General features: G+C 42.7%; 2 protein-coding genes across 3 annotated transcripts; both read left to right on the top strand.

The window, feature by feature from the left end:
- Positions 1-16539: 16539 nt before the first annotated feature.
- On the top strand, positions 16540-23221 carry serpinf2a (serpin peptidase inhibitor, clade F (alpha-2 antiplasmin, pigment epithelium derived factor), member 2a). Its single transcript, XM_079834320.1, has 8 exons — positions 16540-17173; positions 18187-18258; positions 18383-18575; positions 18684-18827; positions 18952-19140; positions 21468-21610; positions 21734-21938; positions 22117-23221. The coding sequence occupies exons 2-8, from the start codon at positions 18202-18204 to the stop codon at positions 22560-22562; spliced, it is 1377 nt and encodes a 458-aa protein (XP_079690446.1). The 5' UTR covers positions 16540-17173; positions 18187-18201; the 3' UTR covers positions 22563-23221.
- A 503-nt stretch (positions 23222-23724) lies between these two features.
- On the top strand, positions 23725-31317 carry serpinf1 (serpin peptidase inhibitor, clade F (alpha-2 antiplasmin, pigment epithelium derived factor), member 1). 2 transcript variants are annotated; one of them, XM_079834321.1, is made up of 8 exons: positions 23725-24011; positions 25044-25107; positions 25175-25364; positions 25480-25635; positions 26151-26354; positions 26649-26788; positions 29543-29753; positions 29857-31317. In XM_079834321.1, exons 2-8 carry the CDS (start codon positions 25045-25047, stop codon positions 30114-30116), a joined length of 1224 nt encoding a protein of 407 aa, XP_079690447.1. In that variant the 5' UTR covers positions 23725-24011; position 25044; the 3' UTR covers positions 30117-31317. The 2 variants fall into 2 exon arrangements, with proteins under 2 accessions (XP_079690447.1, XP_079690448.1); XM_079834322.1 differs by having other exon boundaries at positions 23952-24011; positions 24368-25107.
- The last annotated feature ends 40772 nt before the right edge of the window (positions 31318-72089 follow it).

Below are 72089 nucleotides of genomic sequence, written 5' to 3' on the forward strand. Positions count from 1 at the left end.
CCGGATTCATGTTGCCGATTTACAGAAAATTTGCATATCAGGCTGATGTTTCCTTGGTTATAATAACTTTAATTTAGAACATTAACAGAAATGTCAAATCAAATATAGCTATTTTCTGTCTTCTCAACAGATCTCTGGCTCTAATAGATTAATAGATGTTTAAGCGCTTCTTCTATCTTTGATATCTCCTTTACTGTTCACAAATCCCGAAATGCATGATTGATAGTTCTCACAAAGGTCTTTCAAAGCAAGGGACCACCGCCTAAATGAACTAGGAAGGTGATATTGGATGGGGGAGAGCAAGCCGAAGACAAAGATGTGCTCTTGTCTGAGTAGAGTTGAATGACAGAGAAATAAACAGAGGGGACATTGCTGCCTTAGCTGAAATTCTACACAGAACCAGCGGGGAGTCAGACTCAGAGACCTGCTGAGAGACTGACAATAGTTCTCTGTGAGAGGGAGAGGATGAGGTTTCCTTTAAGTCAGTGAGTTGTGGGAAATCGTGATGAACCCAAGTTTTGTTTTTCAGGTGAACTTTTTGCTGTTGCTAGGCTGTAAAAACAATGACATTAAATGAAACTTCAATAACAAGACCAATCAGAACACTCATAAAGGGATTGTTTATTTATGATACAGCCAAATTGTGTAATAAAAGAAAGTTAAAGTGGTGGATCAAACTCGACTTTGGACAGCTTTGATTTATTCCTCAATGGTCACAAATGCATGCAAGGACATCTTCATGTTTTATAGATTTACTGCATGGAATTGTGAAATATTTAACAGACAAAACAAAGACAATACAAAGTACACCAGAATGTCAAAGGGCCCTATTTTAACGATCTGAAACGCAAGTGTCAAAGCACGAAGCGCAAGAAACTTTGTGGGCGGGTCTCGGCGCTGTTGCTATTTTTCCGGCGGGATAAATGGCTCTTGCGCCCGGCGCAAATCTAAAATGGGTTGGTCTGAAGTAGCTTCATTATTCATAGGCGTGGTTTGGGCGTAACGTGAATAAACCAATCAGAGCGTCATCCAACATTCCCTTTAAAAGCAGGTGCGCAAGTTCCATTATGGATTGCTATTATTATGGCGTATTTACCAGGCGCACGCCAGGAGCGGTTCACAGCCGAGGAGACTGATGTGCTTGTAAGAGCAGTGAAAGACAGAGAAGTGAAGTTGTAATGTTGTACATTATGGTAAAGGTGATTTCACAGTCTTTTTTTTTTTTCAGTCTTTCAGTTTTTCAGTCGATTTTTGTTCCTGGTTCTTGACGGACAAACCAATTTGTCAGATGTCCTTATATACATATATGTCTTGGCACTATTGGGCAAACAGGTCTTATCCTTAATTATTACAATTAGCCTGAATCATTTGTAAGCTAGATTTATGCCTATTTTTTCACATCTTCGTGGCACACCACAATGATTTCCGTCATCTCATGTGTTAATATTTTTTTAGTGTAACAATTTATGATTTGCAAAAATAACTGTTGCATCTGTGTAGATTACATGAGCAAAGTGTATGCGCGTTGTGCACGCTATACATTATGGTCAAGCATGCGCCCTTAAAATAGCATAATGAACAATGCGCAGCGCGCCACTGACTTTAGACTAGGTTTTTTCTGGTCAGTGGCGCAACTGTTTAATGGAACAGCAAAATAGCACCAGGGATTGTTTGCGCCGGAACACGCCTCCTTTTTTGCGCTGAACCGCCCAGGGAGCGCAAGTTCATTCACTAGTTTAGCGACGTGCTTCTGTGGAGGGAAAAGCGCGCTTTGCGCGGGTGCAAAATAGGAATGACACATGCGTCGGTGTACAAAGTCAATTGCGCTGGGTGCAAGATAGGGCCCAAAGAAACACTAAACCAAATCCAAGTCTTTTTTGGGATAGTGTTGCACAGCTTGGTGGAACAATTGTCATTCTTAGTCAGAATTGTTCACCTGGTCTATAACTGGAATTTGTACAGTGTAGAATGGTTTTTATACTCCTATTCAGTTCTAATTTGAGTCAAATGAATTAATTCAGAATGTAGAATTGGAGTTTAAACTGGAATTTAAAGTATTGGAATTAACTTGGACTTACAATTAAAACTGAAATATGTAACCAATAAGCGTCATGTTGAGTAAAAAGACCCAGCTTACAAAAATTGTGTTCTAAGAACGTTTTGCTAATGTTCCCATTAAGTTATCAACATGTTATTTCTCTGAACAATCAGAACATCCAGTTTTTTTAAATATAAAAAAACTGTTTTTTTTTTGTTATGCAAACGTTAAAGGTCCCATGGCATGAAATTTTCATTTTATGAGGTTTTTCAACATCAATATGAGTTCCCCTAGCCTGAATATTGTCCCCAAGTGGATAGAAATGTTGATCGGTGTAAACCCGAGTTCTGGCTGTCTCTCTCTGCCTTTGAGAAAATGACAGGCCAGACGAGCCAATCCTGAAGTCTCCTGGTTTGACGTCCAGGCAAGCAGGAACGGTTACCTCCCTTTCCTCCGCCCAGAGAATCTGGCACACCCATGCAAGCGCTCGAGAGATCATTCCTTGTGAACGAGTGAATGCTGGCAGTTTCTCAGTGTTTGGATGTACAAATGAAAACAGAAGTCTTTTTTCAGTTCCTTCTGATCTGTGATCAGTAATTTCTGATGTGTAGCTAATTATTTATTATTCGTGCAAACAATGCGGCTTCTCTCTCTCCAGACAGAACGGTGTTTTCGTGTTTTCTATCTTGTGAGTCAGTGTTTTTGTACGTCCTCGTCGCGTCTACCGGTTCTAAAATGTGCATACAGTCATGAGTTTCTGCTCAACATCGGCCTCACACACGCCGAAGCTCGGGCTGCACTGGCCGTTGGCCTTCAACATCCCCGACCCCCAGTACTGCATCTGGCCCACAGCGGAGGCACCAAACGCGGCGTGAGATTAAGCAGAAGGGGGGTAAGCGTGAGCATATTCGGGATAGCCAGCCTAGCCCCACAATAAACTGGATTACATTCGATTACTGCTGTTGTGTCTTTGTTTGCGCTGTGTACTCAACGCGCGTCACTGACGCTTTTATTTTATTTTAAAAATAATGCTATTATCAACACTTACTTTTAACTCGTTCATCTCGACAGCTGTAATGGTACTTTGCATGTGTTACAAAGTTGGTAATAATGATGAAGACGGACTCGGTGTGACTGGGACTCGTGTTTATTCAGAACTCTCAGATACAAACACAATAAACTCGCGCTGACTGACAGCGCTCTCATAACTCAGTAGGTACTATAAATAACTTTGTTAGCGATCGCTGAGCTCCGTCTCTGGTACGTTAGTGATGTCCGGTTCGCGAACGATCTTTCTTTTGAACCTGTTCTTTTTAGTGAACCGAATCAGTTCACCAAATTGGACTGAATCGTTCTAAACGGTTCGCGTCTCCAGTCAGCGCTGATCCATAATTTACTAAAGTTACTAACTTTCTGACATGAGTGACAGTCCCTCCGACTAGAAATAGACTAATAACCTGAAGTATATGCTGTAACTACAACAGTTCAGACATGCTGAGAACTGATGTGAAGTGAACTCAGGTCCATCCGTCTCTCTGGCAGCAGCTCGTGCCTGCTCGTGCCTCGTAGACCAAGTTAAACCACGCCCCCTCCGCTCATTTAAAATACAAAGATGTCAGCCAATCACAACAGTGGGCGTTTTTACTGAAGTCTCACAGCAGACACGCCTCTTGAAGCAGGGCATTCAGCCACAGGGCAAACAGCAGTATTGAAAAAATGCCTTTTATTTCTAAATTATGACATTTTATGATGTAAAAGTCATACTAACAATACAGGGAGTGCAGAATTATTAGGCACGTTGATTTTCTGATCATATTTTTTTTCCAGGCACATTTGACCAATTCCAAACCACAGTAATCCTAATAACTACTATTGATTTAGTATTTAATAATGTATAAGTGATATATAATTGTTCATGAAGGCTGGAAATGAAAAACACCTTATATTCAGGTGTGCAGAATTATTAGGCATGTTTTCTTTTACAGATAATTTGAGCCAAAAAAGAGATTTAACTCAGACTGAAAAGTCAAAAAGTATTAAATGCCCATGAGAAGGATGCAATACTAATGCAATACTAGACATTGCAGTTAAGGCATGACCATTGGACAGTGAAATGCTCGTTGGGTCAGCAGGGTCAGACAAAAACATGTGGCGGAGAAAAGACACCTATTAACCACAAAAGAATTAAGAATTAAGGTGAAGAATTAAGGGTGAAACCATCAGGAACCCTTTAGTCTCCAGCGCCACCATTTTCCAGAGCTGCAACCCACCTGGAGTCTCCAGAAGTGCAAGGTGTCAGGATCTCAGAGACTTCAGTTAGGTAAAGAATCCTAAAAAATGACCCCCACTAGATAATAATCATTCCTCCGAGACCTTCCCCTCCCAAGAGTCGCATTTTTCCACTCTCTCAGCCCGAGTCCGCGGCCATGAAGAAATACATTGAGGAGGAATTAGCAAAGGGCTTCATTCGACCTTCTACGTCTCCGGCGTCTGCTGGATTCTTCTTCGTCCAGAAGAAGGATGGAGGTCTTCGACCGTGCATTGACTATCGAGGTTTGAACGAAGTGACTGTCAAGTTCCGATACCCTCTTTCTCTGGTCCCAGCAGCTCTGGAGCAACTCCGAACAGCCAAATACTACACGAAACTAGATTTTCGCAGTGCCTACAATCTCATTCGCATATGAGAGGGGGATGAGTGGAAAACTGCCTTTTCTACTATCACAGGGCACTATGAATACCTGGTCATGCCCTTCAGCCTGGTCAACAGTCCCTCTGTCTTCCAGTCGTTCATCAACGACGTTTTTAGAGACATGCTCAACCATTCTGTCATTGTCTACATTGATGATATCTTGGTCTTCTCAGACACCTATGACGAGCACATCCAACACGTCAGGGCTGTTCTCCAGCGACTCATTCAACACCAGCTGTATGCAAAGTCAGAGAAGTGTGAATTTCATCAGACGTCCACTACGTTCCTGGGATATGTCATCAGTCCAGAGGGAGTCGTGATGGATGAGGGGAAGGTCTGAGCAGTTCTTAGCTGGCCACAACCCACCACCTTGAAGGAGCTCCAACGCTTCCTGGGCTTCGCTAACTTTTATCGTCGCTTCATCAGGGGTTTCAGTTCAGTAGCCAACCCTCTAACGTCCATGGTTAAGAAGGGAGCCAACCGCCTCCAATGGTCCGACACAGCCGTCCAGGCTTTCGAACAACTGAAGCAACGGTTTGTCTCAGCTCCCATCCTGCGCCATCCTGACCCTGGTCTCCCCTTCGTTGTTGAGGTGGATGCCTCCAATACTGGCCTGGGTGCTATCCTCTCCCAAAGACAAGGTACGCCTCCCAAGTTGCATCCATGTGCCTTTTACTCCAGGAAGTTGAATGCGGCCGAAAGGAACTACAACACTGGAGACAAGGAACTCTTAGCTATGAAAGCTGCCTTCGAGGAGTGGCGCCACTGGTTGGAGGGATCCACTCATCCGTTCACTGTCCTAACTTACCATAAGAACCTGGAGTACCTGAGAACAGCCAAGAGACTCAACCCCAGGCAGGCACGCTGGTCTCTCTTTTTCACCCGGTTTGAATTCACAGTCACTTACCGCCCCGGCTCCAAGAATACCAAGGCCTGAACCTGACCAATCGCCTCAACTTCCTGCAACCATCCTGTCCCCCAAACTCATAGTCGCTCCTGTCCAGTGGGACATTATAACTGAGGTCCCCAATGGTTGTCCCCCAGGCAAGATCTTCGTTCCAGAGGCCCTCCGTACCCGGGTCCTCGAACAAGTCCATTCCCTACCCAGTTCTGGTCACCCTGGCATCACCGCCACAATCTCACTCCTACAGAACCGGTTTTGGTGGCCATCCCTGTCCAAGGATACCACTACGTTCGTCCACCGGTGCCAGACCTGCAACGCACCGAAGACTCCACGGCATCTGCCAGCAGGCCTACTCCAACCTCTCCCTATTCCACAACGTCCTTGGTCGCACATTGCCGTCGACTTCATTACCGACCTGCCAGTTTCCAACGGCCACACTACCATCCTTACCGTCGTAGACCGATTTTTCTAAGGCCTGCCGCCTCATACCTCTACCCCAGCTTCCTACTGCCCTACAGACAGCCGAACACCTCTGCAACCTGGTCTTCCGCTTCTATGGGTTACCTGAAGATATAGTTTCCGACCGTGGCCCCCAGTTCACTTCACGAGTCTGGGCTGCCTTCTTCAAGACGCTCAAGGTTAACGTATGCCTCACATCTGGGTATCACCCGCAGTCCAACGGTCAAGCCGAGAGGAGATCATCCGGTTCTTGCGATCCTATTGCAACCAACATCAGAACGACTGGAGTCGCTATCTGGTGTGGGCTGAGTATGCCCAAAACTCCATCCAGAAACCCTCTACTGGTCTTACCCCCTTTCAATGCATACTAGGATTCCAGCCACCCCTATTCCCCTGGTCGGGAGAGACCACTGAGGTCCCAGCAGTTAATGACTGGCTACGCAGGAGTGAGGAGACCTGGAACCAAGCACACACTCACCTCCAACGAGCCATTCATCGGGAGAGAGGACAGGCTGATCGTCGCCGCGGTCCTGAATACAGCCCTGTTCAATGGGTGTGGTTATCCACCAGGGATTTACGGCTTCGACTCCCCTGTAGAAAGCTCAGCCCCAGGTACGTGGGTCCGTTCCAGAATCTCTGACAAATTACACCTGTCTCTTACCGCCTTGCCCTGCCTATCCATTATCGCATTTCTCCCACTTTTCATGTTTCTCTACTCAAGCCCGCGGCTGGTCCGAGAGAGGAGGGTTAGGAGGCGTCCGGTGATCAGGGCCCCCTGCCCATCCTGGTGGAGGGCGAGGAGGCGTACCAGGTTCGAGAGCTGCTAGACTCCAGACGCCGAGGACGAACTCTCCAATATCTGGTCGATTGGGAGGGGTACGGTCCGGAGTAACAGTCTTGGGTCATCGCAGATGACATCCTCGACCCCAACCTTGTGGAAAAGTTCCACCGAACCCATCCGAGTAGACCGGCCCCTCGGCCACATGGAAGACCTCGGCGTCGCTTGCCTCCTCGCGCCAGGAGTCGAGCTCCGTGATTCCCTCCTCTGACCGCCAGAGAGCTCCATCACCCGAGTATTGACTGTCTGTTCCCCACACTACATTTCCCATCAGCCCCGTACCTGGCTCTGATCACCGCTCCAGCTGTAGCCTATCCCCTGGTCTATTTAAGCTGACTTTTCCCCTGTAACCACTGCAAAGTTTTGTATTGCCACGGTGTACAACTCTGAGCGTATTTATCCTGTTCATTGCCTGCCTGTTGTGACTTCTCTGTGTTTATCGTCTACGACCCATCGCTGCCTGCCTTTCTGACCCTTTGCTCTATCTGGACCTGTGATCATTATCTGCCTGCCCAGACCTTTTGCCTGTTTACCGACCTGTATTTGTATGCTCTCCGTTTGCCTGGTTTGCTGGTGCTTGACCCTTGCCTGTACGACTTCGATTTTCAATAAAGTTCGCACATGGATCCCACTTCGAGTGACGAGTCCTTACAAACATACAACTAAAGGTTTCAGGTAAAAATGTTCCAAGAATGATGACATTTTGAGAACATTTTGAGAAGACCAGATCACTTTTTAACATAGTTTTTTTTCTTCCCCCCCTTTACGTTACTGTAAGAAAATTTATTCAGAACTTTGAGAGAACCTTGCCACAACATTAGCTAAAGTTTTGAGAACGTTCCCTGTAAGGAATCTCGAGTTTGAAGGTTTTAAAGAATTTACAGCAGGACTGGTTATTTAATTGCATTACTCTTGCAATAATAGATCAGATTTTATTTTAAATCATGATCCATAAGTTATTTATTTAAATTAAAAGCAATTTTTGCAAGTTCAGAATGATTCAATAAAATTCAGTTTAAGGATTTTTTTTATACTTCCTCTAATGTGTCTTGAGAAATAAACTACTTGTTTGTAGCACCAGAAGGCATCATTAAATATATACTACAGTTTACCCTTGCAGAATCTGCAAGAAAATGTTAATAATTAAAAAAAAAAAGTCTGTGCATTGCAATCATTCACTGATGTTAAAGGCAAAACATTAAAAGCCAGAGGTTGTAAACTTTTGGATGATTGATGGAAATTGTTACTATTTTCTTTAAAAATCCAATTTTTTTAGTACTGCCCTAAGACATGTTTCCCAGAACACAAAATTTACCTTGATTATCCTGTAATAAATATGTGTTGCCTGTTTGACCATGTGAATGTTTTCACCTTTTGTAATATGAGTCCCTCAGTTGTCCTCAGTGTAAAAAGATGGACTCAAAATCATTGGACTCGAGGACAACTATCCCCCCAAAAAAAAAAAAAAAGTTGTGGATCATCAGGTACGCAGTCACAGTATTAAGAATCAAGCATATGTCAATTTTTGAACAGGGTCATATGTGTAAATTCAGCTATTATTTTCGCTTGTGGACTGAATGTGACCCTGGACTACAAAACCAGTCATAAGGGTCGTTTTTTTACATCATTGGAAAGCTGAATAAATAAGTTCCCTTTCGAAAGGGAACTCACACTGCGTCAGCTTTTGCTTACGCTACGGGGAACGCCTCCAGCGTGACAGGTGCCTGAAATCACTATCAAAAAACGTCAATCCTATTGACCGGCGACAGCCTATGATATCATCAAGGCGCGACCAGGAAGTATATAAGGGCGCCTTGCCAACATGACAGCATCTTTTCGTCTTCAGGGACTGTTTTGCCTGTTTCGCTATTTGGAAGCATCAACAGAGAAATGAAGTGTGCGAAGAAGCAGCGACACTTCCGCAGGCGCGTGGATCCGTGCAACAGGTATCTTACACCTGATGACACACACACACTCTGCGTGTACTGCCTGGGGTAAGAGCACGCATGGGATGTTCTCGAGGGAGCATCCTGTGCGAACTGTGAGCGTTTTCCCATGAGAACGCTCCGCTCTCGTCTGGCTCTCTTCTCGAGGGGAGAGAGCTCAGCAGCTGGGAACGGCCCCGCTCGTGCTGAGGCTGAGCGGCGGCTACAGACTTGGGGTTCCCAGCTGGATCTGGCTCGTCGTCTGGAGACCGGTGTAGTGTTGGCAGACAACGAGCCAGATCGTGAGGGGCGGACCTCGGAGGAGGAGCAGGATTTGGGCTCCTCCTCCTCGTCCGCTGCTTTTCCATTCGAGCAGAGGATGGTTGAGGAGGCGAATGAAGCGCCTGAGGCTGAGGCTTCTCAACCACCCTGTCCCATGTATGGGGAGCTGTTGGAGGTTATGGAGCGTTCTGCAGGTAGACTCCAGCTGCCCTGGCAGCGCGCTAGGAGAGAGGACGTGCGTCCGAGTAGGCTGGACGACCGTTTTCTCTCCGCCCATGACCAACCAGCTCCCGGGAGCCTTCCATTCTTTCCCGATCTCCACCAAGAGATCGCGAGAGGATGGAAGAAACCTTATTCAGCCCGGATCCATCGACATCAGGGGGCTAATTTCGCTGATGTCGAGGGATTGCCCGAGGCGGGATACGTGGCGTTACCGCCCGTAGACGAGGCGTTTGCGAACTACCTCGCCTCCGGGCGGCTATCGACATTAAGGGCTCCCACCCTGCCGTCTGAACCTCTCAGGACGACTGCGCGCCTGAACGGCAGGGCATACATGTCGGCGGGTCATGCCGGGGCAGCCTTACACACAATGGCGGTGTTACAGGCTTACCAGGCAGACCTGCTGGGGGACCTCGATCAGGGGGTGGGTCTGACCCCTGAGGCGGTAGCCGAGTTGCGCCGGTCCACAGATCTGTCTCTCCGGGCCACCAAGCAAACCGCTTTCGCCATCGGTCGTTCGATGGCGGCGATGGTGGCCACGGAGAGACATCTGTGGCTCAACCTGGCGGACATCGGGGGGAAAGAGAGAACCTTTCTTCTCGATGCCCCGGTATCGCCCTCTGAACTTTTTGGCACCTCCGTAGAGGCGGTGGTGGGTAAGTTCAGGGAGGCGAGGGCGCGCTCGGCGGCATTTAGGACATGCATACCACGGAGGTCCGGGACAGCGCCCAGGCAGTCGGGTGTCCCGCTCCCGTCTCAGTCTGAGGGCTGGAGACAGGGGCAGCGAGCCAGCGTTGCCTCTCGAGCGCCCCCGCCGCGGAGGAGCGGGACGCAGAAGAGGCGGGACACCCGCAATCGGAAGAGGAAGGAAGCCGGGGCTGGCAACCGGGACCAGCATAGGCAGCAGACTCCGCCCCCGAGGGCGCGGAGATGAATGCTGCTTTTCCCTTCCTCTCACGTTCTCCCCGGGCGCTTTACATCAGGCCGGTGGGCCTATGATGAGCAGGAAATGTAAGATTCTGACGGCCCGCCTGGCTTGGTTGTCCAAGCTAGAGGTCTTCACGGAGCCCCCGAGACCCGTGGACCTGGGACCCGACCCGGGACCCGTACGGGTCCGGGTCTATATTTTAAATGGTCAGCCGGGTCCGGGTCGGGTCCCAATCTATTACTACGGGTCCCGGGTCTGTGTGTAATACCCGAGTCGATCCGGACTCGGAGAACACCTGCCCGTGATCACTGCTTGTGTGTTTTTTGTAACTTGCAACTTGTAAAATTTGGATAAGAAAAGTGTGAGTCGGGAAATAAGGTTTTAAAAAAGAAAGAAAAAAAAACACGAGCGATCTCTCTCTCTCTCTCTTGCTCGCTCGTGCTCGCTCGCGCTCGCTCTCTCTCCGCCGTTGCAGCTCACGCCGGTGATCATGGATACCTTCATATGCGATGTGCGAAAAAAACTAAAAAACAACGAATATAAAGAGGTTAAACCCACGGGCACCTCTTCTGTCTGGGCATTAAATAAGTCAGATGGCCATCATTACATGCATTGTTTGTTGCCATGCATGGTTTTGTGTGCAGCAGGGAGTCAGATAATTATTTTCTATATAAGTTTATTCTATTTCTATATTTTATTTTATTTTATGTTTTTCTTGGCAGTATATAGGCTAATGATTGATTTATGTAAGTGTCATTTTGAGTTCGTGTTCTTATTGTGTGACATAATAAATTCAAGTTCAAATCTCAAAAATGCTTGAAGACTTGATACACTTATATTTAAATAATATATTTCAAATCAGTAACAAAATCTCAGGTGAACTGTCGCATTAAAGTTTTCTATGATGCTCAAATTGCGTAAAAAAGCTCTTATTTCAGATTGCTCCAGCCTGCGCATGTGCAGTCTCAAGCGCGTGTCATGTTTCTATGGCAACCCGAGCTTCCGCTGTGATCGACTTTAATAATAATATGAATGAACCGTCTTATTTAATCTTAAAGTTTTGGTGAACAGAGTGACTCAGCTCACAGGGATGATAGAAAATAAATAATGCTGACGTCAGCGGCCACCGAACAAGCAGTCGTTATTATAGTTCAAAAAGGCAAACAGTCAAATTTATTATGCGAGTTAACTTGAGGCGAAATGCAAATCTGCAAAGACGCATTTGTCATCCGTCACTGTGACATGAAGTGGACTTTTAAAGCTCAAATGATGAGTGAATTAAGCATGCTTGAAATAACAAGAGAGGAATAACATGGATTTAACTTTTTGGCAAAGATGTAATGCATCACAATCAAGTAACAAGGAAGGGAACCAACGGCTATAAGTAAGACAAAAAGTTATATTTATCGTAACTTGTTTATTGACTTGTTAATATCAGTTTATTGTGGAATATGTGACAATCGGGTCCAGTCGGGTCTGTGTCTTCACGCCGGGTTCGGTTTCATCTTAGACGGGTCCAGGTCGGTTCCGGGTACTACATTTTTGTCATTTCTCGGATCTGCCCGGGTCCGGGTCCAGTTTTTGAAATAATTGCCGGGTCCGGGTCGGTTCCGTTTAGCACATTACGGGTCTCATCGGGTTCGGGTATGAATTTTTGGACCCGTGAAGACCTCTAGTCCAAGCGCCCCCCTCAGGTCGGCGGGCGGATACTAGCTCGGTGGCTGGATTGACGCACCGCGAGGAGCGATTGGTGAGTCCCCCTCTATGAGGGTGAAACATTTTCAAAACTATGTTTTTCAGGACTTTGTGACCGTCGCTCCCCTGAGCGGGTGTGGGGGAGAGTTTGGATCATCGCGGGATGTCGCAGGGCCTGCAGCTCCCCGTGAGTAAGCTAAGAACGATCTTCTTTGCAACATTATGTGGTTGTGTGTGTATGCCTCACTTTTGCTAGTAGAGTCTTGCTGCCTCTCCGTGTTATTTTTCCCACTATGTGGGTGATTAATTCACGCTCTCGCCCGAGGGCTTGTAGTGTAGAGGGCTAGCTGTGTTTTCCTAGCGTAAAAGTGGGAAGTAGCTGAAGACCGGGTACGCGCTAATGCGCGAGCTGTAGTGAGATCTGCGCCCAGCTCTGTGGGGCTTTGGGAAAAGGGGTTTCGGGGCCTCAGTGTGTAATATTAGAGGTAATAATAATTCTTTCCCGAGCCCTGAGTAGATCTAGTGCGGTCTTATGCCGCACCACTTGGCCTAGGCTTTGTCAAGGATGGGGGCGTTCCCTTTTAATGAAGGTTGTTCGCCCCTGGCCTGTCTTTTGATATAAGAACATGGCGTGGTTTATGCATCCTTGTTTCAGCCTCCTCTTGTTACAGAGTCGTCCGGCCAAGGCCCGCCCCCTTCTCTGCGTTCCGGGGGAGTAACGCAGTCGGGGTGTTGCAGCAGACAGCGACTTTGCCAGTGGTCGTGGGGCGGAGTGAAGCGTCTTTCGCTGGTTTGCGATTAGACTTTATCTGCCGTTTCCGCCTTTCAGAGCTTGGTGGCCGCCATCTTTTGGCGGCCCTCGGCCTCTTCCTGCAGGATGTTCGGCCGGTGGGTTCTATATTTTCTAAGAAAAGGTATTGTTTCACCCTTGCTCTATGTCTCTGCTCCACCTCCTTTAGGGCTCGGGTTGAATTGAACATCGGATAAACCTCTGTGGAGGTTCTGGTCGGATGCTCCCCTGAGGCCCGAGCATTGCCAATGGCTGACGCCCTCGCACTTATGGATGGCCACTGCATGGAAAGTAAGACAGCCGCCCCGAGGCAGGTGACGTAAGTTGTACTCCCCTCGCTTTAGAGGGTCTTGTTTAAGCACTTTTGCTGAGTACACCGCTGTTGGCAATGTGATTAGGTCCATGTTTGTAGGCGCTGCCCAAGAGACTGCGCCGTCCTGGGGGCCCTAGGACACGGCGATGCAGTTGTCCCTAGCTGCCTCTGGGATGGAGCCAGCCCCAGGTGAGGGCGTAGGAGCCAGCTGGTTGTTAGTAGCCAGCTTGGACAGTCTGGGCAGTTGGACTTCAGAACAGGTAGTAGGCGTCAACCGGCCTCCCTGCAAGGAAGTCTCGACGCCGTGGCCCACGAGTGGGCCCTGGAGGATCTTCTCCACTGGTGTCGACGTCAGCAGTAACTTCGTCAGTGATCTGGATTTCCAGGCTTTGTCAGCAGCAGACAGCTGCCGCCAGCCCAGGCGCAGCAGCCAGCCTTCTTAGGGCCGCCCTGAGGGGTAGGCTCCTGGTTTGGGTTACCTTCGCTCAGGTGGTAGGCCCGATTGGCCTCCCTGAGGGCCTGCTGTGGTCAGCAGGCGCTGCCTGGTCTCCCCCGAGGGGGCACCACTGGCATTGAGTCCCTCGATGGCTGGTATGAGCTGCTAGTAGCCGCTGTATGGCTAGCACGAGTGCTAGTAGGTAGTAGGCCTCAACCGGCCTCCCTGAGTGCAGCCGCTGAGGCGGTGACCATGAAGTGCTATGAGTAGCACATTCTGGCTATGGGCGGCACGCTCTGCTATCAGGTGGAGGCATTACGCCTCCCTGAGATCGTTCCCCGGTCCCCAGGTTCGGTAACGGATCGTAGCATGGGATGCTATCAGGCAAGCTGCACGGGGCTTCCCTGAGGGGATTCGCGTGGAGTAGTAGGCCCACATGGCCTCCTCTGAGGGCACGCTCCTGTCTCGTGGTCTCTGGATAGTTCCAGTCACTGAGCAGAGGGCTGTGACGGAGAAATGCCCGGCATTTTTGCAGGTGGTAGGCCCGTTAGGCCTCCCTGATGATGCGAGTCCCTATCTTCCCTGCTACCTCGAGGGCTAGCACGACTGCGATCAGGTTTCAGGCCCGTATGGCCTTCCTGAGGGCGAGCTCCGCTGTTGGACACGCCAGCAGTCGGCACGGGTTACCAGCTGGAGGCTCCTCTCGGCCTCCATGGGGAACGAGTTCCCCTGGCGGGAACGCACAACTGGCTTTACTCTGACAGCTAGTGGTCACCCGCTATCAGGCGCCGGTCTCTGGCCGTTCGCGAGACCTGGAAGCGGTGTTCTTACCCTAGCACGACGAGACGTTACTGCTGCTATGCGGTCCCCACGGGAGGGGACTTTCATAGTTTGCCTACTGCATGGTTACCTACCAGGCAGGCTTATGAGCTCCTCTCGAATGAGGGTCTACTCTGAGCTTACGGCCGCTTGGCGCTGGTTGAGGGTTGTAGGCCCCTCGGGGCCTCCCTGGCATAATCAGCCTGTAAGGCCTCTGGCCTCCTAATCACGTTTTAAAGTAGGTGCTTGGTAGATCCGAGGATCGAGCGGCCAAACTCCCTTCGCTAGCAAGGGTTATATAGCACTTCGCTGAGAGCTGCTCTCCGGGATAACCCGTCTCTGAGATCCGGCTAGTGGATGTTACTGCCTTTCTTGCAGCACCCTAGCGGGATGCCTCTTCGGAGGCGAGTACCAGAGGCTCTGTACTATACAGACAGGGTTGACCGTATTACGTGTCCCACATTAGTCTGGGTCACCTGGTCAGGTCTCCCTGGTGGCATTCGGTGAGAACCTCCCGAATAGTGACTGGCATAGGGTTCCCTCGTAGTTCCCTTGCCACGTTCCCTTAAAGGAACCCCTTCTAAGTCGAATGGGTGGTTCCAGGCCTTCGAGCAGGGCCTGGGAAGGACCTCATGTGTGTGAAGGTTCCTTCTTGGGCGATAGCTTGGGCTATGACCGTAGGGAGCGCTGTCACTGACAGCCTAATGTGACCAGAAGGGGAGTGGTTCAGGCATTTCAGTAGAATTTGCTTGTCTTGACAGTTGTCACTGCCAGTGGGCATGCACTCCCGTCGGCATGGCGTAGTGGGTATATCGTTCCCCGTTGCGTAAGCAAAAGCTGACGCAGTGCGAGTTCCCTTTCGAAAGGGAACGTCTCAGGTTACAAATGTAACCTTTGTTCCCTGAGAACAGGGAACGAGACACTGCGTCGCTTTGCCACAGTCCCTTCAGACGATTAGATACTGTCATGTTGGCAAGGCGCCCTTATATACTTCCTGGTCGCGCCTTGATGACATCATAGGCTGTCGCCGGTCAATAGGATTGACGTTTTTTGATAGTGATTTCAGGCACCTATCACGCTGGAGGCGTTCCCCGTAGCGTAAGCAAAAGCTGACGCAGTGTCTCGTTCCCTGTTCTCAGGGAACAAAGGTTACATTTGTAACCTGAGACGCTTTCCATTGATGTTTGGTTTTTTAGGATAGGACAAAATTTGGCAATCTGATTGAAAATCTGGAATCTGAGGGTGCAAAAAAATGAAATATAGAGAAAATCACCTTTAATGTTGTCCAAATGAAGTCCTTAGCAATGCATATTACTACTAATAATACCTTTTTTATATATTTATGGTTAGAAATTTACAAAATATCTCCATGGAACATGATCTTTACTTAATATCCTAATGATTTTTGGCATAAAAGAAAAATAGATCATTTTGACCCATACAATGTATTGTTGGCTATTGCCACAATATACCCGTGCGACTTATGACTGGTTTTGTACTCCAGGGTCACATATATAAACATATGCTATGTGATATATCTTATTCAGGGCACTAAATAAAAAAAATTATGAGTTGCCATCCTGAGACGCTTCTCCACATGATATTCTAAGCCCAGCCATCTAATGTGTGTACATACAATGGTTTTATGAAGTTGTAAATAAAATACAAAATCAAAATAAATTGCAGACATATGCAGACAGGGTCAGTCTGTCTGGGTTCCCATTTTCAGATATCTATTTGTTTCGCTTTGGCGCCCTCTAGACTCTTACGTAGTGCATAACATTTTCAGTGACCATGTTTAACTATTTTAGCATAGCTAAAATCACACATGCAGCTATTGGGAGTTTGCACTAGTTACAATACTGTTGTATGGTGGGTTCTGAAAGGGACCTGTTGATGAACATTGTTCATATAAGCATCAATTACAGATCATTAAGATTCTCTTATTTATTTTGTATGTTATTATATTTTTAAAATAGTACAGTAATATATTTGTGATCATTTCAAGATTTTATTCATTGCGTTATTGATATAACTACCAAAAGTTAAGAATTATTTAATAACCATTAATGACTTTTTGCAGGTTGAGGCCTTGTTTTAGATTAGTATGGTGGGCATTGAGTCTAAGGGGCGGGAGTAAGAATTCAAGGTTTTGTGTAGGTGGACAGTTGGAACAGTACAGGGTACACTGGGCAAATAAAGTCCATTTGAGGCTTTTGAAACTACTTGCAAACATTACAAATTCTAGTAGTGCAATTGTGATAGAATTTAATAACATCTAGAAACTTTGCAATAAATGGTTTGTCACTTCAAAGTATTAGATATGTATAATCACACAAAAGACAATAACATTTAGCTAGAGATGATCAATTTATATAAATGTAATAATGATAATTAAATAATTGTTGTTTGTTTGTTCATTGTTCATGGTCAGGGAATTAACAAGTAATTCAGTGCAATACCTTTTGTTTGGTCATTTCTTTTTCATATAATTGAAAATATAATTATTTTTTTTACATTGTTTATGTCCTTGGATGCAACCTCATTTAACAAACAACTGAATTATTGTTTGTACTTTCTTTCTCGTGTGATATTACAGTTTTGGGTTTCTATCATAAACTGAATAATATCTATTTTGGTGGTGATTTGGTGGGCTCCTTGACCCAGGATCACATATATTAATATTTACATTTAAAACTAAATGGTGACAGAAGTCAGTGGATGATGAAACATTAACCAGCAGCACAGTGTCTGAGAGCATTCTACTCCAGTCATCTGTTCTGGATCTACATCATTCACTCTCCCTGTATTTATCACCACTTTCCTGTCAAAATTTTGGTAAGTTTATAAAGATTTTTTTAAAACACGGTGTCAGTTGCCTAGATTTTGCATCTAGTAATATGCGGCTTACTCATAAATCACCTGAAACACAGGCATGCATGGTAGAACATTTCTAGGCTGGGACACTCAATAGCTATGGGAAATGCGGAAATCTGTTTTTGCATAGTACATTTTGCTAAACTATCTCTATTACTTATTTTTTAAATCATAATTTACATAAAAGTGTCAACAAAAAGTTTTAAATTAACATTTTAAGCTGTAGCATGTGTAATCGTATGATTTTTATGACATGCAAATATTTTTGAAAACATCTTTTTATTTTATGAAGATATACACACAAACATTGACACTTTAGTCCTGAATTTTGCAAGTAAACTGAAAATATTATCTTATAGGCTATTAAAATTCTACAGTATTATTTTATATTATACAATATTATATTATTAAACATTTAGTACACTGCAGTAAATACCAGGATTTCCATTAGTAAGTTCAAACAAAATACTCTTTTTTTTCAGTTAAATCACTGCTGGCTTGGGCATTTTATTATTCACTGTGACGTACCATGTGTGTTTTTGTTTCTGAGAAACCTTTAACGGATTTTCAAACAAGCACTAACACTTGGCATGCAAATTCAAAAATAGCAACAATGCATCCACATTTATTTATGTTGCAGTTCTTGCCGAAAACATAAATAACAATTCATGCGTAAATATACAAGAAATGACTAAATATGCACAATGCATAATGCTACTACATAACAATAGACAGTCATGGCATACAGTTGTCATTTAGTTGTTTAAATCCCTTTCAAGTCTTTTACATACATTTTGTTATTACATAAGTTTAATGTTACATTATTTATAGGGGCGAGATCTTTACCTTTGTGCACATTTGGCTGTCCCTGGATACTTTGTGTGTAGCTGAAATCACATACAATGATGTTGCTAATTATTGTGGTGTAAAAACATCTGAAGATAATATTATTTGATCTGTTTTGTGTTTTCCAGGCCAAAAGTAAGAACATGAAGCACTGTCTTTGTGTGCTTATATTGCTCTGTTTCTTTAGGTCTGGACTGGTGGTAAGAAACTCTGAGATATTCAATTTCTCGCCAAATCTTACTCATCTACATTGTTTATTTCAAAAATGGCACTGAAAAGCACACTGTCTATTTACAATATTTTCTGGCCCTCTCTTCAATCCAGGCTTCTAATGAAACAGATGATGGCAAAGGGAACTGCAATGATGTCTTAAGCCTGGAGGCTCAGCGAGCCGTTGGGGGAGCAGTGGCTAAACTAGGATTGGCACTTTTAGAAAAACTACAACCTGGGTCTGAGCAACCGAATATAATCATATCACCTCTGAGTGTTTCTCTTGCACTTGCTGAGCTTGCTTTAGGTGAGCATACACAAACACAAGAGATCATTGCAAACAGGTGAGTTTATACTTTACTGTACATGTGATGTTGTTTTTATGATTGTGTCTATATTCCTTTTAAATCATTAGGTGCAAGGAACAAGACAGAAGATAAGTTGTTGGAAATCCTTCAGGCAAAAGAGCTGCCGAACTTTCATGAAACCTTGAGTTGTCTCAAAGAACAACTAACTGCCAAGGCTGTCAAGATGGCATCTCGTCTCTACCTCATACCAGGTGAAAAACTGATGGCATTTGGTTTGAAAGATTGGCTGAAAGATTATTTTGAGCTTGAGGTTTAGTTTTGTTGAGCTTACTTGTGCTTTTTGAAGATTTTGTAGTTGCCTTTGTCTTTGAGAAGGTTTTAGGGTGAACCAGGACTTTGTGGACAGAGCTTTGAACCTGTACAAATCCGAACCTGCACATCTGACCTCCATTGAAGAAGTCAATCGTTGGGTGGAGGAAGCCACCAAAGGTCACATAACCAACTTTATGTCCGGTCTTCCGCCTAATGTTGCTCTAATGTTGATTAACGCCATTCATTTTAAAGGTTGGTCTGCATTTAAGCTGTCATAACTTAAATAAGATGCATATAACAGAAGGGTCAATAACATAATGCTCATTATTATCTGGATGTATTGATTTATTATTAGAAATAAATTAAATATAAATACAGTGACTTGAATACACATTTTCAACGATGAGCATGTTTTTAATTTCAGAATTAAAATTAAAATGATTTTTTTGGAGAATGTAAAATATCTGTCCTGATATAATAATGAAGAAAAGGCCTCTTTAAAAGAATTACATTCTTTAAAAGTTACCTTATAATAGTTTCATAAAATTATTATTTATTGTTATTATTATTATTATTACTTAATTTATGTATTTATATTTGTATAAAAAAGTACTTTCAAATAATACTTTTTAAAATATTTTTTTGAATTGCATTGACACTATGGGTCTGAAGCAAGTGTGAAATTAGATCAAGTGAGAAAGCGTAGTGCGTTGTCAAGACCATCATCATCACGTATGAGAGTCAGACATTAGCGCCTCGTGGTTCGGGTGTTCCCCTTTCTCTAGCTCTTTCTCACAACTCTGTTTTCCATTTTGGATCTGGAAGCTTTCTCTTTTTCTCCCGTTGCAGTATTATTACAGTGGACACCTCTTTTGCAGGGGAGCAGATGGCCGTCCAGCTCATGGTCTCTAGGAGAGCCATAATCTCATATGCCTTTTAATTGCTTGGAAGATGAGGGCTATATTTCTAGCAATAGAAAGTCTTTTTCCCATATCTGAGGGACTACCATGTGTTGGTCCTGTTGCCCCCTGTTCAGATTGGTGCAGCAGTTCCTGCTCCGGACCAATAACAGACTGGTCTCACTTGGGGCAGTCTATATTCCAGGGCATTTGAACATGGAAGCAGACATCTTGTCATGGCAGGGGCTGAGGCCCAGGATCGCTCTGCTCCTGAGAGTTCTGGCGAGGGTCTATCAGGACGGGGTACGCCTTCTACTAGTGGCCCCGTTCTGTTAGTGTCTCTCCTTAGGAGATTCAGGCCAGGAGGGATCTTCTGTCCCAAGTTTGGGGGACAATCTTTTTGGGATTTGGAAGCAGTGAGTCTGGCCCCTGAGCCAGCTCATAGATTCTGGTCTCTCTAAGGTTGTTGATACCATTCCTAGGTTTAGGGCTCCCTCTACTGTGAGACTTTATGCTCTTAAATGGCATCTCTTTTCATCAGGGTGTGATGAAAAGAGCGTCACCTGAACCCAGTTGACTGTTCAGTTGGTGAAGTACTGGAGTTTCTTCAAGAGCGTCTCTCAGCAGGACTCACTCCTGCTACCCTGCTAAGGTGTGTGTGGCCGCTATTTCGACTTGCCACATTAACATTGATGGGGTTCTGTGGGGAAGCATGTCCTTCCTGTGCAGTGCCAGAGAGATATAATCTCTCTATTGTTTAAGGGTTGTGAGATGCTCCCTTTGAACCTTTGGAGTCATCTCAGAGAAGCTTCTGACTCTTAAGATGGCTCTGCTAGCTACAATTTCTCTTAGGGGATTTACAGGCCCTGTCAGTTGCCTCCTCCTGTCTTGATTTTGCCCCTGGGCTGGTCAAGGTGATATTGCACCCTAGGCCGGACTACATTCTAAAATTAATTTTGTCACTATTTCATCCTATTGTTCTTCAAGTCTTCTCCCCTCCACCATTTGACTCATCAGAGCAGGAGAGGTTGAATAGATTATGTCCCGTCCATGCCCTTATTATTTATGTCCACCGCTCAGGCCAGTGGCATGAAACTCATCACCTCTTTGTCTGCTTTGGGGAGCGCAACCTACTTTCCCGAAAGGGAACGTTTCAGGGTTACGCATGTAACCCGATTCCCTGAGATGGGAACGAGGCGCTGTGTCATGTTGCCATTTTTCAAGTATGCCTTCGTGGCTTATTCACACAATTAGAATCTGGGGATTCTATGATGTAGGTGCGCTTTTATGGTCTTGTGCTAAGCTTCGTCATCTGACCTCCGTCGGCCAATTGGACTGGAGCGATTGTAAACGTGCTTCAGACTCCGGCTCACGTTGAAGGTGTTCCATCCGTGCAATGACATAGCGTCTTGTTCCCATCTCAGGAACCCTGAGACGTTATTACCTTTTACCTTGATGGTTACACCATATGACATTTTACAGACATTAAATGTTTACTTTTTAAAAGCCATATGAAACAATGTCTTACAACTTGACAGATGTTTAATTGAGATTTTTAAAGATTTTATAAGATACTTTTATTAATAATTGACCCAATAATTAAAAAAGAAGTAAGTGGAAATGTATGAGGAATTCAACATCATGTTTAAAATAAGCAAATAAAGATGTCCTTTCTCTTAGGAGAGTGGCAATCCCGCTTTGATTCCAAGTTCACTGTGAAAGATATCTTTTACATTGACAAAAAAACCTCTGTAAAAGTGGACATGATGATGGGATCCAAATATCCACTCAGCATGTTTGTAGATAGAGATGATGGCACACAGGTAATCTAGCTGTTTTGTAATTTTGTTTCATTATTGGAATTTTATTATTATTATTTTTTTTATTTAGCCAAATGCCTGTAAATAGAGACTTTTGATTTGGTTTGATATTCATATTGCCTTTAGGTTGCAAGGTTTCCTTTTCAAGGAAACATGAGTCTTCTGGTGGTAATGCCAATGCCAGTGCATGGAAATCTGTCAGACGTGGCTGCCAAGCTCAACATATCGGACCTGTATAAAAAGTTTCAAAGTGAGAAGTCCATGCATGTGAAACTACCCAAATTCAAACTTGAGTACAAGCAGGATCTGCAACAAGCACTCACAAGCATGGGTAAGATAAAAATGGAGCTAAATCTAGTTCTCGATTTGACTTTGGCTGTGATTTCCATCATGTGGTAAAATCTGCCCTTATAAGGCGATGTCCTTGAAGTCGATCAATGTTGTTGTGAAGTGAGAGTTAATAATTCAGTAAAACAGAACTGTCACCCACACTCATCTCTTTCATTTAGGTCTGGGTATGCTGTTTACTGGGCCTGATTTATCCAGAATGGCACCAGGTGCATTAGTGGTTTCAGGTGTACAGCATGCCTCAAGCATGGAGCTGAGCGAGGAGGGGGCCGAAGCTTCAGCCGTGACCGCTGTCACTCTAGTACGCACCGTTCCTACTTTTGCAGTTAACATGCCATTCATCTTCGCACTGGTGGATGATGCCTCTTACACGCCTCTCTTCCTGGGTATTGTTACCAACCCGAACCCTGGAGCATCAACGGAACAAAGCGATGACCCAAAAACTGAAACTGAAAGCAGCATGAAGCCAAGCAAAGTGCCCCTGAGTGACAGGACACTAAATGACGGTCCACATAGGGAAAATATGCTTAGTTACATGTTAAATATGTGGAAGGACACAGTTCCTCAGCAGTTCCTTGGACATCAGGAGATGGAGGATGGGAACTAAAAGGAGACGATGGATCTGTCCATATAACAGTACATCTTTTGCACCCAGTAATGTGAAATGCAGGGTGTTGCTGTTCATGGCCTGCCCTATGATTGATGGATGCCATATTGAGTTTTATAATGGCATCTATCCTGACTAAGGTTTATGTAAGGGATAATGTATAGTCAGTCGGACACTAGTGCAAAAGACGGTATTCAGGAGCCCGACATGGGTTCATTTTGCAATAATGATCGATTGACTACATTTTCTCAGTTATTGCATGGCTACTTGCCAAATAAATATATGGACATGAAAAATTGATTTGAGTTGAAATTATTTTATAGGGTGTTAACGCTGTGGAATGGCCATTATTTAGAAATAGTTAACCACTAAATGCCACAATAGACCAATCATAATCAAATATTCTAGGGACTTGTGTAATAAATGCATCACCTGACCATTCAAACCTGATATAGCCCAATAGTTTTGTTTTCTTTCTAATTATATAACAACACATACAGATAAAGAATTGCACATATGTGACCCTGGACCACAAAACCAGTCATAAGTCACACGGGTATATTTGTGGCAATAGCCAACAATAGCCTACATTGTATGGGTCAAAATGATAGATTTTTCTTTTATGCCAAAAATCATGTGCAATAAAGATCATGCCCCATAAAGATATTTTGTACATTTCCTAACGTAAATATATAAAAAATGTTTTATTAGTAGTAATACGCATAGCTAAGGACTTCATTTGGACAACTTTAAAAGCATTTTTCTCAATATTTAGATTTTTTTGCACCCTCAGATTCGATCTATTGGTAACAAACCAAAATGGAAAGCTTTATGCAGCGTTCAGACTATGTATAAATCTCAATTTCAAAATAATTACCCCTATGGTTTTGTGGTCCAGGGTCACATATTATGAAGCTAAATCAAACTACATTGTCAAAATAATTAAAACTATGTTAAACTAAAATTACTATGTTATTTATTTGATCAAATAGTAATCGAAGTATGTTCTCAGTAGGCTATTATTTATATTATACAGCTGTAACAAAACGCTAAAAATAAACCAACTGAGAGATTTTTTTTTTTAAAATGCTAAAGTTCCTTATTAGCCTATGACCTGATGTAGTAGCCTAATAACTTAATCCGCAAGAAGAAAAGTAGTCCTATTTTTAAAGTTTTTTTTTAAAAGAAGAAAACGTTTTTGTTCATGCACGAATACTGAATTGTATTGTCACGAGCGGTCAACGTACGAATCCGAACAAATCGTTCAGTGAACGGAAAGGATTCGAGTCAATCCTCACCACTATCTCCTCAGAACCTAGACCACCTTCTAGCGTCAGCAAAGGGCGGGGGCTGCAGCTGGATACTATTGGATGCATCTGCTCGAGCACAGTTGGCGAAAACAGCTGTGAGCTGAGAATCTGCACGAGACGACAGTGAAGTAATAAACAGGTCAGACCCTTTTAAAAATCAACATAGGTGCTGTAATCGTAGAAACAGACAGTTATTTCATATACATTGTAAAATGTATTAATGTTTTTGTAGCGGCAGAGTTCTTCTCTTCTTTAATAAGGAACGTTACTGATCTGGTTGTTTGTTAATTCAGCATATTGTAGGCTATAAGTAAATAAATAACACATCTCGGTTGCTTTTGGGGATAAGAACTGGGAATCCGAGGAGTGTAAACAAAAACTGCTATAGCTTTTAATTTCCATATTTTTCCTCCTAAAGGTTTTTTTCCCCCTCCTATTATTATTATAATTTTTTTTTTACTGCATGCAAAGTTTCACAAATGTGTCTTTTTTCAGATTGTAGGTCTGGAATGTGAAGCTCTCAGACTTATCCAGTGGATATGGAGTAACGCTCAGCTCTTTAACTGCGTGGCAGATGCAGTGAGGGAGCCATTTAGATCAATGTGAAAATATTAGTGTTAGGAATTTTTTTTCCATTGATGAACAAGAACTCAGCAAGAAAGTGTAATGGCAACCAGATGTGCTGAAGGAACATGGGAAAGTTTTAGGCCTTTGTTGGAATCTGTTGCAGGAACAATTCTTGAACATGTGCCTGAAGTTAAAAGTGTTAGCAAAAGCTGGGGTTAACTTATATTTTTATTATATTTTTAGTTTTTATTGCAAATGTTTGGAGATCCTTTATATACAAAAATCTAAAACACATATTATTAAAAAAAAACATTTTATGAATAAAGTAAGATTTATTTTGAATGGATCTATGGTATTTAGTTTAGTATGTCAGTTTGTTTAATACAAATCAGTTCAAATCCTGTTTTTTTTTAATGTATTGCTACACACTGGTGTCATGGGTCAATGTTTATTTTTTTATTTGATTTTTCCCCCAGATTATAAGCAACTCTCTAATTGTTTTTTCTTATGTTCTTGTACTAGCATTACCAAAAAGAGAAGTTTTCCATCTGTCACAAAACATGGAATAGCCATCACTGATTCCTTCTATCTTTGTATTTATCAGGATGAGGAAGGTAGTCCTGCTGTTTGGTTTATGGAGTCTTTTCTCCTTCTCACAGGCTCAGTTGGTAAGTACTCTGTTACTTTCTCTTCTTTTGCCATTCCACTGTCTGCAACTGTCCACTCCTGCTACAGACAGATACAGCGGATCCTGAAGGTGAGGAAGAGGTGGTTGACCTTTTTACCACGCCACGCACCAAGCTGGCTGCCGCAACCTCTGATTTTGGCTACAACCTGTTCCGTCAGCTGGCAGCACGCGACCCCAAGGCCAGCGTCTTCCTGTCCCCCATGAGTATCTCAGCAGTATTCACACAGCTTTCAATGGGTGAGGCTCTGCTCCACTATGGATGGTCATGCTTTTTTTTTTTTATTGCAGGGCCAATCACCCAATTTTTAAGGCTTGAGATCAACAATGTTAAATTTGGTGTCATCTGTCATAGGGGCATCCGAACGGGCAGAGAAACAGATTTACAGGGCCCTCCGCTATCACACCCTGCAAGACAGTCAGCTCCATGACACGCTGAGAGACCTTCTCTCTTCACTCAGGGCATCTGCCAAGGGCTTCAAGTCATCGGAAAGGATCCTTTTGGCTAGAAGTGGGTGTTTTTAATTTTTTAATGGGTGTTTTTGTGCGTGTGTTGAGAAGTACAACAGCATTTTAGTGCCATATAAACAAAAAAAAATCTAAGATTACAAGAATAAAGTTATAATATTTTGAGAACAAAGTTAAAATTGCAAGAATAAAGCAATATGAGGACAAAATCTTAACGATACAAGATTAAAGTCATAATATTTAGAAAATTAAGGCATAGAATTGTGAGATTAAAGTCGTAATGTTTTGAGAATATAGCTTATTAGATCAAAGCCGCAGAAATATGAAATTAAAGTCTAGCAATATGAAATTAAACATAATATTTTGAGAATAAAGAAAGAATTATAAAAAGTCTAACCATTGTGAGATTCAAGTCAAAATTACAAGATCGAAGTTGTAGCAATACGAGAATAAAGGATTTATTTATTATGGACTCTATTCTCAAAAAAATAAAACTTTACTCTTGTTTTATGTGCCCCTAAAGTCGTGCAAGTTTTCATTCAACCCTGTGTGTTTCAGAACTTCGTCTCAGGCTGGAATACCTCAACAGTGTAGAGAAGCAATATGGGGTCCGGCCTCAAACTCTTGCGGGTGGAGCGCGGGACCTCAAGACTGTTAATGATTGGTTTAAACAGCAGACTGGCGGAAAAGTGGAACAAGTTGTTCCTTCCCCTCTTTCTCGTAACACAGCTGTGCTGCCTGTGGGAGCAGCCTTCTTTAAGGGTAACTGGGCTCTGATTCTTTCTCTTGCTCTTTGATACAGACAATAGAAGGGGGTGGAGATGGACCACTCATAGCAAAATTAATGGGAGCATGAAAATGTGCAATGCATAGTAGCTTGGCCAACCTGAAAAAAGACACTTTTTATTGTGACATTTTTTATTAACTATTGTTTTATTGTGACATTGCTGTGACATCTAAAATGTTATTGAAATATAATCTTGACAAACTGTTTTGGAGACATGATGTCTTTCCCCCAGCAGTGATATGAGTGCTTTGTATTGACTCTTTTTGCAGGTAAATGGATAACTAGGTTCAGCAACACTAATAAGATGGAGAACTTCCAAAGAGATGGAGAACCGGCAACTCTAATTCCCATGATGGAGCAGGAGAATTACCCAGTGAAGATGGGGATTGACCCTGACCTTGGCTGCACGGTACCAATACCTGTTGCTTTAACGTGCACTAGTGGTGGTTGCAGCAGTGATGAAAAAAGGGCAGGATCTAAGCACAGCAGTTATTTTATTGAACACAAACTCAAAATAACAAAATATAATTTAGTATCAATTATTATTGGTGCTCTATTATTAATAATGGATTTTATTATCAAAGCATTTTTTGCTGCTTAATATTTTTGTGAGAAACATGATCATTTTTTTCATGGATTTTTATTTGAAATAGAACTATTTTGTAACATTATAAACGTGTTTTTAAACAAAAAAAAGTTTTACCGCAAACTTTTCAAAGTTGATATATCACGGTTTGCTCAAACATATTAAGTAGCAAAACCTATACAATAAGGTTTCCATACATTCAATAAAACTGCACACAAACGTCACACAATTGTATTGTGTACTGAACATGCCACTTTTGAACATGTGGGAAAGTAAAAATGATTGTACCGCTAGGGTTGAAGTCAATATTTTTGATGGATAACAAATTTAAATTTGGTCTGTTCCTCACAATAACAGCACAAATCATAGTAACTTTGATGATATATATTTACAACATTCTGTCATGAAACACTAGATGGCGTAGGCTGATAGGTCCTTAACTCAATCTGCTTGCAATCACATCATTCTCTATAGGGCACAGCTGATTGGTTCCTGCTATATCAGTAGCCAATGTGCTTGCTGCTCAACCTTCAAATACTGGTCAGCATTTGCTGTAGCAGTTGCAGTGTGCTTTCAGAAATCTTCTGAAATTCAACATCTAAGATAAGTGAAAGGTCTTTCTAATGCTGTATCACTATGCATATTGGGTGCTCTGCCTAATTCCTTATAAAGAAACCATACACACGGTTTCATGTTAACCGTCATGTTCTAATGCTTAGAGTGAATTACTAAGCATATTAGCAGCTAGCGAGTATGCAATATTGCATTTATGCAGCAGCAAGCAGACAATGTATAGTTGCCATGAGGATACAAAGCATTCCTGTGAACTTGTCAAGTGAAATAGGCTTTCGCTTTTTTATTCACATACTGCATTTAAAAAGAGCTTACAGCAGTTCTAGGTTCTTTTGTACAGCAGCAGCAGCATGTATAGCAAACTCCGATTACAATGTTAGTGAATATTATCAACCGCACAGTAGAAGAAAAGACCCTGCAGTGTCTTGCTTGAAGGTAGGGTAGGCAATTTTTTTTATAAACACTTTTTGTGATACTGGTTAACTCTCTTCACATCCTGATAGAAATCAATAATCGAAGTGGTCTAAATATTAAAACATGCATATATCTTCTGTGGAAGTCTCCTCAACCAAAAAAAAAAAAAGCTTATGCTGCGTTTACGCTATGTCGGCAACCATGATGTTCTACCTGGAGCTGTTTACATCCTCAGACTTTATGCATTTTTCTCTGCCAGCACAATCAATGCCAAAAATGTATCATCTGCAGTCAGGTGGTGCAAGTCTGCACTCTGTAAGTTGTGTACTTTCATCATTATTGTAATGTTATGTACTTAGAGACATAAGGTCATTTAACTCTCATCTCAAAATATGGCAAACGCTCCAGTGTGTTTTTGTGTTTGCGCTCTGGAGAATGTCAAATGTTTCTATTTGCAGCATGTTTTTGCAGCGGTGAGCAGTGTGGCCAGTCAAAGACATTTCTGTTGATCCTTGAACGTGGTGGCTATCAGAGGTGTTTAATTTTTGTTTAGTTTAGTTTATCACGGTACCATACTTGAATTCACTGAGCTCCTGAGAGCGACCCGTTCTTTCACAAATGTTTGTAGAATGTCTAGGTGCTTGATTTTATACACCTGTGGTAATGGAAGTGATTGGAAACACTGAATTCAATGATTTGGAGGGGTATCCCAATACATTTGACAAAATAGTGTATGTCATGGTGGTAGATCTGCTGGAGCGGGGCCTGAATCATCTCCTTTGTCATCTCTCCGTGACAATGAGTTATATAGCAGATGCAGGCTTCATGCCAACTTTAAAGGTGCACTCAGTAAGTTTTTGTCACAAGTAATCATTATCATTTGTCTAGCTATCACCCGTCCAAGCTCAATTTAAAATTGAACATTGGTCTGGGGAGCATTTCTACTGCACGAGTTGTGATAAACGAGCATACATTTAATGACTCTGTACGCTATTGGATGGTCCTTCAACCAATCACACCACAAGAGGTGTGATTAATGGGCAACGGCCCATCGCTTCTCTATCCGTCATCGTGTTAAACCCGCCAATAGCATGCCAGGTGGATAAGCCAGTCTGTGATTGGTTCCTGCAAAAGTGTAACCGAAGCAGTAGAAATGAATGTACAGGTTTCCAGACTGAGTTGCAGGGCGAAATCAAATCGCCGGCAGATCAGGCTGGGTTTACCCAGTCTACGTTATCATGGTATTAAAATCATCATGGAATTTCACTGACACCGGTGGTGTCGACGCAGCATCATGCAAATGTTTTCCGTTACCAATGCAAATGTAGAAATATACAGTAATTTTTTCAAATTTTGATTTCTATATTGGCTATAATTGGAGGTGTGGGCCTTGTCATTTATAAACAGCAGTAACCACTCTTAATGAGTTGTTTTTAAATTTGCTGATATTTTGCATTTTTTGTAAGCCTAAGGAAAGTCAATGGACCTAAACATTGGTAAAGATGTAGTATGTATAGGATCTATAATTTTTTTTTTTCTTTTATCTATCTATAATTTGGTATTTGCTCATCATCTCTGTCTCTCATATAGATAGCCCAGGTTCCTATGGAGGGCGGAGTGAGCATGTATTTCTTCTTGCCTGATGAGGTGACTAAGAATCTGACTCTAATAGAGGAAGCACTTACAGCTGAATTTGTCCAGGACCTCTCCAATACTCTCCACGCAGTGAAGGTGCTGCTTACACTTCCTGTTGTCAAACTCAGCTACAAGACAGACCTGTTGCTTTCCCTCTCTGACCTGGGTGAGACGACAACCACCATTCCACAGTTTTTTGCTGGCTAAATGAGTTTGTTTTCTTATAAAATTGTTACTGTTAATAGTTACCAATCATTTTCCTTTTTCAGGTCTCTCTGAATGGTTGGCAGAGACAGACCTAATCAAAATCACCAGTCAGCCTGTCAAGTTAAATGGCGTCCATCATAAGGTAGTCATGGAAACGGCTCCAGAGGGTGCAGAGTATGCCAGCACCACTGCCAAAGGCCAATCGCTGGCTCTAACGTACCGCGTGGACCGGCCTTTCCTCTTTTTAGTTAGGGATGAGCCATCAGGGGCACTTCTCTTCATTGGGAAAGTGCTGAACCCAAGTGACCTGACAAGGGTATGAGACAGACAGACACACACATACATTCACAAAAACAAACAAATGAGAGACCAGCGACTTTATATGAGCTCATTTTAGCCCAAGTCTATTAACACAAAATAAATATTTTACATATCTTCACTTATATGGCCATTTGGAGCAAAACCATCAGAGCCCATTTTGACATTTCCAGCATGCTTATGCAATACAAACTCAAACATTATGTGTACACATTCACAGTCAAGCTATACTTATGATGATATGGCGCACTTGTGCTTTACATTAAGGACATTTTATGGATAGACTGTTCTGGATATTAGCCATGCAATCCAAATTAGTTTTGACGCATAACTTCACGCTCATAAATCTTGACACTACTTGAAACTTTTCACATGTTAGCAATTGCTAAAAATCCCTCTGGTATTAACAGCTGCTATATTGGTTATGAAATTTTTATGAAATGCATTTAGTAATGGCAATCATCTTCTGTATAACATTTTATTTGAGTGTTTGATACATTTGCCTTATGACTTTAATTAGCAGTCCCTCAGCAATGTTTAACTTAACCTCAAATTAAGTTCAGTTGACGTTCCCATATGTATGTTTACTACCAGCAAGAGTATTCTTAATGTGTGTAGTATGTTGGCTAAAATAAAAAAAAGTAAATAAAAAAAAAACTTGCAATCAGTATCTTCTTGTCCTTTGAATTTTCATTTATTCAAATGCTTGAACAACTGAAATGTATAAGATGGATAAAGAAGATTTTGTATTTTTATTTTTTTGGTGAGCATTCAAACCACTGCAGGCAAGGCCAATAAACTTTAGTGCAGCAGCTGACTCTCACTCCCTGTATTTCCAATGTGGCCACTGTTGGCATGACAACCTTTAATACAGATAATCTATGTTCTTCTGGCTTCACGCTCAATGTTGAACTGTAACTTGAATGGGAAAGACTGGAAGAGGAACTTGCTGAATTGCAGCCGTCAAAGAATAGGGGAGTTTCATTAGTGCAATACAACTACAAAATGAGCCAGATTTTTTTTGTTCTGCTCAAGGTTTCTACCTTGCAAGTCTGCTTAATTTTGAAGACTTTAGTTAGTTGAAAGTTCAGTAAATATAATGACATGCAGTATATCGATTTAATAGATAATTTTAGTAACGGTTTACAATAAGGTTTCATTTGTTAACATGAGCATACAATAAAAAATACTTGTGATGCATTGATTAATCGTAGTTAATGTTTATTTCAGTATTTACTAATACATTACGGGGCCGTTTACACAACACCATTTTTAACTATAAATGGAAAACTTTTATGTGTTTTGGCAGTTAATTTACACCACAGCGTTTTGGGGGCATGAAAAGGCACATTTTTAAAAATGGAATTTAAAGTTTGTTTTTGAAAACGATACCATTTATTGTCTCTATGTAAACTACAAAAATGCTAATTTCTGAAAACTGTGACGTCATGTGCATGCGTATAGAGTGGTGCAGGTATGATGTCACTTTGTAGGCCAATCGGCAATTAGCATCCCACTAGTTCCCTCAACAAAAACCCAATAGGATTTTCCCATAGGCTTTTGGATTATCGCAAGCTCTAAATAAACAAACTAGACCACGTCCCACGTCTAGGTCCCACGTCTTCAACGTCACCATCACTAAGCTTCTGACAACTCTTTCAGTTTTTATCTAAAACATTTTCCCAGAAAGTTTGAATAAGAATAGTTTGTAAGAGCATAATGACGCTGTAAAAACAGACTGATTTTACCGTTGCCGTTTAATCTGCTCAACAGTTTCTGTAATCCCATTTAGCCACTTGTAAGCAACCGCCTTTCAAGACAAGTAACAGCATAAACAAATCATGAGTGGGGTAATACTGATGTATTTAATGTGGTAGAATAAAACATGTGTCTTGAGCTTGTGTTCAGCACAGACCTTATTTCAGCCATTTACCTAAAAACCCATTAAAAAAATGCATTGGGTGCTTCTGAGTATCCCTCCTCGTTTCCTCGCTCCATCCTATGAGCTGGAAACCTACCGAGCTCAGCCATCTTGTAGGACATCTAAATTCTCGAATTGCACCGAGGAGGCTTCCTGAGGAGTCATGAGCGATACACAGGTGTATCCTTTGCGGAAGTGTTTTCTCAACTCAACGTGACGCATTCCTCCCCCTTCACATCTTGCCACAGTTTATTAATTATGTTTACATGTACAAGACACAAATGTATGTCAAATAACAACAACTGACAGTTGCAGAATTCTATCAAATAGTAGTTTTTCATTACAAAATGAAAAATGTATTAGTTGTCCTCGTTCCTAATAGAGGGTATCCATTAATGTCAATTTCCCACCGGAGCACGCCCCCTCAGCCGGGACTGAGTGGCAAAAGAGTCTGCTGCATGACTGGATTTAACAGGATAAAACCGCAACAACACGAGTAAAACAAATGATTGTCAGATTAATGAGGGGGGTGAAAAACTCATTTTCAGTCAATCTCTTGTCAGTCTTGAGTACCTATAGAGTAGTATTGCATCTTTCATATCTCTTAAAAGTCTTCAGTTTTATTATATTTATAAAAGAAAGATACGCTGTACCAAGTATTTCCGGAAAAAGCAGAGCGACTGGGGGCGTATCGTTCGGGCGGAGCTAAAGAATGACGAGCGCGCGCAGCTATTGCGTTGAGCTATGTATGTTTACATAGAAAAACAATGGAATCGATAGCTAACAACAGACATTTGAAGCAGTTTTACTCACTGCCTGCTTCCAACACACAACGTGAACCTTTATCGCTGGGATTGCTCCATCTTTCAGCATTAGACGAGCTACAAATCGAGGTGAACTGTACCTTGTTTATAAACCATCGTCGCCGAAATTCAGGGAATAAACAAACACTTGCACAACTCCTGCTCTGGAAAAACAAACTTCACCCACTGTCCCATTAACGCTGGGTTCTTTGGGAAGCTGTGCAGGGTTGTCTTGCTTTGGTGACATTGTTGATTCCATCAAGTCCTGTGACTGCAACGCAACCGGCTTGCTCTCTCGCTCTAGTCGTGCTCGCGCCATTCCGGGAGAAGAGCCCGTACGGCCCGTACAAGGACATTCCGCCCCATCTGACGTCACATATACCCATACTCGAAAAAAACTTTCTGAAACTTATGAGAAACCGGAAGGAGTATTTTTGGCACAGAAATACTCCATCAAACGGCCAACTTTTTTCTTTTAAACTTTATCCATGTTTAGGATGGGAATCCAAGTCTTTAACAGTGTAAAAAGCTCAGTATGCATGAAACCGCATTTCACCCCCCCCCCCCTTTAAACTAAAAGTTGGACTCTATAGTGTTCCTTACAACTTACCTAAGATCCAGTGATCCATGTATAATGACATGCAGCCAGGAATCATGTTTCATGACATTTTATATGAGCCTGAATTAATGCATAAAGCAAATTTGCCTGTGAAAATGCTTTATATAAATGTAATATAGGTCTAAATCCGGGTGATCACAAATCTATGTTATATATATATATATAGTTTCATATCGTCCAGCCCTATAGTTTTTGTCTGTTTGTTAATAAACATCCAATTATGCAGAATATAAGATGGTGAATATTTAATTGATGAGTTGTAAATACAATATATAACAATACGATATATAGGGTATGATTTTTACCCTACAATTCAACATATTGACATAATGATAACTGCAAATCCACGTTTCGCTGTCTAGATTTCAGTTGTTTCTGGGAATTGCAGCGATCCATTTGCTTCTCTTTTCTGTAGCTTTCAGCAGTCTGTAAAAATATACCTCAGATTTCTTGTCAAATCTATTTGTACCGTCAATCTCAAAGCTCTTTTCCGTTTTAGATGTGTTTTGTGAGTTAAAAAAAAAAAAAATTCCGGCATTCACCCTGAAAACCAACGCTGCCACTCAGTTTTTTGCCATCTCTCATCTGTTCTCATCTGTTCCCTGTTCTTATCATCATCCTCCTGTGTATTTAAGCCTTCTGTTCCTTCATATCATTGTCTTGTGTTAACATTACCTTGCATATGTATTCTTGCGCTCTATTTATTAAATATATTGTTTATATTGTTCCTTCGGTGTCACGCATCATCCTTTGGATTTTACTACACGGCATTCCATGACAATATTGTTAATATTAGTTCATGCATTAACTAATGTTAGTGTAACTAACCATAATGTAAAAAGTTACCAGAATTTCTGTTAGGGGCATTTTAAACATTGATCATTAATATCATCTAATGTTCCTGGGGGAAAATGACAATGTTGTAAAGGAGGTAGGCCACAGCTGTCTTATTATTAGAAATGGATATACAATCTCTTTCATTCTTTCCTGCTTTGGAGCAGAACCTGGATAATCGTCTTGGATAAAGTTGGCTGCATGGCTTTGTTTGTTCTGGAAATGAAAACCTCTTTCCCCAGAACACTCTGGACAATCTTTTACAGGCTTGTGGAATGGTGGGATCATTTTAATTTCAGTGATAAAGAAACATTCAAAATGAACTGCCCAAACTTGTAATTTACAAGCAAAGCTACTACAAACTTTATATAGTTTGGAACACACTTATGGTCCTTTTCCCTTTCTACCTATTCCTACATTATTCTGTCTTTTCCTTGATCTGATGAATGCATATTTGGTCTCAAAGGCTACTGCACAGTGTCCATTCGTGCGTGATTTTGAACATATGCAGCCTGTGCATCAGAACACACATCACACCCAATGTTAGATCCTCTAGAGAATTGACATTGGAACACATGTACTAAGATGAATCCAAAGGGTTTCTGAGAAGAAACCTGTCAATGCATTTTAACCAACTTTATAACAGTGGTACTATAAAAGTGGTTTATAACAGTTTAACCAACTTTATAACAGTGGTACTTGCTGTTCCCCCTGTATTAAATTACTTTAGAGCGGTGTCGGTAATGTCCTTTACAACCAATGGATGGCGCCATAAGGTAGGTGATCATATAACATCCAGACAAAATCAATAAATTAAATTAAAATAAATAAATACAAATAATTGGTACTGATGATTATTTCACCACCAAAGTTGTATAGCCTATCATGTACTTTCATTACTTTTGTAACAATACTTTTTTTTTTCCAACTTTTTCATACCTTAAAAATTGTATTGCATTGTATAAACATTATTTGTTTACACAATCACTGTGTTAGAAATATGTAAAGTTAAGGAACATAATACATGGCAAGAGTCAAAATTTGACATGAAACACTTGACACGAAAATGTTTTTTCAGACCCCTGAAGTGTCACTGGGGAAACATTCTGTGTTTTTATTCCCTTAACAGGAAACACAAGCATCTCCTCGTGAACTCTTTCACAACAGGAGGAAAGAAGGAAACTGTCTGGATAAGCTGTGCTCCAAAAATAGAACTCAGCCAACAAGACAGCATATCTAAATTACTTGTTTTAAAAGAAAAATGGTAAGCCAGCTTCACCAAAAAGACAATGCTGGTAGGAACAATACAACGATTCTGATTTTTTTAAGCTAAGGTTTATTTTTTAATCAAATATTTTTGGGGAAATCAACCTGTGAATGGTTTACTAATATATATTAACCTGGGATAGAAGAAATGTAACACCTTAAACACTTTAACATTAAGGAAGTGATCAGAGCTAAGTTACTTTTAAGTATTTGGCATAAGAGCAATCTTATGTAAGCCACCAGAGGTAAAACAGTATGCATGAGATTTTTAGGGGAAAATGTGAGCTTTCCCTTTCTTTTTGAGTGAACAATGGACTTCAGCAGTGCATTTTCACTCTTCTCTTTAATCTGTCTGCAGTTCCCCTTTGCTGTATTACCTGTTTTCTGGGTGAAAGGGAGCTGATGTACTAAGTTTTGTTATGAAGAACTGGCAAGCCTGCTGGTTAGTATACCCCAGTTTGGTAAGTGTCGTAACCACCATCTGGATACAAAATGTTTTATCCAGATTGGATGAGAACTGAATGGAGCTGGATGATTATATGACTGTTTTCTGCACAACTGCTTTATAGATGAAATTAACTAATAATTGATGACCTTTATAACAGAACTGAATCAACACTGAACTCACTTTAGCTGAACAATGAGACTGTTTGCATCACTGAATCATTTTCCTGTTATCACTGAAAAGCTGCTTTGAAACAATCTGTACTGTATGAAGCGCTATATAAATAAAGGGGACTTGGCTTGACTGCCTTTGTTTTAACATCCTGACCAACAATGTTGCCAAATATTTTCAATGGAAAGTAACTAAAGCCTAATCCATGCTCTCACGCTGTATTTTAACACAATATATAGCCCAATATATTTTCTGTCAGACAATGGAAAGAGTATGACTGACTACATGTTAACCAGCAGTCCAAAGCGTCGCTAGATTTGTCTGTAGTCTCACTAATGCAGAGTTCAGACTGCCCGATTTTCAAACTCGTCGGATCACAGCTTTTGACACTGCATTACTATCTCGGGTGGCATTCAGTCCAGAGCCGGCCAATGCTAAGTCAATGTTGAAATGAAATGGCATTCTGGTCAGCTGATTTATCTGAAAGATTGGTGAGATTTCTAACTTGTAGAGCCTTTTCTGTATTATCAGCACAAGTAAGACACAATTATAATAAAATAGATTTTATTAACGAAAGATAAACAAGAATAACTAACACAACTACTAAATGAATACAATGAATGATAAAGGAATAAAGTGCATAAGATACATAAAATACATGTGATTAAGTTGAGTGTGGCTATGGAAGAGTTGCGTTATCTTATGAAAGGATAAACTGTTGTTTCTCTGAAACTAAGGCGAAGAACCTTATTATGCATCAAACAAATAAACAAAATATTATTTGTTATTAACTAGCATCAGTTAAATTACCTCTAATGTAAATTAGAAAATCATATACTGATAATATACAACAATGCCAAGGTTTCTGGAAAGAGGTTTGGTGATATTTACGTTCCACTTGTTTGAGTAAGCAGTCCGATGGAGGTGACTTTCTTCCACTGGTTGTGCTGGGTGACAATGCAGTGGGAAAGGAGCTGGAATCCGTTTCAACAGTCTTGAACACGAAGATCTGTGGGATGCTGATATCCGGTATCCGTCTGGATTCTCTCTGCACCAGCCTTCAGGCCTGTGTCATCTCCTGCAAGCAAGAAAGATCATATTACGACTAGTGATGGGCATACTGAGGCTTTGTGAAACACTGAAACAGTTGGAGCAAATGTGCTGTATTGTGTCGAAGCTTCGAATAAATTTGACAACCGTCTCCACGGCGACCCCTGCTGGTCAGAACAATGTAAATGCACCAAAAACCTATGCCAAACATGCATAAAAACACCTTTTACAAATCTATTGTAAATGTTTTATTGAAAGCAAAACCTTTCAAATGCAATTAACTATCTAATCAAATAAAATTTTAAGTGTTGATATGTTCTTTTATCAATTGTCAGGGCTTGTTTTGTTTGTTCCATGGATGGCACAGCTAAACAGGCCAATAAGAGAATTAACTACTATTATTCTTCTTAATTATACTAATGTCTAATTAAAACGTCTACAAATGTATAAAACTGATCAGAGATCAGTTAAAACCCACAGACACTTCAATGGTTCTTCTCAGTGACTGCTCATGATTCATGGTTCACAGAGATCATCACCCCCCGTGAACCATTGACATTTTGAAGTGTTTTTGTAACGGTTTCAAAACGGTTATGATGTAATGAAGCCTCGTTTACTGAAATCACGTGACTTTGGCAGTTTGATACACGCTTCGAACCATTGATTCGAAACAGAAAATTTGTGAACCTTCGAAGCTTCATGAAGCAGTGTTTTTAAAATTTCCGTCACTAATTACGACCAGATAGGCCTTCTGTGAATTATCATCTGCATTAACACTCACCTGTTTGAATTCCTGCTCTGCTTCATTTCATTCTGCAATACGGACTTGTTATTTTGACTTACCTGGTCTACTCTCTTCTGATTGTGACCGAAGACCAGACTGTACAAAAACAACATGAGTTGGGAATTTGCGGGACAGATCGCGTCAGTGCCTCAATCCAGCCACGATTTGTTTACCTACACAGAGGTTTTGTTGTCTCGTGCAGACCAGCTCCTTGTCTAACAAGACTCTCAAGGTGTTGTACTGGACTGAGGCCAACTCTGTCAATCCCCGGGAACTCCCCAATCTGGAGGGATTGGACTGGAGAGAGGCCATCTCCCGATGTCTGGAGAGTTTCATTCCCTCCTATTTATTTCAGTCAGCCCTAAAGTCGCACCCTAAGATGACTGCAAGTTCAAACTCCCATCCTAATATGGCCGCCAGTCCAAACTTGAATGCAATGCCTGCATCTCCAGCCCCTAACCACGGAGGTGGTCCTTGAACGGTCTGCGCCACCCTGGCCTCCTGAACGGTCTGCACCGCCATGATCCCCTGAGCTGCCTGTGCCGCCGTGGTCCCACGAGCTGCCTGTGCCGCTCATGGGTTGACAGAGAAAGTTGATATATCAGCGTCAAGGTACCAACAAAGCCTTTTTGTATTGGCCAAAATGGCCAAATATGTTTAGTATTTTGGCCAAATTTGGTAAAATTCCTTTGGTGATGCTATACTGCACACTCCTTATGCTACACAAAAACACTGACACAACCCAGTGAACTTCTTGTTCACGGAAAACAGTCTGTTTTCATAAAGGAGCTAAAAGGCTCTATACCAGTGCCCCTTCCTCACAAAACTCACACTGCATGAAAAGTGGGATTTTCGTCAGTATGTGGCACTGTAGATTGCCGTGAAACTTCAGGTTTAAGGCTGTGCACGGCAATTTGCAGGCAACACCGAAAACTGCCGTAAATTGTCGGAAATTGACGTGGGCCTTGCTTGGCAGTTGTCCCCCCATGACCCCCCCCTCCCCTTAATTCTAGGGGAGGCTTTAACATGTAAATGAACATGCTGTGAGCTACACAAATGCAAATCAGAGTAGCAGCTGGGGGAGTTTTATCTAGGTTCTGAATTTTTTAAACTAAAACATTTTAAGTTAAATGTACTCGTTTTAGTTCACATTACTACCTTTTTAGGGCAACCAGTTTGTTCCAATTTTTTAAGTAGATTCAACTTGTCCGGGCTAACAGAGTAGATTAATTACTCTGTATGTCATTAGCAATAACCAATGTTATGTAAAAAAAAAAATACACACAAAATAAAAAGTTACGGTGATATGCCTATATGTAATTGAAGCACTTTTGCCACACCCATTAACTTAAATAAAGTGAAAATAAATATAATAGGTTTTTCTGGAGCTCCTTGGTGGTCTGAAACCTCAATGAGGTTTAAGAATATACGGATAAATTAAGCCCCTCTGTGGACTGATTTCCTGACTCTTGTGATTCTCTATCTCTCTCACACACACACACACACACACACACACACACACACACACACACACACACACACACACACACACACACACACACACACACACACACACACACACACACACACACACACACACACACACACACACACACACACACACACACACACACACACACACACACACACACACACACACACACACACACACACACACACACACACACTTTTTTCATTTTATTCACCTCTTAACATTCTTTGTTTCATTTTCTTGTTAATTTAATACATTTCTTGACGATACTTGACAATACTTCACGTGCGAGGTCATGGCCATGACGCGTACAAAACTTAAAGACGAGCTTTAAACAGACGTGTTTTGGGCCATGTCCACACAAAGCCAGAACTTTCCCTATCCGATCTTTTTTTTTTCCTCGTTTCAAGAAATATCAGCGTACCCACGAGAGCATGAAAACGGCTCAAAACTATGTAGTATACATGCTAGGCCAGTATGTGGCACTGTAATTCTGCCACAGATATACACTAAAAACGGAGAAGAAGAGTTGTGGCTAGAAGGGGTATGGCAACAGTCGGAGGTGAGGTAAAATCTCACAATAAAATAACAATAAATAAATTTGCTACTTACCAGATGTGTTTTATTAACACATACACCTATACCAACCCTAAACATACCCTTATAATAATGCAAATACAGTAATTAAACAAAGCAGTATTGATGTGTGCATGCTCAGTGCCCGTAGTTGTATCCCTTCAAGTCTTCCCTGCGCAGGACGTGGTGTGATGACATCATCGTTTCACAAAATATACGGATTGGCCGTATACACGAAACCGCAAGGGTATCGTTTTCAGATTTATCCACTTTAGGACCCGGTTTCAAAAAATAGCGGTTCAGTCTCCCAAAACGCCAGATCCGTGTGGACGAAACGCCAATACGATAAAAAATGTATACGTATACAGCAGAGGTGTCAAGTAACGAAGTACAAATCGTTCGTTACCTTACTTAAGTAGAAATTTTGAGTATCTATACTTTACTAGAGTAATTATTTTTCAGCCTACTTTTTACTTCTACTCCTTACATTTTCATCCTTTGCATGTTTTCATTACGGCTTGTCATAAAAAAAAAACTATCCAGATAAATCGCGCCATCCGGACAGAGTGAATTTGATTGTGGTTGGATGAGAAGGATAAACTCAAACCATTTCGACACCCTATTGGGTTGTACACGATCAATCACGCCTGCACCTGCACAAATCACACACCATGTTGCCAGATAGGGCGGGTTCTCGCCGACAAGCACGCACTTTCAGCCAATCAGCGATCAGCAGGCAGACATGCTCATTCATGACTTTAGCCGGGTTTTTAGCGCGATAACTTTAGCTGTATATTCCAGTGATCGCTATGCCAGTGGCATAAATATACAGTAAGTTGTATCTACAGTAAAGAGTGGGAGAGTGACCCAACTCTCAAACGTGACTTACACATGTAACTCGAAGACTCTTTATAAATATAACCGTGACTCCTGTACATCATCATATACACACTTAGGACATCTGACTGCAACTAGCAACCCCGACAGATGCTGAAAGATGTTAAAATCAACGATTAATCCATTTTGACTGTGCTAAGTGTATGTGCAATGTACTTCACGAAAGACATACTGTTTTGTCAAAGCAAAGTGCAACACAAAGGTAAGCGCATTGTTGTTATTTTTTTGTTGAAGGATTATTGTACAGTATCAATGAATTATGCATTTTGGCAGTGGTGTATATGCATTAACGTGTGAAATGCCTGTTTATTACATTGCTTTTTCCAATCTCTATATTGGGCACTTTTTGCACGTAAATTGGCTTCTTACTGTTGACACTGAAAATTATGTATGTGTTTTTCTGAGGGATAGCCGTTTGGACAGTTTCTACCTGGACATATAGTCATATTTGATCCGTTTTACTGGGATTTTTTTATAGTTTTTTTTTTAATCATCAATGTTATGTTTTAAGGAGATAAAATGGTCACATACTTATCAACATTGATTGGTATGGCAATAAAATAATATATTATTTTGGCAGTTAAAGTTTTGGATTTTTTTCTTGGAGTGACTAGTTGCCTATAAGTATTGTAAAGGTGCAAAAAGTCAAAATTGTTATCAATAACCAGGCATGTTATCAATAACCATTTTTTTATATATAAATATACATTTGGTGAGGTTTTTGGGCTGGAAATTGTCTACCAAATCTGGCCACACTAATCACACATTAAAAAAATGGTTATTGATAACATGCCTCTGAATTTTGACTTTTTGCACATTTACAATATTTATAGGCAACTAGTCATCAAATCTTCCGCTCCATGAAACACATTAATGCTCAGTAGTATATGGTTCTTAAATGTATTTGCATTGTCCTAAAATGCGTTAATTTTCAATGGGAATATATGCGGCTGAAACGCGTAGCCAAGTGCATCTAAAAATGTTCAACATTAACTTTTTAATATAACATTATAGTCATTATGGCCTTTAGAAAAATTTATGCACTGTGGCGCGGCCTAATCTTTTGTCCTTAAAGGGATACTTCACCCAAAAATGAAAATTCTTTCATCATTTACTCACCCTCAAGTTGTTCCAAACCTGTATGAGTTTCTTTGTTCTGAAGATATTTTTGAAGAATGTTTGTAACCATGCAGATAGAGCAACCATTGACTACCACAGTAGGGGAAAATACTATGGCAGTCAATGGTTGCATATAATCTGCTTGTTTTCAAACATTCTTCAATCTTCAGAACAAAGAAACTCATATCGGTTGGAACAACTTGAGGTTGAGTAAATGATGACAGAATTTTCATTTTTGGGTGAACTACCCCTTTTAATGGCATTTTTTCCCCTTACATTACTTTTACTTTTATACTTTAAGTAGTTTTGAAACCAGTACTTTTACACTTTTACTTGAGTAAAAGCTTGAATTGATACTTCAACTTCTACAGAAGTCTTTTTGAACCCCAGTATCTATACTTCTACCTGAGTAATGAATGTGAATACTTTTGACACCTCTGGTATACAGTGATACGCGTCTCCGTGTGGACGGACCCTTGGACTCTTTTTGTTTTATACATTTCCTGTGTTTTTGCTGCTTTGCTTTTTCGTGATCAACAATGACAGGACGCCATCTCGCCTTCAGCTCCCCTTCAACTCCTCTGCATGGACGCGGCCAACTTTTTCGACTCATTTTCAGCTGTCTTCGTCTTCACAACTCTGAGGCAAACTGCAGGCGCTATGAACCAGAGCATGGGTAATGTAGCGTTACGATTTAAAGAATATGCTTTTATTCAGCTGAATAAGGAAATGGATGCGTTAACAGATCCGAGCTTAAAACTGCACATTTTGTTTACACAGACTATCCTCGCCTCATAACGAAGCCGTGACCTCTTATCTGCTTGGAGCGATTTCCGCGAGTCCAGATTTAACTTACATCGCAGGCGGATCAAGAAGAAAAAGGGTAAGATTTATTATATTAGATCCGTTTTTTGTCAATGTGAGTATTTTTCAGGTTGCTTATTGTCTTTATGGATTGTATTACAGTTGCTGGAAGCGAGAGTGTGCTGGCTGAGGATGAGGTGGACATTTGGAAGTCCGCGACCATTGAACTCATGTCTGACGAGGAAGACGGCATTGTTGACGGGGTTGTCTGGATGGATTGTGCGCCCACTGCCCTCTCGCAGCCTGGAGCTCGCCGAACTTTACATTACATTACGAGACATTACTGCTGCACTGTACATAGTTGTGTGTTTAACAATAAAGCTCTTTCTTTGAATAAACAGCTGTGTGTTTATAAATGAAGCTCTTTCTTTGAATAAACGGCACGGTCCGTATAATTTTCCCATATATTCCTTGATGCAGGGGCGTAAATCACGGGGGGGACGGGGGGGACAGGACCCCCCCAATCTGAGGGCCCCCCCCCCCTAAAAACCATGCTGAGTATTGTAAATAATATAATGATATATACTTAAAATAAATGTGTAAGTAGTAAAACAATACAAAAGCAAACGGGACAAAAAATGCGTTTAAGTTTAGAAACATTTTGAGTCCCCCCTCCCCCTTGCCCCACAGTGGTTTGATCCACCGCGCACCTCAACTAACGTTACCCATAGAACGTAAAAAACTACCACAAGTTTGGGGAGAGAACAAAGCTCTTCAGACAGCAGTTGTGAAACTCCAGTAAGCTGTCAATGCTATTTTATTAACTTTAAACATCAGATGAAGTGACTCTTTTCTCTTTAATACAGATTAGGCAAAACCCTGTTAGCATCACTTGCCCACCGCGGCACCGCCCCGGGCCACCGTTGTTTTCATTTTTATAGTAATAAAATAATTTTGTTTAGTTAGAGAACAGACACAACAATTAAAAACTAAACGTGTCTGCTCAATACAGCACGAGCCGAACGAGAGTCAGATTTCATTCATCACTAGAGCAAACAGCTGACAGACAAGATGATCGCGGAAGTTTTGGTTTCAAAGCTAAATGTAAAAGTGCCTATTTAAGGGAGTGTGTCATTGTACTGTTTTCTTGCTGTGTTTTTCATTAAGAATAATAGGCTAATGAACCCATAATTCAAGCAACCCGCCCTCGAATTGGCGCTAATTCTAAATCTAAAGTAGGCTATATGCGCACGGCGCTCTGTCAGATCTGTGTTGGGTTTTGCTCAATATGATAATAAGTGGCAGATCAGGCTTGCTGCAGTTGAATATCTAAAGATCTGAATATCATAGTATAAAATACTATGTGGAGGATGCAAGATAATTTTAAATAATATGACTGTGTGCCTTACTCATATTTAAACAACTAGCTTTGTGTTGTTGGTCAGATAAAATGACAGAGAAAAGAAAAACGGACATTAGATAATTTTTCAGTGCACCAAAACGCCAAATAAGCACAATTTTTTTTATTTATTTTTTATTTTTTTGTGGTACACATATCCTTACAAGTACGATTTTGGCTATATTATTTGTGTCCCCTTCAAAAATTGCTCTTGAGAAATTTCATGTTTATCGTCCCCCCCTACTGTTAGATAAAATTTACGCCCCTGCCTTGATGGTATGAATACTTCATAGCACAATAACATTAATATAAAACATAAATTATTACAACATAAATTATATATTTATTATATATTTATTATTATTATTATTGGGGTTTACATTTATAATGAGCCAGGGGGACCAATAATGATTGGTTGGCAGTGATCTGCCAACCAATCACGAGAGATTTTTCTTGTTTAAAAGTAGTGGCCTCAGCCAATACTGAGTGAGTAAATTCAAGTCAGGCCGTTGACTCTCTGGTTTCGCTGCTATTCATATGCTAATTAGAGGCATCGCACCTCCGCTCTGTCTCTCAGCGGGGGGGCTCTCCACCTACGTCATGGTTCGTTTACGACAATTTGTGGCACAGACGAACGCGACGTTCGCTGCCTCTAAATTGTCGAAAGCTGCCGAAAATTAGGGAGATTTCCGGGAGTCTACAGGCGTTTACGGGGTCGAAAATCCCACTTTTCATGCAGTGTCAGCAAGTCAACTTTATTTGTATAGCGCTTTTAACAATGTAGATTGTTTCAAAGCAGCTTTACAGTGTTAAACAGGAAAATAATGCAGCATAATTTTATTCAGCTGTATAGCCATTCTGGAGAAAACGCTGATGTCATCGGTTCATTTCAATTATCATACAGTGACAGTGTGGGCTTTAGATCAATAATTAGATCAGTAATTTAGCTTATATGGTTAATTTAGTTTATTAATTTATTTCAATGTTTAGTTGAAAAATTGAGTGTCCCCAACTGAGCACGCCAAGCCAGAGGCAACAGTGGCAAGGAAACCAAAACCCCATTAAGTGACCTAATGGAGAAAAATAAACCTTGGGAGAAACCAGGCTCAGTTGGCAGAAAACGTAGTCAGATAACAGGCAATCGGTCAGGGCAGGCAGATAACACTCACAGAAGAATAACCAGGCAAGGATCAATGGGCAGGCAGCAGGCACAGATAGACAGGAACAACAGTAGTCGGCAACAGGCAGTCAAACAGGATATAGAAACGCTCAGAAATGTCCACCTAGGCAAAACAAGACTTTGCGGTGCACTGGGGTGAGTGGCAGTCCTTTATAGTCCGGGTGATGGGTAACAGCTGGCGAGAAATCAGTCCAAGGTACGGGCTATTGGGAAATGTAGTGCAATAGTGAGTTAGTATTCTGGTGATGGCTCCCTCCGGTGGCCAGAGGAGGGAGTCACGGAGTTCGTCACTGTGACACAGCGTATGATTATTATTATTATTATTCTGGCAGCTTTACAGGTCAGAGGTCATAATAGATCGAAATATTCGAGGGGCCGGAGGCAACATGCTGGAGACGGGTTTATTGAGGATGATGTTGATTAAATAATTATTAAAGTGCAATATTCGAATGATCGGAGGCAACACGCTGGAGACGGGGTTATTGAGGATGACATATCGATTTAAAGAGCACCTATCATGGCATTTAAAATGTTCCAAATATTGTTTTAGAAGTCCCCAACAACAGTTTTGCATGCATGCAATGACAAAAAAGACTTTAGTTTTCTTATAATATGCATTTATTTTTTCCCTGTTTTGACAGCGATTCTCAAATGATTCCTTTAGTGATTCACTTTTCAAAACCCCGCCTTTACGTGACGCTAATCTGTGGTGATTGGTCCGATGACCCAGTCAGTTGTGATTGGTATAGTCTGTGCAGATATTTTCGGAAACGGAACGCTCATCAAAGTCTTATAGTGACAGTAATTTGTTAATATGTGTCAGGAGTTATGAATATGAAAACCGCGTCGGAACCGCTTGATTGTAATATGAGCCTCAGCTGATCTCATTCATAAAAAAACTCCTCTATTCTCCTCACGAAGACTCGCGACAAATCAACATCCCTCAGGGCTTTTAGTTCAAAAGTGTGCAGATGAGGAGACATATTGATAGATTCTCATATGTCTGTGTCAAATTTCTAAACAGAGGAGTATTTTTTATTCAATACTTCCTCAAAATGCGCAGATTTAGCCTAATCATGAGCGATTGAGTCTCTTATGTGTTGTTTTCAATTCACCCTGGCAGCCGGAGGGCGCTCTGTGCACATGTAGTCCATATATGGTACAGACAGACGAAGAAGAACCATGTGCCATAATAGAAGTCCATAATAAAAGCTTCCTGAGATCGCGAAACATGCAAATAGAGACATTTGACGATTAAATAAACACACAATCGCGACGATGTATGGTTTGTCTTCAAGCCACTTAGTCTTCAAATGCTCATCCTCGGGCAGATGAAAAAAGTTTGCTTTTGAGTCGCACTTCAGAACACAGCGTCTCGTCGCCATGATGTTTCCTAGTTTTCACTGGCGTCTTGGAGCGCAATAAGTGGGCGTATCGTATTCAAATAACTTGACAAGTTGACGTCATCTAGTCAGAGAAAAAGCTTCGATCTTCTAACGATTCTTAAAAATTACTCAGAGTCGACTCTTACTTTTGAAAGAAAATAACTATATATACGGTGTACTGTCATATTTCAAAACTTTGCAGGATGTTTTTGTTCACTTAGATCTATGTTACACACTACATGAAAGGTAAATTTCAAAATTCCATGATAGGTGCTCTTTAAGTATTATTTAATTGTAATATTCGAACAATCGGAGTCAACACGCCGGAGACGGGTTTATTGAGATGCCGTGTCGATGAGGCAGTTGCAGGGGGAGTGTAATCACGGTCTCTGCAGACACTTCGGGGTCCTGTGTTGGTCTTCTCTGAGCGCAGGTCCACCATCTGAACTGGATCCGGCCCGGATCCGGCTGACTGCAGTAAACCTCGGGATAAAACAGAGAGAATATCATTAGCTTAATTAGGCAGTCTAGGACTGTACACTAAAGAGTCACAATTAGAGTTTACATTTATTAAAAACGTACTTCTTGTTTGTAGTCTATTTATGTGTATGTAGGAAGGCTTCGTGTTGGGTCATTTGACACAGCCATCTAACATACTATGATGAAATTCAAAGATGAATATCAGACAATTTTAGGCAAACAGATAAAACATGCATTCCATTCCAATCGAGCAAACATTTCAAAATGGAATTTCATATCTACATATTGTCTTATTGTTTCCTGGCTTCATATCTATGTTTTGACTTGTTTTAGTCATGCAGGTATCTAGCCATAAATGGATATGTACTGATAGCCATAAATGCAGCAGACTCAGATGCTGAACAAAACATATAAAAAGTCCATGCTTGGAATGATCACAGGAAGTCATTATGCACCCCACGTAGGAGGGAATATTCTCACAACCTTGCACAACATTCCCTAAAAGTTCTCTCAAGGTGACAAAACTCTCAAACCGTTACAGAACATTAGGGACGTTCCTAAAATGTCCTCTTTTGGTTATGAAAGTGCTGCAGTTCAAGGTTAAATTCAATTCAATAAATTTATTGCCATGTCAACAAGTTGATAGGAATTTGTCTTGGTACAACTCTCAGATGTAAATGACATAAAAGACAGACATCATAAGTACAAAAACAGACAATGTTCCCCAAAAATACCCAGCAAACAGTAGGACTTTAGACCAAGACCCCGCAGACATTAAAAAAGACAATACCCCTGGACAAGAAAAAGAAAGTGCACAGTGCATACAGTTGATAGTGCAGCTAGCTGTCAGTGCAAATTCAGATTTCTAATAGCAGAGGGTAAGTACTGTCTCTGAAACGTGAAGTAGAAGTCTTAATGCTCCTATATCTTCTTCCTGATGGGAGGAGATTAAAGAGGTGGTGAGCAGGGTGAGAGTGGTCCGCTACACTGTAAAACCCAACAAGTTCAGCTAACTCATTTCATTTGAGGACACCGATGACCTCAAACCATTTAAGTTTATAAAAAACAATAGTTATGAGTACTCTGCACTCATTTTAATCAAGTCCACTAAAAAATGATATTTCTTAATATACAATTAAACTTTACACTGCATTCAAATACTTTATATAGCTCAACCTTCCCTATATTGAGTAAAACAGCTGAAATTACAAACTTTAAATGAACTCAGAGTGCTTGCAGTTACTGCTAGCTCACAATAGCACACACAAAGTCAAATCTAGTAAGTCAAGCAAACTCATTAAATTTGAGGACACCGATTACCTTAATTATTTTAATTTTAGAAAACAAATAGTTATGAGTACTTTGAACTTATTTCAATTGAGTTCACTAAAATAAGACACTCATTGCAATCAAGAAATTAAGTGATTAATTAAGTGATGATTGAGCATTAGTGATGAACACCTGATGATAATTAGCAGAATCACAGAAGGAAAGATAAACACAAGAACTACAACTCACTTAAGACACAGCTTTAGATGAAATAACAGAAGATAAATAAGACAAAATCTCTGAAGATCTCAGCAGAGGAGGATTAAACAACTCCACAAACAGCATTACCAGCCTCACACATTACTAACCAGCCTGACTTTATTTCTGTCATTTCTGTTATATTGAAAATAATGGTTTAATTGAAGTCACCATGATGGAGATGAGTGTTTGCTTTAGTTGGGCTCTTGACCCTTAAATCTTTAATATTAATATTTTCTCTGGCTGCTTGAACTGTGTGCTTAGAAAGCACATTTGTTGTGGTAAGGAATGCCAAGTGAAAATGTGATTAGGTGATGTTGCTCATACAATGATGTTGGTATAATCATCATGTCTTATGCTCCGATTATAGTGGTATTGGGTTATTAATTTTTGTATTATTCATAATGGTGGCTACATAATTCAACAGCACGATATCTAGCACTGTTGTGGTAATTGAATAAAATGCAAGATTTTAAATCATGTAGCGCTCAAAAGGTTTTAATCTATGGCATTACTTAAACACACACAGACATCAAGACTCTGTGTATGAATCTCAACAATGGTGACAATCAATGAAAAGCTTCATGCTTCAGTGCATACTGGGTACCACCAATCAAAATTCCCTCATGGGTCCCAGCATGCATTGCGGCATGAATAAATTATGCATCTGAATTGTGACAAATTTTCTTTGATTCTTACTATTTGCTTTTACTTTTGCTGTGTTTGTTGTGATGTTTTTGTAGCTTGTTTTATGTTCAAAGTTGATCTGTTTATCTGAATATTTTTTTTTATTGTCACCATAGTTGAGATTCATACTTTGATTCTTGATGTCTGTGTGTGTCCGAAGACTGTTGCAGATAAAAATCTTTAGTGCATTAATTTTATTCATTTAAATCTCGCATATTGTTCGATTACCACAACGAACCTGGATCTTGTGCTGTAAAATCACATAGGTTTTATTATGAATAATTCAAAAATTAATAACACAAAATCTCTATAAACAGAACAGTAGACTCTGAATGAGATCAGTGATTCAATCACTACATGACGATAATATACTCAGCAAAAAACAACCAACACCAGCTGATCACGTTTTCGCTTGGCTTTTCTTACTATAACAAATGTGCTTTGTAAACACAGTTAAAGCAGCCAGAGCAAAACATGTTTGGTCAAGGGTCAAGATCCCAACAAAAGCAAACACTGAACACCATCATGGTGAATTCAAACAAAACTATTATTTTCAATATAACAGAAATGACAGAAAAAAAGTTAGTCTGGTTAGTAATGTGTGAGGCTGGTAATGCTGTTTATGGAGTTGTTTAATCCTCCTCTGCAGAGATCTACAGAGATTTTATGTCTTCTTTTATCCTTCTGCTGATTTAATCTAAAGCTGTGGCTGAAGTCGTTGTATTTCTTGTGTTCCTCTTTCCTTCAGTGATTCTGCTCATTACCATCATCAGGTGTCACCATCAATACGTAATTATCACTTATTTAATCACTTAACAATACAATTATTATCCAATTATCATGCTGGGAACTAGAAATGTTCTAGAACTCATTCAGTTTGAGTTCTGTTTCAGTCATTGTGTCCACACAACATTCAGTAATATTTGAGTGCAGTGAACTCATTTTTTTTGTACATACAACTGTTAGGTTTTACAGTGTATGATGTTTTTAGCCTTTCTGATTATTCTGGTGGAGAAAAGTGAAGAAAGTGATGGGAGACTACAGCCTATAATTTTTGATGCTCTGCGTATTACTCTTTCCATCCTAGTTTTGTCCTGAGCGGTTGTATGACTGAACCAGACAAGCATGGAAAAAGTAAGCACGCTTTCAATAGTTGACATATAAATGTGGGTCATGGCAACTCGGCTGATTCTAAACTTTTTGAGCTGCTGCAGAAAGTGGAGTCGCTGGTGAGCTTTACTGATCTTAATATTAGCATTGAGCTCCCATGATAAGGATTCCTGTATTGTGGTCCCAAGGAACTGGAAGGAAGTGACCCTCTCCATCTCCACCCCATTAATGGAGAGCGTAGGGAGGGGACTAGGGGTCCTTCTAAAATCCACTACCAGGTCCTTGGTTTTTGAGATGTTAAGTATCAAGTCAAAGCTTTCGCACCATTTCACCAGCCCCTGCACTTCTCTGCAGTAGTCAGACTCATCTCCATTAGTAATAAGACCAACTATAGAGGTATCGTCAGCAAACTTAAACAACAAAACTGAACTGGTGTGTGATTGACAGAATTGTGTGTATAAAGAGTACAGAAGTGGGGAAAGGACGCAGCCCTGAGGGGCGCCAGTGTTCAAAAACTTCGACTGTGAGACGTAATCACCCATTTTAACCACCTGCTTCCTATCGCATAGAAAGTTGAAAATCCATTTGCAGAGTGATGTACTAACACCTAGCTCCTGTAGAGTGTTAATCAGCTTCACAGGAACTATGGTGTTGAACGCAGAGCTAAAATCCACAAAGAGGACCCGAACATATGTAGACTTTAACTCCAGATGTTGAAGAATAGAGTGCAAACAGAGTGAAACTGCATCATCAACACTCCTATTTGCTCTATAAGCAAATTGGTGGGGGTCAAGCGAAATACTGGACAGGTGTTTACATATCAAACGCTCAAACACTTTCATAATGACAGAAGTTAAGGCCACAGGCCTATAATCATTAAGACATGAGATTCTATTTTTCTTTGGAACTGGAATGATCACTGCAGATTTAAAACAAGCAGGCACAATACCAAGTTGGAGAGACCAGTTAAAGATAAAAGTGAGGACAGGTGTTAGTTGATCTGCACAGTGTCTTAAAGTGGCAGACATTACGCCGTCAGGCCCCGCCGCCTTCCTGATGTTCTGCTGACGGAGCAAGATTCTTACATCATGCTCAGAGATAGTGGGTGGAGGGTCACCCTGCTCTCTGTAGCAGGGAGGGGGCAGGTGATTTCCCCTGTCAAAATGACAGTAGAAGTCATTAAGTCTCCCAGGAAGAGATGGGTCACTAACTGGAGCATGGTGTTTGATATTATAATCAGTAATGTCCTGCAGCCCATGCCAGACACCTTTGATGTCATTTGCATGTAGTTTATTTTCAAGCTTAGCTTTATAGGAAGCCTTGGATTTCAACACAGCTCGCTGAAATTCATATTTCAGTAATTTGTATTGTACCATGTCACCACTCTTAAAAGCAGCCTGTTTTTTTTCTTACATAGCACTCTCACTTCATTATTGAACCAGGGCTTACTGTTATTAAAAACATGAACAGCTCTTGTAGGAATACAAACACTCTCACAGAATTGAATATAGAATGTGACTGTATCAGTGAAGATGTTAATATCCTGACCATCAGACCAGAAGTTACTCCATACCGTGGAGTCTAAACAGTCCTGTAATGTGTCTATGGCTTGTGGGGACCATTTCCTAAAAAGTTTGACAGTTGGTTTCGCCACTTTAAGTTTCTGTCGATATTTTGGTATAAGAAAAATAGTGTTGTGGTCGGACTCACCCAAGGGAGCCCTGGCCACCGCATGATATGCCACAGGAATAGGGGAATAGCACTGATCCAGTGTTTTATCCTTCCTGGTAGCGATCTGGATTTGGGGTTTGTATCTGGGGAGTGCCTTCCTCAAGGAGACATGGTTGAAATCTCCCAGCACAACATGGCAGCGTCAGGATTGTTGTTTTCTATCTCCGTGATATTATACACAAGTTACTGCAGAGCAGCCAGAGCAGAGGCGTCCAGGGGGATATATATAACCATCAGGACAACAGAAGAAAACTCTCGAGGCAAGTAGAAGGGCTTACACATCACAGTGAGAGACTCCAACTCTGGACAGCAGGTTTGTGACAAGATTTTGCAGGCACCCCGTTTGGGAAACTCTGCTCTAAGGAACCTGCTGACCAGGTCGTTCTGTCCTACCGTTTTTGAGTCCAACAGGTCGTGGTGAGCCAATATTGTGGCCACATAAACCTTCAGGGTGGAGAGAGACAGCCTTTGCTCCAACACTTCTTGGAGGAAGGAGAGCACAGACCCGATCGGGCATTTCCTGGGGTCTTCTCGGCGAGAAGAGCACCAGGTGACGAAGAGGTTCCACTTCAAAGTATAGGCCTGTCTAGTGGACAAGGCCCTAGCGGAAGTGATGGTAGCCACCATCTGAGGTGGTAGGGTACTCAAACCTGCCGCGTCCCGTCCAGGGCCCACACGTGTAGGTTCCATAGATCCGGACGTGGGTGCCATAGGGTGCCCCATCTCTGAGTAAGGAGGTCCATCCTCAGAGGGATCGACCAGGGAGGGGCTATCACAAGGAGTTCAAGTTCTGAGAACCAGGTCCGGCCAGGCCAATACGGGGCGACCAAAAGGACCTGCTCCCTGTCCTCCCTGATCTTGCACATAACCTGTGCAAAAAGGCTCACTGGGAGAAATGCATACTTGCGTGGGCCCCGCGGCCAGCTGTGCGCTAGTCTATCCGTGCCAAGGGTCCCCTTGGTCAGGGAGTAATACCAGCGGCAATGGGAAGAGTCGTGGGAGGCAAACAGATCTATCTGTGCGTCGCCGAACTGTTCCCAAATCAGCTGAACCGGCTGGGGATGGAGTCTCCATTCCCCCGGAAGCGGCTGAAAACGTGACAGCTCGTTGGCTGAAAAGCATACCGAGAAAAGAGATCCTCTGCACTGGGGAGAGTTTGCTCTTTTCCCAGTTGACCCAAAGGCCCAGATGGGCGAGGTGCTAAAGCACCAGGTCCCTGTGTACGCACACCTGTTCTCGAGAGTGAACTCAGAATTAGCCAGTCATCGAGATAGTTCAGGATGCGAACCCCGTGTTGCCTGAGTGGCACAAGGGCTGCCTCGGCGACTTTCGTGAAGACGTGAGGAGACAGGGCTAACCTGAATGGGAGAACCGTGTACTGATATGCCTGCCCCTCGAAGGCAAACTGTAGAAACAGTCTGTGTCGAGGAAGAATGAAGACATGAAAGCACGTGTCCTTCAGGTCGATCGCTGCAAACCAATCCGATGGACGAACACACTCGAAAATGCGTTTGGCGGTCAACATCTTGAATGGAAGCCTGTGAAGGGTTCGGTTCAAGACGCGCAGGTCCAGGATTGGTCGTAACCCACCGGTTTTCTTGGGTACAATGAAGTAAGGGCTGTAGAAGCCGGACTTCATCTCGGCTGGAGGGACGATCTCGACCGCACCCTCCGCCAGTAGGGTGGCGATCTCCGCACGCATGACAGGGGCGTTGCCACCCACCATGGTTTAGCGGACTCTGGTTTCGGGGAGGAGACCGTGCGAACTGAATTGCATAGCCGAGCCTGATGGTTCGAGTGAGCCAGCTGGACAGATTGGGAAGCGCTAGCCAGGCTCCCAAAAACTGAACCAGCGGAGTCATGCGAACCACAGGCGTACCTGTGTTGGGGCAGCGAGGCGGAATGACTGGCCCAGACAAGGGAGGCGTGGGAGCGTCGCGAGGTGTGGGCGGGGTCAAATTCTGCGCCCTGACAGAGGACACCAGGGAAGGACCAGTATTCCACTGGGGTCTCGTCTGCCAAAGGACTGGCGACAAACGGGGCTGAGAGTGGCGAGGCTATGTGTCGCACACTGCCAGCCACGCCCTCTTGGGGCTCGGAGGTGAAAATGTCAGTTTTTTCTTTAACTATGTATAGGGTGCCGCTGGCCTCACGGCCTTGTCCACTAGACAGGCCTATACTTTGAAGTGGAACCTCTTCGTCACCTGGTGCTCTTCTCGCCGAGAAGACCCCAGGAAATGCCCGATCGGGTCTGTGCTCTCCTTCCTCCAAGAAGTGTTGGAGCAAAGGCTGTCTCTCTCCACCCTGAAGGTTTATGTGGCATTCTTCAGGATTCTCCCCTGGCCCTCCACCGGGGGAAGGAGTGGTCCTGCTAGCATCTCCTGGGAAAGAACCAAGTTCACCTCCGAGCGGCCTGTCTCAAGACCGCCGCTTAGACTACCGTTTAGCTGGCTGGGGGGCTGGGACGGGCGGCGCTGCCTTCCTGCGGCATCCTCCACGTTTCTGCCTGGGTGAAGGCTGCTGCTGGGGCCGAGCGGGAGGGGCGGGAGCCGCAGGAGGGCAGCCTCGGCAGGGAGCAGACTGAGGCTTCTGTGCCGGCGGCTGGGAGGAGGAAAACGAGAACTGTTGGGCAAAATCCTCGACCGCCCCGCCGAATAGCCCAGCCTGGGAAATGGGAGAATTGAGGAACCGGGTCCGCTCAGATTCTCTCATATCAGCCAGGTTGAGCCATAGGTGTTGCTCCTGGACCACGGAAGTGGACATCACCTGACCGAGAGAGCGTGCAGTCACCTTCGTTGCTCGTAGAGTGAGGTCGGTAGCTGCACGCAGCTCCTGCATTAAAGCGGGGTCAGCATTGCCCTCGTACATGTCTCTGAGAACATTGGCCTGGCCCGCAGCTCTGTAGGTCTTCGCCACCAAAGTAGACGTAAACCTACAAGCTTTGGAAGGGTGCTTTGGGTCACCATGCCATGTTGAAGCGCTCTGCGGACACAGTTGCATCGCAACAGAACGTTTAACAGAACAGGGGGGACCCCAGTGTACCCTTTCACCGCGCCGCCATCGAGGGCAGTGAAGGCGGAAGTGGTTGCTGAGCGATCACGAAAAATCAGGGGAGACTTCCACGATTTCGACACCTCTTCATGCACTTCCGGGAAGAAGGGCACTGGGGATTGGCGGGCTCCTTCGGCACGGGCCGCCCCCAGATACCAATCGTCCAACCTCGAGCGCGATGGTGTAGGGTTCCACACAAGCCCAAGGCTCTCAGCTGCCCGGGAAAGCATGGCTGTGAGCTCCGGATCTGACTCGGGCAATGTTGAGACTCCCGAGGGAGGCAACACAGCTGAATCGTCATCTCCTGAGGAATCCAGCCCATCTTTTGATGCGGTGATCGACATGGTGTCATCTGCCGGTGCACCAAATGAAACGCCGAGCCTAGGACGGGAAACACCAGCGCCATCATCTGGCAACACTACGGGTTGCAGTTTGCTAGAAGGGGGTGTGGCCCGAGGAATATTCATTGTCCACACCGTCCACACCGTCACCCTCAGATCACCCTGACCACCAGCCAAAGTATCCCCTCTTGTGGAGGGAATAGATTGGGCTGTGGTAGAGGGAACTCTACCTCCAGTACAGAGATCATGGAGTCTTGATCGCACCACTGCGATGGTCATGTTCCCGCAGTGGGAACATGACGCATCCATGAATGCGCGCTCAGCGCGCATGAGGCTCAAGCACCCCAAACAGCGTTCATGCCCGTCAAACGGACTAACCTGCCGACCACACCCAGAAACGGAGCACGGGCGAGACATCTTGAAAAAGACGTGCCACGTTCAGCTCTTTTAAAGAGGAGTTTGCTCTCCAGAAATGCTAAAGCGCCCAGGGAGAACACCCACGCTGTGCTAGATCACTGCACAGATCAGACAGTTGACAGTTTTGTGCCTAAAATCGACAAAATACTAAGAATCTGTGCAGCACTTGTATATCTGCAAGGGAAGCTTATTTTTAGAACATAGACACCATATCTTACACAACACTGCATGAAAAGTGGGATTTTCGACCCCGTAAACGCCTGTATACTCCCGGAAATCTCCCTAATTTTCGACAGTTTTCGACAATTTAGAGGCAGCGAACGTCGCGTTCGTCTGTGCCACAAATTGTCGTAAACGAACCATGACGTAGGTGGAGAGCCCCCCGCTGAGAGACCGCGCGGAGGTGCGACGCCTCTAATTAGCATATGAATAGCAGCGAAACCAGAGAGTCAACGGCCAGACTTGAATTTACTCACTCACTATTGGCTGAAGCCACTACATTTAAAAAAGAAAAATCCCTCGTGATTGGTTGGCAGATCACTGCAAACCAATCATTATTGGTCCCCCTGGCTCATTATAAATGTAAACCCCAATAATAATAATAAATATATCATTTATATTGTAATAATTTGTTTTATATTAATGTTATTGTGCTATGAAGTATTCATACCATCAAGGAATATATGGGAAAATTATACGGACCGTGCCGTTTATTCAAAGAAAGAGCTTCATTTATAAGCATACAGCTGTTCATTCAAAGAAAGGGCTTCATTTATAAAACACAGCTGTTTATTCAAAGAAAGAGCTTTATTGTTAAACACACAACTATGTACAGTGCAGCAGTAATGTCTCGTAATGTAATGTAAAGTTCGGCGAGCTCCAGGCTGCGAGAGGGCGGTGGCCGCACAATCCATCCAGACACCCCGTCAACAAAGCCGTCTTCCTCATCAGACATGAGTTCAATGGTCGCGGACTTCCAAATGTCCACCTCATCCAGCACACTCTCGCTTCCAGCAACTGTAATACAATCCATAAAGACAATAAGCAACCTGAAAAATACTCACATTGACAAAAAACGGATCTAATATAATAAATCTTACCCTTTTTCTTCTCCAAGTCAACTCCAAGCTAAACTTCGCAGTTTCCGCCTGCGATGTAAGTTCAGGTTGTTTGTATCTGAAGCTGCGGCGTGTCGATTCATAATACGTCTTACAGGCAGCTGGGAAACAATTACATGAGACTGGTATTAATAAAAACAGTCACGGTAAAATTAAACAAGGAATGAGAAACACATTAGAAGTTACTTACACACAATTTCGTCGTGTTCAGCGGTTAAACCTGGACTCGCGAAAATCGCTCCAAGCAGATAAGAGCTCACGGCTTCGTTATGAGGCGAGGATAGTCTGTGAAAACAAAATGTGCAGTTTTAAGCTCGGATCTATTAACGCATCCATTTCCCTATACAGCTGAATAAAAGCATATTCTTTAAATCGTAACGTTACATTACCCATGCTCTGGTTCATAGCGCCTGCAGTTTGCCTCAGAGTTGTGAAGACGAAGACAGCCTCCTGAAAATTAGTCGAAAAAGTTGGTCGCGTCCATGCAGAGTTGAAGACGGCGTCCTGCACGCAGCTCCTGCATTAAAGCGGGGTCAGCATTGCCCTCGTACATGTCTCTGAGAACATTGGCCTGGCCCGCAGCTCTGTAGGTCTTCGCCACCAAAGTAGACGTAAACCTACAAGCTTTGGAAGGGTGCTTTGGGTCACCATGCCATGTTGAAGCGCTCTGCGGACACAGTTGCATCGCAACAGAACGTTTAACAGAACAGGGGGGACCCCAGTGTACCCTTTCACCGCGCCGCCATCGAGGGCAGTGAAGGCGGAAGTGGTTGCTGAGCGATCACGAAAAATCAGGGGAGACTTCCACGATTTCGACACCTCTTCATGCACTTCCGGGAAGAAGGGCACTGGGGATTGGCGGGCTCCTTCGGCACGGGCCGCCCCCAGATACCAATCGTCCAACCTCGAGCGCGATGGTGTAGGGTTCCACACAAGCCCAAGGCTCTCAGCTGCCCGGGAAAGCATGGCTGTGAGCTCCGGATCTGACTCGGGCAATGTTGAGACTCCCGAGGGAGGCAACACAGCTGAATCGTCATCTCCTGAGGAATCCAGCCCATCTTTTGATGCGGTGATCGACATGGTGTCATCTGCCGGTGCACCAAATGAAACGCCGAGCCTAGGACGGGAAACACCAGCGCCATCATCTGGCAACACTACGGGTTGCAGTTTGCTAGAAGGGGGTGTGGCCCGAGGAATATTCATCGTCCAGACTTACCTTTAGATGTAGCCTAGGCTACATACATATTAATATAAGATATTAATTAATTGCTTAACTGACTACTGTGCTAGAGTAAAGTAGCCTAATGTTACAATGTATATTAAGTAAATGCTTAATATTATACAATTATTATAATTTATCTATATGGGTTATTGTTTGTTTTTTAAAGTTAGGCTATATATAATTTCTAAAAGTATATATAGGCTAATTTACACAGCACATATTTATAACTGAAAACACACACACACACACAACTTTATTCACTTTCACATAATAATGTTTTTGTAATTTGGTGTTTAGTTTGTTGTATAGTTTGTTTATACTGTTCTGTTTTGTTTCCAGGAACATCTGATGAGTGCTATAATAAAATTACTTCATTATATTTAAAATATGTTTTGATATACATTTTATTTATAATATTAATATTTTATTTACCCATAAACGTGTCTTTAGGAAGCCATAAGTTAAAGAGACAAGAATAACTTTTGCCATTTAAATGCCACATTAATTTACTGAGGACCCATACAGCCAATGATCATGTGTGAAAACACTTATACATAAATTGATCACTTAGAAATCAAAACTAAGGTTTGAGAAAGAAAGAATATGCATACAACAAAATATATTGTTTCATAGCAGCTTCAGTAACAAGTTCAAAACAAATTCTTCTGTAAACCGGCTCTAACAAGCCAATATAGTGTCAATATTCAGCTCAAGTGACTTCAGTGTTGATTCAGTTCAGCTGATTTCAGTTCAACTGTAAATTCCTCAGTTGTGCATATTTGTGTGTAGTTAGTTATATGCAAAAACAACATTTTTGGAAGAGTTAAAATAGTTTTGCACAAAGTGTTGCTTTTGCAAGCGATGTCTGATGTTTTGCATGTTGTGTGTTTTGTGTGTAGAGTTACAAGAAATGGAGCCGTATTTTCAGAAATTGTGTGTAAGCAATTAGATAAAACTGTAAATGAATCCAGTTTATTTTAGTTCAGGACTCATAGTCCAGGTGTTAGTAATCTGTGCTTAATCTTTGTTCCAGGCAACAATTTTTTAACTCGCGATTTACTAGATACTCTTGGCCTACTCTTGGCATAATTTAAACCAGGAAACCACCTCTTGAAAATCTGCATTGATAATTCATAAAATGTGGTGTGAGCTAAATTTAAATGACAATTACAGAAAAACACAATCTGACTTAACTATAAACACACAAACTTGTACTTTTCACATTTATGTTTAAAAAATCATTCACAGTGCAGGGTGGAAAAATTAATTTTGGTATGTAAACTGTATGCTTTACTTGGTTTATTTGTGTGCTTTGGTTCATTGTCTTGTTGCATCACATAACCTCTCTAAAGGTTGAAGACATGAACTGCTGTCCTGTATTTATTTATTTTTTTTACATAACATTGGTTATTGCTAATGACATACAGAGTAATTAATCTACACTGTGAGCCCGGAAAAGTTGAATCTACTTAAAAAATTGGAGCAAACTGGTTGCCCTAAAAATTTAGTAATGTGAACTAAAACGAGTACATTTAACTTAAATTTAAGTTAACATTTTAACTTAAACTTTAAACTTGTTTTAGTTAAAAAAATTCAGAACCTAGATAAAACTCCCCCTGCTGCTACTCTGATTTGCATTTGTGTAGCTCACAGCCTGTTCATTTACATGATAAAGCCTCCACTAGAATTAAGGGGAGGGGGGGTCATGGGGGGACAGCTGCCAAGCAAGGCCCACGTCAATTTCCGACAATTTACGGCAGTTTTCGGTGTTGCCTGCAAATTGCCGTGCACAGTCGTAAACCTGAAGTTCCACGGCAATCTACAGTGCCACATACTGATGAAAATCCCACTTTTCATGCAGTGCAATCAACATGACTAAATGTAAATAAGTACAAGAAGAGGTGTAGCAACAGTACAGCACTGCATAAACATGTACATCAAGTGCCTCTGTGTTGTTGAACACAACAATGAATACTTGAACAATTTATTTTGCTGATTATATGTTAATATTTTTACTTAAGGTTTTGATTTTTGAATGTAGGAATTGTTATTGTGTACTTTCACAGTATGGTATTGCTAATTGCTAATTTTATTTAATTAAATGGTCTGGATAACCAAATGTGCAAGTTAATGTATTCAAATTACACAATAATGTATTCTTATAAATAAACTCCAAAGCACAATGACTAAGTGTATAATATTTTATAAAATATATCAGATATTTTAACTGTTGTTTGTCAGCTCGCACAACTTGCTGTCACCATGCCTTTAAACTTGCAATAAAGCTGGAAAATTAACTTTTTATATCTATTTCTTCAGAATATTCATGTACTAAAACTGATTGTATAGTGTAAACCCTCCCCAAATTACTCATTAAAGATGTGCAGGTATGTTGAATAGAGATGTATCTTCTTGTCAACAAAATCATCAGCCAACCTAGGTAGCATGTAGCCTAGAAATCTAGACGCACCCTAGCGGCATAAAATTTATTTTGCAGCGAGTGTAGTCTAGCAACTCTCAGTAGACCTGAGAGCTGGAAAAATCTAACTATGGTCAGGCCAATCTACGCTCTACAGCGTGTGTAGAGTTGGTGGGCGGGCTTAACATAATGACGGCTCGTCACGGCAGAGTTGCGGAGGTTCTGCGTGTTACTCGTAAACAAAGAAGCTGACGAACAGCGGTCTTTTGAATCGGCTTTGGCCCCGACTCTGGAAGACTTGGAGTTAAGCTTTTCTTTGAGAAAAGAACAAAGAACGCCACTGAAGTCATTCTTAAGAAATGAAGATATGTTCGAAGTTTTGCCTACTGGATACGGCGAAAGTCTATCAACTAACGTTAGCTCGGCTTCACCTTCTTCTTTGCTCTGGTTGGTTGTGGTGCTCATGGCGCTATCCAATTGCGTGCAGAGGGAATTTGAAAGACAACCGTTTATCCCGCCCCTCGGATTGAGCCCTGTTAATGGTGAGTTTCCAGACCCAACATCTTGATGTGGGTCTGGCTTGTCAGGCTTGGTAGCATGTGTAAAAAGTAGAAATTCTGCAGCTGTTGCACTTGTGCATCTGTGTAGTTTTTGTCAAATGGAATGTCCAATTTGATGTCCTCACTTAGTGTCCAGATGACCAGCTTGTCACGTACTGAAAAAGAGACTGAAAGATCCAATAGCGATGGAATCCAGGATCCGGAACAGAGATAAATCTCCCGGGAGACAAAGGAGCGGGCACCAGGAACCGCAGGACAGTCTGTAACGATCTGACAAAGAGGTATGTGAGTGACACGTATAAATAGGCAGAGATAATGAGTGCGGCAGGTGATAGTGATCAGAGCAGCAATCAATAACCACGCCTCCAACACAACCACACAAACACAGAGAGGACGAGACGATGGATTGATGAACCGTGACAGTACCCCTCCCCCTAGGAGCGCCTCCTGGAGCTCCCAGGAGGACCTACCTGTCGATTGTAATCATCAATAAGGGAGTGATCCAATATGTCCCTCGCAGGAACCCAACTTCTCTCCTCCGGACCGTAACCCTCCCAGTCCACCAAGTACTGGAATCCGCGTCCCCTCCGTCTTGAGTCCAGAATACGATTAACCGTATAAGTTGGGTTAACCCCCCCCCCCCCCCAACCGTATAAGTTGGGGGGGGGGGGGACCGGGGCTGGCGGGTTAATGTGAGTATGAAATACGGGCTTTAATTTAGAAACATGAAACACGGGGTGAATCCTCCCGTACGCAGGAGGTAGTTTGAGGCGGACTGCCACCGGACTAAGAATCTTGGTGACAGGAAATGGGCCAATAAATTTGGGAGCCAACTTATTACTTACGGAGCGGAGAGGAATGTTTCTGGATGAAAGCCACACTTTTTGACCCACGACGTAGACGGGAGGCTTAGACCGATGGTGATCGGCTTGGGCCTTGGTGCGTCTACCCACCTGGAGCAGAGTCTCACGGGCTCTGCTCCATGTGTGACGACACCTCTGGACGAAAGCGTGAGCGGAGGGAACCGCGACTTCGGATTCCAGACTGGGAAACAGTGGTGGCTGGTAACCTAAGCTACACTCAAACGGAGAGAGGCCCGTAGCCGACACTGGTAACGAATTATGTGCGTACTCAATCCAAGAGATTTGCTGACTCCAGGACGAAGGATTCTTGGAGACCAAACATCGCAACCCTCTCTCAAGATCTTGGTTGGCGCGCTCGGTCTGACCATTACTTTGGGGATGAAACCCCGAAGACAGACTAACCGTCGCCCCCAGCAACTTACAAAATTCACGCCAAAATTTGGAAATAAATTGGGGCCCCCTGTCGGAAACCACGTCCATCGGAAGGCCATGTAAATGAAAGACGTGATCCACGACAGCTACCGCTGTCTCCTTAGCAGAAGGTTATTTGGGTAAGGGAATAAAATGAACCATTTTCGAGAACCGGTCAACGACTGTCAAAACGACTGTCTTGCCCTTGGGAAGGCGGGAGGGCGGTGATGAAATCTAGCACAATGTGGGACCAGGGTCTCGAAGGAACAGACAGCGGTTGGAGTAACCCATCAGGGGAGCGATTAGACGTCTTACCCATGGCGCAAATCGAACAGGCCAAAACAAAATCCCGGATGTCGCGAGCCATCTTCGGCCACCAGAATCGTTGCTTAACCAAAAACTGAGTTCTATTAACCCCTGGATGGCAAGCTACATTGGAGCAATGACCCCATCATATCACGTCGGACCGAACTCCCTCAGGCACAAATAATCGACTCGGTGGTCCACCGGGCGGAGGCGTTACCCCTTCTAAGGCTGATTTAACCTTCAATTCGACCTCCCATATGAGTGTGGAAACAAAAAGTCTCTCAGGTAAAATACACTCAGGAGTAGCAGGGCGTTCGGAGCGGTCAAAAACGCGCGACAAAGCATCGGGTTTGATGTTCTTAGAACCCGGGCGGTACGATAGAGAAAAGTCAAAACGTCCGAAAAAAAGGGCCCACCGAGCCTGCCTAGAGTTGAGTCTTTTAGCAGATCTGATGTACTCTAGATTCTTATGATCGGTCCAGACAATGAAAGGTACCCCCGATCCCTCTAACCAATGACGCCACTCCTCCAATGCAAGTTTGCCTGCCAGCAATTCTCTGTTACCAATGTCGTAATTGCGTTCGGCTGGTGATAGACGATGGGAAAAAAATGCGCAAGGATGCATCTTGTCGTCCGAGGAAGAGCGCTGGGAAAGAACTGCACCTACCCCCGTCTCTGATGCGTCAACCTCTACCACAAACTGGCTTGATGGATCAGGGGTAATGAGAATGGGAGCCGAAACGAAGCGACTCTTAAGTTTGGAAAATGCAGCCTCGGCTGCACCAGACCACCTGAAAGCCGTTTTGGGAGAGGTCAACGCGGTCAGAGGCGCAGCTAGTTGGCTGAAGTTGCGAATGAAACGCCGATAGAAATTAGCGAACCCCAGAAACCTCTGTAGGGCCTTACGGGAATCCGGGCTTGGCCAATCTATGACAGCCTTAACTTTGTCAGGATCCATGCGCATTCCCTCGGACGAGACGATATACCCTAGGAAAGAAACAGACTGTGCATGAAACGCGCATTTCTCCGCCTTGACAAAAAGCCCATTCTCTAGCAACCTCTGAAGCACTAGTCTGACGTGCTGGACATGCTCCTGGAGAAACGAAGAAAAAATCAATATGTCATCCAGGTAGACACACAGAAACTGATCAACCATGTCTCCCAGCACATCATTGACTAGTGCCTGGAAGACCGCAGGGGAGTTAGAAAGCCCGAAGGGCATAACTAAGTATTCAAAATGGCCCCTGGGGGTGTTAAATGCCGTCTTCCACTCATCCCCCTCCCTTATGCGCACCAAATGATAAGCATTGCGTAAATCCAATTTCATGAATAAGGAGGCTCCCTGTAACCTCTTGAAAGCTGAAGACATCAACGGCAAAGGATAAGTATTCTTTACCGTGATGTTATTCAACCCTCGGTAATCAATACAAGGTCGCAGAGAACCATCCTTCTTACCCACGAAAAAGAACCCCGCCCCCGCTGGAGAAGAGGAAGGGCGGATGAACTCGGAAGCTAGAGAATCAGAAATATATTTCTCCATGGCCTCCCTCTCAGGTAAAGAAAGAGAGTATAACTTGCCTTTGGGCGGAGACTTGCCTGGCAGTAAATCTATGGCACAGTCATAGGGACGATGAGGAGGAAGAGAAGCAGCCCGGGACTTACTGAACACCTCCTTCAGGTCGAGATACTCCTCGGGCACGTTAGATAAATCCACCGTCTCCTCCTGAAACACAAAACTAGACACAGACGAACGAGCAGAAACAAGACAAGAGGTATGGCACTGATTACTCCACCCAATAACAGAGTTGTGTCCCCAGTCAATCCTGGGGTTGTGTTTCAGCAACCAGGGATGACCGAGGACAATGGGAATGAGAGGGGAGTCCGTGATGAAAAACTTGATAGTCTCAGTGTGATTGCCCGATATAACCAGTGAAATATTGTCAGTGGTGTGGGTGATGGTAGGAAGAGTCTGTCCATTAAGGGCGTGCACAGCGATGGGGTTACAGAGGGGAGTGAGAGGAATCTGAAGCTGGGAGGCTAGCTTGCGATCCAAAAAACTACCCTCGGCTCCGGAGTCCACTAACGCCTGGCAGTGGTGGGATCCGTTTGCCCACTGCAATCTTCCCGGAAGGAGAGTCGCGGACGAGGATTTCCCCAACGCAGCTCCACCCGACAGTAACCCTCGTTCTACTGTCGGGCTCGATCTTTTAACGGACACTGGTTGAGGAAATGCCCCGCCGCGCCGCAATAAAGACAAAGTCCTCCAGTCCTCCGACGTTCTCTCTCCTCCCGGGAAAGCCGAGCTCTCCCCACCTGCATGGGCTCGTGATCGTAGGGTGGACTGACCGTGTCTCCGTCCAGAAACTCACGACACTCAGGGGTTCTCCTCGTACGAAAACGTTGATCGCGGTACTCCAGACGCAAATCCACCCGCAAAGCCAGTTCTATGAGTCCATTGAGACTAGTAGGTAACTCCAGTGTAAATATCTTCTGTTGGACACGGTCAGCCAGCCCATGCAGGAATCGATCCCACTGCGCCTCCTCGTTCCACTTGCACTCTGCGGTCAAAGTCCGGAACTCGATGATGTAATCAGAGATGGGTCGATTGCCTTCTTGTATCTCAGCGAGCCTCTGAGCCGCCTCGCGGCCCACAACAGCGCGGTCAAAAACCCGTCTCATCTCCTCCGAGAGTGCAAGGAACGAGGAACAGCAAGGATGTTTATTTTCCCAAACCGCCGTTCCCCACAGCGCCGCGCGTCCCGCCAGCAAATTCAACACCAGTGCCACTCTAGAAGTCTCTGTAGAAAACGTCACAGGCTGTAATGAGAAGAACAGTGAGCATCTGGTTAGAAAAGGTCTACACAAGTCGGGCTCGCCCGAATAACGCTCCGGTGTGGGGATACGCGGCTCATGCTGGCCACTGATGTTAACCGGGTTGGGGGGAACGTACGGCGGGGTGGGCGCAGTGGGCGATCTCAGTTGTTGAATCTGGGTCGAGAGCTCGGACACCTGCGCCACGAGTGCCTGCACTGCTTGAGCAGTGGCGGTTACCTGTTCATCCTGGCGATCCATTCTCTGATTACTTGTTGTGAGGTACTCTTGCAGTTCTGCGACTCTCGCTGGATCAATTTCACGGTCAGATCGTTCTGTCACGTACTGAAAAAGAGACTGAAAGATCCAATAGCGATAAACTCATTTAATGTCACTTCAACTGCACAACGTTCTTATAGAGTCCGGAGACCATAGAGAAACAACAGAGAGCAATGCAGGAAAAGAGAGAGCGAACAGGAAGTCCAGATGCCCAGGAGAACAGGTGATCAGAATCCTCCAGGCAGGGTCGTGGCACAGGGAAGCAGCGGGCAAAACGAGCGCAGGAATCCAGGATCCGGAACAGAGATAAATCTCCCGGGAGACAAAGGAGCGGGCACCAGGAACCGCAGGACAGTCTGTAACGATCTGACAAAGAGGTATGTGAGTGACACGTATAAATAGGCAGAGATAATGAGTGCGGCAGGTGATAGTGATCAGAGCAGCAATCAATAACCACGCCTCCAACACAACCACACAAACACAGAGAGGACGAGACGATGGATTGATGAACCGTGACACAGCTTGCAGCTCTGTAGGCCCAGACACATCATGGTCAGTTGTGTCTGAAAGAGGGGAGTGTTGGTAAAAAGAATCTGTATAATTAATTTGTTATATGTTTAAAATACAATGTTTCTAGAGCTAATCTACTTTCTTGAAAAAAATGTATTCACCTGGAGGTAGTATCCATCCTTTCCTTTGGGAAGAATCAGGTACTGTCCATCACCTAATATTTTGATGTCACCATTTGGCCTTTCCAGAAATTCTGCCAGTGACATGGAACTCTTGAAGGGGCACTTTATCCCAAGTAGTTGTGTTGAATCAAGGATCCCATCTGGGCTGGCTCCCAACCAAGTGTAGCAGTACGGTTTATTTCTGCCGGGTTATTTAATATGCTGGGGGAGTGCCCCTTTAATTGCGTTCCTTCTGTATATAAGGGTGTCGCTATGGGTGTGCGTTCTCTCTGCGTCATTTGAGCGAGACACCGTTCTTTCCGGCGGGACGCATGACTGTTTGTACAGTAAGAGCTGCTGGCAGTGACTAGTATGGTTTGCTCGTGGGTTTGTCTGACAGGGATTACAGGGGTTTTCTTGTTAAAGGTTGGACAGGGGAACTTTGTGGGATGCTGTCGAGCGGATGCCGTCAATTTGATGCGTGTTTAATACATCACAGCTCTGGTGCCGTGTGAATCGCACTACAGGTGCGGGCCAACGTGCAGGGGACGTTACAGTGGGCTCTGGGTTCATCTAAAGCGGATGTTCCTTTTGCTGTCTGCATTGTTTTGCTTCCGTTTCGCCATCATTGGACTTGTCACTGTGACTATCCTGTTTTCAGTGTTTAGGGACGGGACTACGAGTTTGTCTGTTCCATTGAACCGCCAGACGAGCATCATTAACTCATTTACTCAGTTTCAGATCGAGTGTTGTTGACACGCTGCGTCTGATTTCCTCGTCCATCGTTCATGGTGTTGAACGTGCTACATCAGCTGGGCCGATGATTGTGGGCCGTTGGTGTGGTATTTTTATCATCGATTGTGTATTGTGAGTAAACAATCGGAATCAAAAGCCTCCAGTGGTATTTAAATATGAGATAAAGCCACCTAACTGTCACCATTATTTTCTGCAGCTTGTTTCTGTAAACATATGATTTTTTTGTGATTTATTGGTGTTGTCGTGTTAAATAAAATGATATCTTTTTATTACAGAGAACAATAAAGTTTTTTTATTGTTTTATACTCAACCCATGTCTGATACCTGACTCTGATATAACGAACCTCTGAGCCTTGCTCATGGTTAAAGGGCATTTCCCCGGAAATAGGCCCCGGGGTGGCGTAGTCGGTAACTTTTCTTTAAATCTTTAGTGTACCTCTAGTCCAAGCTGCCACACAAGGATGGTCAGGGTGCACGGCCAGGCCTCTCTTCTCCACAGTAAGCCCTCTGCTCTCCATGAGTCTGATGACGTTGCTCTCATTTTCTTTGCCATGCTGTGTTGCTGTTTTGCCGGTAAAGGTTAGGTACAGATGCTTATTTAGACATTTTTGGGGATCTGTGGTGCTTCATTTTGGGACTCGTTTTGCTGTGCATGCTGTTAGACGCAGCTTTCTAGCATCATACCATAACTGTGAAGCACTTTGCATCCTGGTTCCTTCCATCAGTGCAGCCGCTTGTGCAGGGGACACTTTGATGTAGGCCTCATAAAACTTTGTGCACTTTAGACAGGTTAGTGTTGTGCTATACACTATGTCATTAGGTATATGTATATTAGCTATACAGAGTGTATTACTGTGGGCTGGATCATGTTTGCTGGGGCCTGCTTTGGTGCTGTCTACATCTGCTCTGTAACTTAACTGAAGAAGACCATTTGTCTGGAGCTGAAACAGTGGGGCCATCACTGATGAATTGCTGTGGGTTATGAACTCTCTGTGGTTCTTAAAAAGTTGGGGGGGAGGTTGTTAATTCTTGCATAGAACTTCCTGATGGGCCTGGATATATGTGGTATGGTCTGTGATGGTTAAAATTAATTTCCTTCACCTTCCTCATCCCTACATTCTTCTTCACACCAGAATTCCACTTCCTTTGCACATCAGTGCATGCCACACCTGTCTTACCCTGCCTGACTGCATTCTCAACCTAAATTTCATTAAATTGAATTCTATCATTCAACAATCTTAGACTAAATATTTTAACCCTTGTGCAACCTTATGTACATTTTTGTCTTTTTCAGTTTATATATATATATTTGCTTGTGTTAATTCAAACTGCATACATTTTGCCACAGGTGTGTATTTTTATTGGAATTTTACCATTTCACCCCAAATCCCTTTTTTAAACAAATCTATTTTGCACTAGGTACAGTTGTGGCCTAATGCAGTCGTGGCCTAATGGTTAGAGAGTCGGACTTGTAACCGGAAGGTTGCGGGTTCGAGTCTCAGAGTCTTCCAGGCAGGAATTGTTGGTGGGGGGAGTGAATAACCAGTGCCCTCCTCCACCCTTCATACCACGACTGAGCTGAGACCCTTGAGCAAGGCACCGAACCCCCAACTGCTCCCCGGGCGCCGCAGCAATATGGCTGCCCACTGCTCCGGGTGTGTGTTCATGGTGTGTGTGTGTGTTCACTACTGTGTGTGTGCACTTGGATGGGTTAAATGCAGAGCACAAATTCCAAGTATGGGTCACCATACTTGGCCACACGTCACTTCACTTCATTTCACTTCAAATAGTTCCTCTCAGGACCTTTTGAACAAAAATGTCCCCATTGGAATCCATAAAAACTGTAATATTTAATCCCAGGGCCATTAAACTATAAAATTACGCAATCTTTAATAGGCTTTCATTCTGTTGGCAAGGCATTTTTACTATTTTTAACTAGATGGTGCCACAAGAGTTAAGTGAAGGTTATTGTGAAGCAACATATGCAGAACATGAATGACACACACTAAACATTTCAATTTAGTACATTTATTAGTTAATTAATAATATCACAATACAATAAACAATACAATTTTCGTACCCTTAATTGTCCTTACTTTACTGACCTTCCACAAAAGTGCTGCTGAATGAGGACAAGAGCGTCCTGGCCCAGCAATACATGAACAACCCGCTGTCTGTACTACACTTGTCCCTGATGCTAGCACCCCAAGCCTTATGATGGGATATGTGTAGGCTCTGGCTCGGCTCAATGTCCGCTTTTAGATATACAAGGTCGTTTCCGACATTCTTAAATAACACCCGACCGACTTTATCACTGTGCAGATACTGATAGGCCTCTGAGCTTTTCAAATTGCTCATCGCCTTACCATCACAGGCTACTGAATCTAGAAAATATCTAAAAATGCTACCGTACGTTATACGAGGCCACTTCTTCACGTCATCCTCCCAACCAACTACCGCGGAGGGCAAAGGTACTTTTGTTTCACCCTTTTGAAGTTTGTTGAGGTTTTGTTCCCACATCGTTAGAAAGTTTGGATATCTTGAATGACTGTCAACTGTTGAATGTCAATGTCATGAGTGTCACGTCACGCTTGTTTACTTTGAACCGGAAGACACTCCTACTTTTGACGCAAGGCTTCATGGGGCGTAGGAAACTTGTGGATAGAAATGGAATTATATCCACTTTATGTGGGAGTGTTCTAATCTGTGTTTCATTGCAGTTTCCCTGGTAGCTCACCTGCAATCAACCAGTTAATTGGTGTCACCTGAAGGGAGCTTTTTTCAATCTAGGACACGGGCTGCGTTCGAAACCGCATACTTCCCTACTTATATAGTATGTAAAAAGCAGTAGGCGAGCAAATAGTATGTCCGAATCCATAGTATTCATAAAAGAGTAGGCGAGAACTACCAGGGTTTTGGACTATTTCTCGCGAGATTCGGACATGCGTATACTACTGTTGCGCTCGAATATGCCTACTTACCTTCTATATAGTAGGCGAAAACAGTATGTGAAAGGAATAGTATGTTCGAAACCTCAGTAATCATAAAAGAGTAGACAAGAAGTTCCCGGATGGCCTACTGATTCTGCCCAGATTGTGAAGCACTCATCGTCGGATACTTTTCTATCCCTGCCCATGAGGCCACAGGAAAGGATACGTCAGGTGGAGAAAAGAGAAAAGCAATGCGGGTGTTTTCAAATGTGAGTATTACAAACCAAAATCACAGTTCCTTGTGTTAAAATGGCATTTGTTGAGCTACTGTAGAGTAAACAGTTGAATTGTTGAAGGTGCAAAGACGACAGACAGTATAGTATAGTTGTGATTGTGCTGTAAAAACACGTTTTATTATGAATGAGAGTAACACACACACACACATCTCCAAAGTGGATTTACATAAACCATCTTAAAGATGCTTACTAAATGTTTATTTAACATCTGAAAGGAATATTGTCGATAAGTATTGCAGATGAGCACATCACAGCATGAAATAGACATCTGATCAGAATGATGTGTGTGTGCTATAATGTAGAGTTTACTGTTCAACACTTTACATGTTGCTTACTTTACATAAATGTCAGTAATGTAAATAAATCTACATAAAGTAACTAAACATAAGTTTATTTTTCCATTAGTATTGTTGCTAAATTGAGGAACATTAACACATCAGCAACGACCACAACATTTATATGTAGTAGGCTATTGAGCACATACACTTTTATGCTTTTATCAAGGTGTTGTTTAAGATACAGGTAACATGAAAGTTGTCTGATGTTACAGGGGCAGAAGAGCACGTGTGTGTTTATCTGGTGGAGAGAGGCTGTTGAAGGAAGGCTGTCATCAAAGGCTTTGAGTGAGTATACTACAGAAATTAATAAAACTCTATTTAAAAATCTATTTAAATCTTAAACTGTATTTTATTTTAATTTCAAACAGTTATTTCAGCACTTTTCTGATTCTTGATGTATGTGCATTAGCTGCTGAGCTTCTGTGGGGGAGCAGGGCCTGCAAGGCAAGGTGACGGTGGCATGTGTGTGGGGGAAAAAGAGTAAAGAGCGTTGCTCAAGGACACACTGGTGGTGACGGCTGCGACGATCGAACCAGAAACCTTCTGCTTATCAGTTCAGTGCTTTAGCCCACTACACCACAAAAGTCATAAAGCTACAATAAAAATTACATGTAATTGGCATGTAAAAATATTAAATTAAATATGGCAAGAAATGGGATGCAGACAACATGAATTGTAAAAGTTTGAATCTGTTTAAATATTTTACAGGTAGTCATGCTGATGGAGAGCAGGCACACAGATGTTTGGAGCAGACACAGCGGCAGTTAGATTGTCCCACACATGTTCTCACTCTTGCTTCAAGGTTGTGGGGTTCAGAGGGGACATAATGGATGGCAAGTACAGGCGAAGGTGTCCACGGTGGTCAACTGCTTCATTAAAATAAAGCTGCATAATTTGCACAGCTCTGT

The sequence above is a fragment of the Gobio gobio genome (assembly GCF_949357685.1).
Source record: "Gobio gobio genome assembly, chromosome: 14".
In the NCBI taxonomy this organism is placed as follows: Eukaryota; Metazoa; Chordata; class Actinopteri; order Cypriniformes; family Gobionidae; genus Gobio; species Gobio gobio.

Bases quoted from the DNA above. Each gene is read 5' to 3' on its own strand.
- serpinf2a (XM_079834320.1), top strand. From the start codon at position 18,202: ATGAAGCACTGTCTTTGTGTGCTTATATTGCTCTGTTTCTTTAGGTCT. The intron at 18,828-18,951 runs GTGAAAAACTGA...GTCTTTGAGAAG, and splicing joins TCGTCTCTACCTCATACCAG to GTTTTAGGGTGAACCAGGAC. The intron at 21,939-22,116 runs GTAAGATAAAAA...TCTTTCATTTAG, and splicing joins ACAAGCACTCACAAGCATGG to GTCTGGGTATGCTGTTTACT.
- serpinf1 (XM_079834321.1), top strand. From the start codon at position 25,045: ATGAGGAAGGTAGTCCTGCTGTTTGGTTTATGGAGTCTTTTCTCCTTC. The intron at 25,108-25,174 runs GTAAGTACTCTG...CTCCTGCTACAG, and splicing joins CCTTCTCACAGGCTCAGTTG to ACAGATACAGCGGATCCTGA. The intron at 26,789-29,542 runs GTACCAATACCT...TCTCTCATATAG, and splicing joins ACCCTGACCTTGGCTGCACG to ATAGCCCAGGTTCCTATGGA.